The sequence below is a fragment of the Phoenix dactylifera genome, chromosome 2, assembly GCF_009389715.1.
Source record: "Phoenix dactylifera cultivar Barhee BC4 chromosome 2, palm_55x_up_171113_PBpolish2nd_filt_p, whole genome shotgun sequence".
Lineage (NCBI taxonomy): Eukaryota > Viridiplantae > Streptophyta > Magnoliopsida > Arecales > Arecaceae > Phoenix > Phoenix dactylifera.
The window spans coordinates 4,951,064-5,002,476 of NC_052393.1; the positions used below are offsets into that span (position 1 = coordinate 4,951,064).

At 39.1% G+C, this 51,413-nt stretch overlaps 2 protein-coding genes across 3 annotated transcripts; one reads left to right on the forward strand and one right to left on the reverse strand.

Annotated features, from left to right (window-relative positions):
• Positions 1 to 6,305: 6,305 nt before the first annotated feature.
• LOC103706477 (protein TOPLESS-RELATED PROTEIN 2-like) lies at positions 6,306 to 26,789 on the reverse strand. Of its 2 annotated transcripts, none has more exons than XM_008790596.4 (26): positions 26,483 to 26,789; positions 25,797 to 26,269; positions 25,520 to 25,699; positions 25,320 to 25,433; positions 25,075 to 25,233; positions 24,431 to 24,608; positions 24,217 to 24,343; positions 24,012 to 24,121; positions 23,762 to 23,900; positions 23,555 to 23,664; positions 23,348 to 23,417; positions 23,145 to 23,218; positions 22,979 to 23,074; positions 22,797 to 22,892; positions 22,462 to 22,589; positions 15,118 to 15,352; positions 14,856 to 15,023; positions 14,057 to 14,164; positions 13,826 to 13,975; positions 9,891 to 10,001; positions 9,619 to 9,801; positions 9,351 to 9,479; positions 8,471 to 8,566; positions 8,045 to 8,230; positions 7,061 to 7,233; positions 6,306 to 6,761 (listed from the first exon to the last, which is right to left on the reverse strand). In XM_008790596.4, exons 2-26 carry the CDS (start codon positions 25,874 to 25,876, stop codon positions 6,548 to 6,550), a joined length of 3,414 nt encoding a protein of 1,137 aa, XP_008788818.1. In that variant the 5' UTR covers positions 25,877 to 26,269; positions 26,483 to 26,789; the 3' UTR covers positions 6,306 to 6,547. The 2 variants fall into 2 exon arrangements, with proteins under 2 accessions (XP_008788818.1, XP_008788808.1); XM_008790586.4 differs by having other exon boundaries at positions 25,797 to 26,364.
• Positions 26,790 to 47,269: 20,480 nt separating this feature from the next.
• Positions 47,270 to 48,592, forward strand: LOC103706470 (SKP1-like protein 4). The gene is made up of 2 exons (XM_008790574.3): positions 47,270 to 47,357; positions 47,854 to 48,592. The coding sequence occupies exon 2, from the start codon at positions 47,879 to 47,881 to the stop codon at positions 48,377 to 48,379; it is 501 nt and encodes a 166-aa protein (XP_008788796.2). The 5' UTR covers positions 47,270 to 47,357; positions 47,854 to 47,878; the 3' UTR covers positions 48,380 to 48,592.
• The last annotated feature ends 2,821 nt before the right edge of the window (positions 48,593 to 51,413 follow it).

Genomic DNA, 51,413 nt, shown 5'->3' on the forward strand with positions numbered 1-51,413 from the left:
GGCAAAATATTTGGTATGATCTTTATTAGTTTTCGCTAATTTAACTAACACATTTCTTATTTTAGGAGCTTGGTATTTAATTGCTTTGACACTTTCAATATAACTTTTCCAACGTGTCTGTGACAAGGATTTAAGAGTCAATGCAGATACATTATCTTATAAAATTTTTCATCATTTTGTAGAAGAAAAAAACAAGGTATAAATTTATTGCATCACTTCAAAAAAAAGATATAGCCTTAGGACATAAGTTAGCAACATCGCGTAATACTAAATTCAAGTTATAACATCCACATGATGTGTAAAACGTTCTAGAATTTATATCCAATAATCTTCTTTGTACACCTTAATGTTTTTCTTTCATATTAGACTTGTTGTCATACTCTTGTCCTCTCATATCATTAACCTCAAGTTTATGTTTTTCTATTATATTTATAAGTTTACTAAAAAGTCCTTTCCCAGTGGTATCATCTACTTCAAAAAAATTTAAAAAATATTCTTCTATTTTTACTAGACTTGTTGAAGTATTTACAAATCTTAAAACTATGATCATTTATTCTTGATGACTTGCATCAGGAGTGCAATCTAGTATTACAGAAAAGTATTTTACTTCTTTAATCTTTTTAATTATTATAGTTTTAATTTTAGATTCTAACATTTGAATAAATTCATTTTGAATGTTATGACTTAAATAATGATTGTGAATTTCACCATGTTGAATGCAATCATTTTAATAAGACTTAGAAAATTCTCGTTATTGCTTTGATCTTTTCATTTTTTCTCCAAAATGCTAAATAATTTTTTATAAGGTTTTTCACTACATTAATAATTTTTAATAATACTTTTTTCCAAAGAACCTTCTCTTGGTTTATTTGTTCTTGGAGACTTTTGTCAATTGTTTTGTTTTTCAACAATCTCACTTCTAAATCAATCCACTTATTCATGCTAGTAATATGTTCATTAGTTGTTTAATGACTTTTGAGCTTAATACCTAGATTTTTTCAATCCCTAGTTTCTTCATTGACTAAGTGACTCGTACTAGATTTTGAATCAAATAATTTATAATAAAAATAATATACCCTATCCAAATCCTTCGAATATATTAACCATCTTCTATCATATTTTTTACCATTAGGTAACTTACGAATGTAATGTATCATAGAGAAGTGTCTATTGTTTTTATCCCTCAAACAATAAAGATTATAATCTCTATTTTGACCTCTTTCCACTAAGAAATTTTCCAACTTTGTATCAATCTATTTCCATCTATCAGGATCATATATATTTGTAGAAATAGAACTAGTTTCACTAAGCTCTACACTATCCTTGTTTATCCTATCTCCATCTAATTACTCATTGTGTTCTTCACTAAAAATTGTTTTAGTTGATGTTTGAATACTACTATAAATCTGGTTGTCAATCTCATTTTGTTTCGTTCTTTCTATGTCATCTTCTAACTCTATTTTGGGTGTTTGTTCTGTTGCTAATTTTTGAGTTAAACTTGATGTGGTGTTTTATTTATTTGTGACAACAAATCTATCTAGAGCTCATTTTTAAGTTTGAATGAGTTTTTTTATTTTTTTTTTTTAATTTTTTTATTCCCATACATTCATATTTCCTATTAGACATTTGAATCTAAAAATAATATTATCAAACAAAGCAATTAAGACAATCACCACAAACAAACTAAAATATAAAAAGATTGAAAATGATAAAACTTGACCATGTCAAAAGAAACGAACTCAAGTCCCGACAAGCAGTGCCGAACTCGACGACGAGAAGTGGTGCCGGAGATTGATGGGTAGAGTTGGAGAAGAAGCCGAAGTATTGGCCGAAGATGGCGCCAAGCGGCAAAATAGAGTTGGAGAGGACAAAAGCGAGGCGGAACTTGGGGCTGCTCGGGATCTTGGGTGTTGCTTTTCTTTCCTCTTTAATTTTTTTCAGTAACAAAGAGACTCATGAAGCACGTTACAGGCTGATAATTTCCATGTCTATAGTAATATAGAAAAGAAGATGTATAGAAGGCTTGCAGATTTAAGTCCAATTAAGCAAGATTTGAAATTGTTAACACCAAAAAAACAAAAAAGAAAAAGAAAAAGATCATGCTGATAAAAGAGACAGTAACACACCTGATTGAGAAGGCTCGGCTGGAGGTATACTTGAAGCATAGAATAATTTTTTTAATAATAACTACATTGATCTAATAACACATGCTAAAAAGAAAACTATCTAACAATGTTAGATACGCTCTATATAGTCTATACTAACGATGCAGTAAGCACAGGGGAGCTAAACAGAACATAGCGACGGAAATTCTTAGTGTTCAACATTTAATTGACCAATCCTGGAGCAACCCAATAAATTAAACCACCGAAGTTCACATTTTCTTAGTTTGTAGTAACTTGACTAGGACTTGCTAGAAATGAAAGCAGCTGTTTTAGTGCACTCAGCACCCTAAAGGAAAAGCTAGTCTCCATTGAACAAGATTCAGGAAAGTAAGCAAATAATTCAATAGTTGAACTGTAGACTACCTAAGATTTTTTAGGAAAAAAAAAAAGAGAGAGATGCTCTTCCTCTGGCATGCCGTGAACATGCAGGAAAATATTACCCTTTTTTAATATTAACCTAATTTCCCAGGCTCATGGATAAAGAATTCCTCCTATTATCTATAAAACTCATTTCAGTTATGATGAAGTGGAATTATTACTTAAACCGGACTTTTGGAGAAGTTAAACAATATTTCCATGTAAAATAACTCAGCTTTATCTACATGTTAAACAGTTGCACTAAATTAGGAAACCCAACAGCACCTAAATGTGCCTCAAGAAAATTTTGCATGTCATCCATCTACGAACAAGACACCATTTGGAACTATTAAATCACATAGCAGTAATTTTAGAATTGAGTGATTCTCTTCAGGGTTTCGATGATATTCACATTTTGCATAGTATTCTAAGCAACAAAAACTGTGCGTACTCTACTTAACCCAACTGCTGCTAATTTACTATATGTTTAAGCACCTTTACATCATTCTCATTTGATAACCAATTTTTCTTCATCTCAAACCACCACCTTGGCAGGAGATTGGCAATCTCAAAATAGGACATATTCTACTGCAAGAAACACAGATATTTTTTTGTTGCCTCGCCCTTAAACTCGGGAGCACTGTCCTATATACGTCTGGTCAGTTTGATGTGCGAAAGTATAGACTTGTTAAAGCTCAAAACTTGTACGAACAAATCTTTGACATTAATCAGGTGCTTAACATGAAAATTAGAACCCTGATGGAAATCGGAACCTGTATTATTGGTTACACATTATAAGTTTCCATAACGATGTGCAACCTTCCAATATCTTTCCAAAATTATAATGAGTTCGTATGAGAGAGTAGCAATGAGAGGTTTAATCCAGCAAACAGCAATCATCTTACAGGCAAAAACTATTAGGCAACAAGTCAGAATCCAACACAACCTCAATAATCAAAATATGTATTGCTGGTAAAATACAGCCAACTGTCAATCAATGGCTACGTATAATCTTCATCTAGCCGGAAGAAACAGAGATGAACCTATAAATTAGAATTATGAACACAGAGCAGTATAAAAGAAAATAGCTGCATATTGTAATAATTAAGTTAAAATAAAGAAAAACTACTATGATGAGCCTTTTTTAGGCTGGGGTCTTAGACGACCGTCTCAGTCGCTTAAGAGTGTCCTTCATTACCGATGCTTTTAATCGTCCTAATCTATTGAAGCTAATAAAAAGCGTCGGCAAATTTTGATGTGGTAAATAACTTACCAACGTTTATTTCTAACATTGGCAAATAACAGCCGGGATTACCATTTCTTCCTAGTGTAGTTTAAAGTTGAAGGATTGGAATCAGGAAAATAATCAAAATAGAGAAAAGATGGTGGAAAAACAGTAAGGTAGAATGAGACCAAGAGGGGCTAACGTTTACATTTTGGAGAGCTTGGATGGCATCTGCCCCGTCAACATTGGTCATGTTGGCTGGAATCCGGTTCTTCTAGCAGAGCGCCTGCAGATCTCTCCTCGATAGGCTGTGGAAATCCATTTCTTGTATTGGACAGGGGAAGGTTACCTTCAAGGTGATTGAGGGGAATGACGAGGGGGACGGTGGAGGAACGATAGAGGCTGTCTGAGGAGAGGGGGAAGAGAGGCTTAAATAGAGGAGGGGTGATTTAAAAAAAAATGACCGTTGCGAGAGCTTTGCTGAAACTTTGAAAATATGATGCATTGGCGAAGCTTAAGGCGGCCGCGCCGGTGAGCGGATTCGCCCCGTCCACCGGAAACAGTGAAACCCTTCTTTGCGCGTAGGCTCTGTCACTCTGTGCGGCTACAGCTTGTAGGCCATATGGTGTTCGTCTTGCACCTCTCGGCCTGTCCATTTTTTGGTCAGACTAGAATTGGTAATTGTTTTTTTTTGAGAGATGCTAGAATTGGGAAAATGGAAATTGTTTATTTAGGGCATCAGACTGATGCATGGCAGGGAATCCGACGCGGCAAGGAGAGATTTGATTATCTATTTTTGTTAATATTTTTATGTTTGAATTTTTTTTCAAATTTGTCGACTAACGATATGCGCAGTACCGAGCAGTAGTCTTTTAGTTAGAACAAAACTCTGAATACATCATGACCAACTTCGTCGGACAATTCTGAGGTCTAATTACGCCGACAAGTAGAAGCGCACGGTAGAATGGCTTCTTTATTTTATCTAAAAATTAAGAGTGTGATTGCTTTATGAAAAAATGAATAAAAAAAAGAGAGATTCTTCTCATCCTTGTTATCTTGAAGGGTTTTTCTCATTCTTTGAAAGAGCACTGCTGGGATCTGTCATTCGCATGAGAAGTTTTCCTGCTACGTAGTGCGAGGGGAGTAGTGTTGATTGCAGGATTTGGTGCAACACCGAAGGGCTGGGCAAGTTTCAAATTGCCAACTAAGCATTTGGGAGCACTTGGGCAGCATTAATGGAAGCTCCTACCCAAAACCTAAGCAATACCATCAATCGAGGGAAGGTTTTATCATTTATGCCTTGAAAGTGCATGTAATTTTTTATGTTAGCCATGTTGTTCCTCCCATCTTTTAGCAAGTTCTCCCCAAATTTATGCGAACCTTTTGTTTGAAGATTAGGTGGGAAGAATTCTGCCAGAAATTGAGTATGAGGGTAAAACTTCAATCTAGGTCCTTAATACCAATCCTATAAGGCCCTAGCTAACACTGTGATGAAGAAAACTCCCACACTATTTTTTTTTTTCTTTTTTTGGCCTTAGGAAAGTTTACCAAGGGATGCAGCATGAAGACTTTAACTGCAAGTTCTGATGAGATCAAATAATCTGCTGCTGGGATTACGACAACCCCCCTGCCAATTAGTTTCAAGGTTTCACATCAAGCCTATAATATCTTTGGCCAACACTAAATTCATAGAGGGTTGGTGTGTGTTTACGAACTGAAGCTTCACACTCTCCCTTTTGAGCTGGCAGCATTAAGCCTAATAGTTAAATCAAGTAGAAGATTTTATATCAATTGTCTAATTCCTTGCATGATTTTCTTGGACTAAAGAGTCACTCGGAATAAGTATCTGCAGTAATCTCCCAAGATCACATACAGACTAGCAATAGCAGTTGCTCCATGCAGCTCCTGCAGTAGCCACTTAGACGAACCCAGATGACTATGATCTGTACCTTTGCACATTTGCTGATCAATCAACTCCAATGTTGCTCCCAAAAAAGCGAATCAAATCCAAAAACTGCTTGTCGCACCAAGGTCAAATCAAATGTAAACTGCCACAACCTCTTACAGTATCTCCTTCCCCTTTTTTCCCCATTCCAGTTGATGCAAGAAATGCAAGAGAAGTTGAGCATGTGCCAATGCAGCAGGACAACGTGCAACCCTATACGCTTCAAGCTCCTGTCATCACCCGGTGAACTGACACCACAGGAAGCTTTCACCGTTGGCTATTCTATGAATGCACTCCCATGGAGCCGTTATCCATATACAGTCAATTAAATTCGGCTCCAATTTAGGTAACAAACTCAATCAGCATATCCTGTAGAAGCTCTTGCAACTGATTTTGGTACTTGATATATTCTGATGGCAGTGTATATAAATAAATCTTTACAACTTTGAGCTTAGCGTATAGAATAAAACATCCTCAACTGTCCTAGACATGGTATGATGATTATACACAAAATTATCCTATTCCGATTCAACACCTGAGCAGAGATAGAAGCACAACTATAGGCACAATTCAAACATCATCCAAGAATATATATACCACAAAACACAACAAATCAACAGGTCTATGCACTTACTACTCTAAGATCAGAAAGAATTAGATTAGTCGATAACACGCATTCCATATCTTAAATCTTGTGAAGTTGAAAATATTTTTCTTCTTCCAGAGGAAAAAAAAAATCTAGACAGCAAAAATCATAACAAGCTTTACAACTGGAAGACATGGCACTTCCCTAGGCAGCAAGGTGTCAGATAAAAAAAGTTGATCACCTGCACAGCTGAAGAGCTACAGGTTTAGTCACCTTGGAGGGCCTTCTGATACCTGATTACACAGAGCAGGATTGGAAGGGATGGATGGGAGGGTTCCATTGTCCTTGGGGGGCAGCGTTCCCCATTTTGATTCTGTATCTGATGGTTCCACCACATGGACTGCCCCATCACTCATTCCCAATGCTAATTGATTGGGGTCTGATGGATGGGCAGCAATAGCCAAAGGATAGACTGTTCCAGTGCTGCACAGTGATTAGGTCAAAAAGTTCAATATCCACCCCAAATTAGAGAACAAAGCATCTTTGTAGAAAGATAAGCAAAGTATACACTTGTGTTACATAAGAAGCATGCAGATTATCTCAAACTTAATAGTAAAAAAGTTTATGCACATGGACATAATTTGATAATTTTAAGATAGAGTTGAACTTCTGCTTCTATAGTTGGCAAATATCTATAAATAATTTTTCATCCACTGAAGGTGGCTAATTTGCTGTTCGTGCAACAAAGGAGATGCTGCTGATTCATGTTAGCACTGGAATACCTGGGAACTGAAGGGGATATATAGGCAGAAGGTGCAATACGACATCGAAGCCTCAGGCTGTCTGCATCAAAAACTCCAACTGCACCATCACAGAATCCAGCATATACCAACAGACCATCACAGGAGTATATTGCACATGAAATGGGGGCAGGAAGGGCATCTCTAGGAGACCACTGCATTACAGGAGATGAGGTCAGTTGAAAATCAATAGCACCTGAAAATGAGTCAAACCTCCAAGCTGATTTTAAAAGTGCAAATAAAAATGAGGTTAACAAGACTCTGCATCTCAAGGTCAGGCCTATGCCCTTCTTCCACTGATCAAACTACATTATCTCACTACAGAAGATCCAACTTTTACAACAAACCATGATCCATTTCACCATCACAGAAACTCTTCGGTTGCAATTAATGCTATAGAAAATGATACGGAATGGATATACAGCAAAAACTTAATCGAATGCATCATTCAGCATCACGAGTTATGGGACCTGTGAACTAATATCACATACGGTCATTAATCATAGCCTCATACAGTCATAAATCATAGCCAAAATATCCTTCAGGATAACTCCAAGTCACAACTCCCAAAATATTTGCAACTGCAAGCCAAAAAGAAAAAATCCGGTTTACTAAGGACTGAAGCAATCATTGTTTTCCTGCCTAAAACCTTCTTCCTCTCACCTGCTCGGAAGATTTATACTGGAATGCTAGAGTAACAGTCCTATAAACGATAAGTGACACGACCATATTGTACTCAAATAAATCACAAAAATTTCAGGTCTTTTGTTGTTGATATCTACCAAGCTTCCTTGCCACAGGGTACAAACTAGTAACAGACATGATACTTTTAGTCCAAAAAAGCATTTCTGTAAGGATACATCTTGGTGATTAAATTGCCGCAACTGAAGGAGTATGGATCTTTTTTCTTGTTTTCTTTTTCAACACGAAAAACTACAACTATGATAACTAGATGTAAGAACTAACCGAGCGAAGGCATTCAAGTTTGCTGTCATAGACAGAAAGTTGGCTTTCGTGCACAACTAAGAGATGTGCCTGATCATTGTGGAACTGAACCTTGGTTTCCCCAACTAATGGAGCTGCATGACTAGCTGGTGCTTGAATGAATCTTGATTTCTTCTTCTCCCATCCATCAATATTCCATACACAAAGCTGCAATTTAATTTACATCAATGAGTTAAGAGTGAATAGGAAACAGAAAATGCAACAAAAATTACAAGCGGAAATGAAAGAAGGTGCTATGATTTCATATGTTGCAACCTCTCTCTCACTCACAGGTTAGAGCCTTGGAGCAACTGTTTATTCTCTGAGAAGAGCAAATTTACCTTATTTCTAAACTAAAGTTTATCTATGCTTATACACAAAGTGCCATTAGATTAATTATCCATATACCTGTGCATCTGCTCCTGAAGATACGAGAACATTTAATGACTGGGAAAATGCGAGGCCTGTAATTTTTTTCTGGTGACCCTTGAGTTTGGTTTTTACCTGCAAGCATAATGGAAATGAATACTGAAGCGCACAGCCTATAATTTCAGAAAAATGGCAAAATGAAAACTTAACAGTAAATGTTTTTCATTCAAACCAACCCTCAACAACATCTTGTCCCTAGTATGGAATATTCGCACCATGACAAACATATGATCTACTGCTGAAAGTTCTAAGAAATCTAAATATAGGGGATATTAATAGTTAAAAAACTTTTAGCCCATGCAACAAGGAGCAATAAGTTTTTTCTAGGCTTGGAAAGAGTAAAAGTAAAGGAGCGGTTTTTTTACTCTCTTATCTCAGTTGACAAATGATCCATGACCTCGAGGCCAATATCCTTTCAAAGGTCAGTAGTTAGTGCTTATAATGTAACTTGAGGTTTCTCTTTGCATATCTCAACTGGCATGCACATTATAAAGGCAGTTATTCTAAAGATAAGATTGCAACAGCTAAGAGAATTATTAGTAAATGTGACAAGCTTGTAATTCTTCGCTTTTCTACAATGTGAAGACTCAGGTTTAGACTCCACCAAAGCATTCAACGGCACCTTGGTTTCTTCCTCTTCACAGTCACGTGCATAGCATGTGCAAAAATCTAGCATTAAAATTCATAGAGCACTAACAAGACTTCATTTGTAAAAGTAGAGACAGCCGTTCCTGCCACCACGTGCAACATTAACTTTTCAGAGGTTTTGTTGTAGTGTAAGCACCAGAATAATTTCGTATCAGGACACGTTTGCAATTTTCTACCAGAAAGCAAAAAGTCGGAAGAGCTCTGTCATCACCTCATCAATTCTGACATTATATATTTGGATGCTAGAATCTTCCATTCCTATGGCTATAATATTATTATCCTGAGGATGAAATGCCAGAAAAGTGGCTGCAGGAGGAGGTGACATGAAGGTCGTCATAACCTGTGAAACATTTATACAGTATTAACTCCAGATCATTAATAAAACCAGTTAAATGATGCTTTAAGAACATGCCACATAACATGAAGAAATGTCTTCCAGCACATGCACATGGAAGGTGGTCTATTAAGAAGTTTTGTACCTTAAATGTCATCATGTTGAACAAAGAAACCTTTCCACCAGATGCAGACATAACATATGAATCATTCTTTGACAAAGCAATACAAGCAGTTGATTCTTCCGCTGGGTTGCTATCATTTATTTCATTGGTCATAAGAATTCCATTTGCTGGTTGCCACAGCTGAGGTGCAGCAGATGCAGTGGACTGGCAACATAACACAAGGGATTAAATTCAAATGAAGCAAATGTACAAAGAATTGATCCTATCTGGAATATTTATAGCAATATGCGAACCTTGCCACTTGGATTTCTTTCATTACGCTGCCATTTCCAAAGCTTATGAATGGCACTGGAAGCAAGAGCCAACACAGCCATGCCAGAGTTTGTATACAGAAGACGCACAACCTGCAATAAGTGCAACAACTAGAATCCTGAACCAGTGAAAGTAAGCACAATGCCCAATTATGCAGATAGGATTTGAAGGGGCTAACTGTGTTCATAAGGGTTTCAGCTCAAACTAGGTAATAAAACTTGGTATTCCAAAACAGTGTTGACAACAATTAGGTTTCCTTTTGGCAAAAGAATATCAATGGATGGTCTTTTATGATTCAGATGTGCACCACAAGATGGACCAGGGATTCAAGGTGTGAAACAGAAGCTCCGTCTCATTAATATAATTGATTAATGGAATACATTGGCTTGCAAAAAAGGGATTGCTAATATTGAAAAACTGAATGGAATATCAAAGGAGGCGCTGATAATTTAAAGGTGTCATAACAAAAGATGTCATGAAATCTGGGAGAAGAATTGCTACACATACAAGGGAAAAATGGCTTGTGAAATACATATTGCAAAACTAAGAACAAGCTCTGTAGAAAATTAAATAACAAGCAATAATATAATTGAAAAAGAAAAGACAGACACATAGGAACATCCTAAGCAGTCACCACATATATTGCTGGAGTCATCATCATGGTTGCTATTCTAGATATCGAATAACAGGGCAGTCAGTCCCCCAAATTCTTTTACCTCCCTATCCTTCATTACTATTCTTCTCCCTTACCAATCCTCTTTCCTCCTTACTTTGCAATGTTTCGGCAAGTCAAAAAAGAAAATATTTCCCGATAGATATCTAGAAGGATCACTTTGATCTCTCACCTGTAAGGAATTAGGGCCCACAACTTACTAAACAATAAACAAATAGTGGCTACTCAAGCGGGATACTAAATAATGGAAAAATTAAACAAATGGTCTGACCGTTAGTTCTTTCCTAAAAATCTACCCCTGCTACAAAAGTAAATGGTGGGTCCCAGGTTTCAAAAGATGCAAGTGAATCTAAAGTAATAATGAATTCCACTTGAAAAGAATTAGGACATAGAGTTCCTATAACACCTCAAGAAGTCTCATGACAGGAACCACAACATACCTACTCTCCAAAATTAGTTAATAGCAGCAAAAAGAATCTAAAAAATATATCCATCCTAAAATCTTGCATTTTAATCAAACTCCTTTAAAGCTTTCATCCTGTAGTACCCATCTTAAAACTTCAGAGAGGTATGCAAGAAGTCAATCTGAGTTAAAAACTTTCAAGATGTAACATTATGTTGTTGACTTTTTCTGCTTTCATTATTCAGCCATAGATACCAACCTATAACCTCAGCATACTTTCTATCATTCATACATGTCTCTTAAATCTTTTCTTATGACTTGGTAATAAAATTCAGTAAGGGCAGAAGCTCTGACTGTTTGTTGTATCAAGCATCATCATGTTCTTTAAACAAAACAAGCATATGGATACTCGAGTGAAGAAGGATTTCAAATTCTTTGTGACCAATGCTTTTCCAACTCAATGACTATGATTTTCTTCACTACTTCATACAAACATCTATAAGCTGAAAAAGAGCTGAAATGTTTCAAGCATTGACTTTAGTGAATCTACATCATGCCTAGATTTTTTTCTTTCCTTTCTTTTTTCAAGTACTGCAAAATTATATCCTTTTATTTGCTCTCTTAATCAATAAAAACATTCTCTTAGCTCAACTTTCCTAAGTGATAATCTTTCCAGTTTTAAGTAATGGATGTGAAACTTTCATTCTTGAATTACATCATTTTAAGTAAAATCCTTGTACTCACTGACCTGAAGGAGGCTTAGCGACATTTTGCATGATATGACTAAATCAAATAATCTTGTACGGGTGCAACTGTCATGCATATTAAGCTTTAGATCATCAATCATCTCCTACAAAATTATACCAATGTTGAGCAATTAAATAAAAAGCTTATCTCGTGTTTTATTAGAACCATCAAATTTACCAGATTTCAAGGAGCCATGAAAATTCTCCATGTCATCTATTTTTTCATACTCTTGCTCCCTTTTGTTTTTTTTATCATTATGTTCATCAAATGTTTCATTATGTTATGTGCATATTACTCAAGTGTTTGCAATTTCTTTTATCCCTACACTTAGCATTCGACATCTACATTTCTCATTTTTGCAACAAGTTTTGTATTTCAGCCAAAGGTTGCACACAAATTAATTGGCCTCATTACTTAGACATTGGCAACAGCAGTCCTTCTGTCCAACCTTTTTTCCACCATTGTTCAATTGCTAAACACACTATCTCAAGAACCAAAAATTCTATTGATGGTTGCTTCAGTTTGTTTTTCAAACTTTGAGCCATCCCAAAAGGTTTCACTTACTTAACAGAACTTCATAGTGGTGCTCTGTGACCAATTCTCATACTTAGGGCTTGTACAGAAGTATGAAAGCAAGTTTATTGTCTAAATCAATTTGAGAACAGTAACATTATCTTCTTTTCTATGTATTCAACCTTTATTCTACACTGAGTCCTTAAGGACTGATCCAATAGTAATCTTCTTTAAGCATTCCAATGTTCCACACAATGTATCGTAAAATCCATTAGCAAAACATCTCTTGCACCAAATTTTGAACTCTTTCTGGTAAATGGCACTGGCTACCCCACAATTCTAAGATATCAATATACAGAATATCATGCAAGTGTACTTACCCCAATGGTCTTGTCTTGGCAAACAGCACTTGTTAGATTTTTGAGATTGCGAAACAGAACAAGATACATGTGAATCTAAATTAAATGCCACTTATACTCCTACCTGTACCGTTTCTGTGATGCTGCCTAACAAATTCAGTTACTCATTACACCTCCTGCTCATAGATGTGTTTTGATAAAGTGCAAAAGAATTCTTGCAAATTACGGCATGTTTGGGTAATCCAGCACGATTTGAGCTAAATTTCCTATTGGATTCATGGACTGAGAAGCCCATTTGAGCATGGCCCATATCAACCCAACTCCCCTCTAGCCCAAATATAATGGGAAGGAAAAAACACCTCCATGGGTCTTTTTTTCTTCCAGCAGACCAACAGGCCCACAGACTGGGACTTGAGAAGCCTTTACAAGATGCAAGCTGAGGGGCTAACAGACCCAATTCCTGCAAGAATATCCAAACAGGCCCTTAACGGTTCAAAGATATGCTACTTTTCTGTTATTCCTAAATCAATTCCACTCCCAGAAATGAGGAGTTCGCCAAACCAAACAAACAAAAATCTGGACAGTGACTTTGATCCCCATCCCAAAGTAGTTACATGTCCATACAATTAACTCACTTCTGGAGCAACTCTGAACAGGTTGTTCATTCCTTTTGTTCATAAATAACATAAGATAACATGGAAATTAATTCCCCTATTTGCTTGGGGATGGTAAATATACATGACTGACCACCCTAAGCAAAATAAAAATACGTATCTGGTTTTCCAAACTAGCTTCAGATTCCTATACATCAACATTGCACTCCCCTAAATATGCTACTCTTGCTGCCACACCCTTCGAAGCTTCTAAATTGTACTTTACATCATGCAAGTTGTACAACAATAAATAATGGCTAACAAACCATATTCCTACAAATAGAAGAAAGAATTCAGCCTGAATATCTGAAAGAGAATTCAAACATGAAGAAAGAGTAGTCACATGATAATAAAGCTAAAATATTGTCATGCCTAGTCACCATTAACAAATAAACTCAGGGAATCAAGACCAACGGAAATTAGCACCTGTGAAAAACCAAGATGTGGTTTTAAAAAAACAGACCATATATGAAGTAACTAGCAATCATAAATAAATTCTGCTTCCTTTGATATATTGATCAACATGCCAAACCAAATGAAATATTTTTTGTGTATAATTACTATATACCTTGCTTGTCGTTGACATGGTGTCTGGCAACCGCAAAGCTTTGAGCTCAGCAGAATCTACAATGTCAGCCAGTTTCCAGCTCATGATTTTATCAGCATCATCCAAAATCTTTGGTTTAACATCTGCTGTCCTAGTAGCATCCGTAGTCGTCTGCAATTTTGATCAAGATTGTAATATTAGAAATACACATGTGACAGGAATTGCATATCATGGAAGCACATTGTTACTTACCAAGGCACCCATAGACACTGCAGGTGAAATTCTATCCTGCCGCTCAAGGGTAGCAGCTAGAGAACCAGAAGCATTTGAAACAGCACCCATCGCGTTAACAATTTGAGGCTGTACGAGGAAGACATGTCTTCTTATATGCGAACAAGGATCATGCATGAATACTTTTCAAAAATATATTCGATGTTGCATTTGGTTTTATCCATGAGTCAAGTGAAGAACTACTTCCTTATGGTAATTTCATGCACTAATTGTTTCAGATATAATATTAAAATAAAAAATAAGAAACCATTGAGAGCTAACTTCTCAATAAACTGACATCCCAGTTTGCATATATTCAATCTTCTAACTTATTAGCTATTTAAATTTGTTTTTAATTAATCAGAAAATGGATTCAGTCTCCATGTACGGATATCAAAAGGACAACAATTTGAATCTTCTCTCCGCCTAACATGATGATTAAGATCAATCCAATAAGCCATCTTATGTATTCTAGTACTTAATACAAGAACATAATGTTGCTTAAAGGATTCTAATATGAAGAGTCAAAAAAGCCAACTCTTCAGCTATAGATAGGACTCAACCTGGAATTAATTTTCTCCATCAGCATCAATTAAAGATTTTGTATACGCAACCAAAGCAAGCTATACTCTGTGCACGATTTTTTGTACATTACATATCTTGCCACTGATACATGTATTTTGCAGGTTTGAGACAAATGTGGCCAATTAAGATATTGCACATATTAGCATGGCAAGATATTAGTTCTCTATGAAATTTATCAGGATTTGTAAATTTTTACCTTAATGTTAATCTGTTGAGAAGTGATCCGAGAGCCCTCGTATGTCCTGCTCTCTAGCATTCTCAACAAACGCTGTCCTTCACTGTTTGCTAAGATCTTGATCCCATTATCGTTTGTTGTGACTGCAAGCAAAGAACCCTCTCTGTTGAATCTCAATCGAGGACTTGCCTGCAATAAAGGGCCAAGAGAATTTGTTAATATTTACTTATTTGGTAGATATGGAAAAAAAAAGAAGTTTATTAAAGGATATTATTGTACTAACAGGCAATCCACCATCAGCATCTGCAGTCGTTAGGATGTTGGTATTATCCATATCCCAAAACTTAATCATAAATTCATCTCCAGCAGCTAAGAAGCGGTTCCTAGTTGTGTCAAACTGGACAACACCTAATGAGCGTTTCCTAAAGCCAGAGTACGTTCTTTTAATTGCTCCTTCGGTCTCATTCCATTCCACTAAATGGGAATCACCTTCTTTACCAGTTCCACAAGAAAATAGCCTGCAAATTTGGAACAAAAATGTGAATAGTGAAATGATTAGGTCAAACAAAATCATAAAGTGATGATGTAGAATAAATTTCATCAACATCCCGAAAGGTCAACGGAAACAAAAGTCAACTATTAGACATTGTTTGAAACAACCATCATAATAACATTGTAATGGCCTATGAAACATTGTAATCCATAATCCCTACAATAATCTCAGCATAACAAACTCCAAAACAAAGCACGCAACATTAAAAGGTCAGCACTCGTCATTAACTAAAAGAAAATAAAGCCCCCCTCCTCATTCCTATATGTATTTGGGATATCTCAAGCATATCAGGTAAGCATCCCAAATTATTTAGATTTTGAAAAATAAGATTCCTAAAACAAGTATCAGACACATATCCTTGAAGTATCCAACAAGCATGCATGTCAGCTACAGCATACATTTTGAAATATTTATGCTTCCTAGGCAATCGTGCGTGCACGCAACACAACACACACATACATGTATACAAACAAACAAACATACATACATACATATATAAGAAGCCTAGGAAGTAGAAGAGTTGGCCTTGGATTATTTGAGATTGATTGAAACCAAGGTTTCCCGTCTCGGTACCGAACCCTGTACTGATGCCGCACTAGCACAGTGTCATTACGAAATTTTTTGACATACTGAGTGTCGGTACACCACCCGTGCCGGATACCAATACGGTACATCCCGTACCAGGTACCAATACGGTACATCCCATACCGTCTGGTCCGGGCTGGTACGGCATACCATAATCGAAACACATATAAGTAGATTTAGCAAAAAAGATAAAGAAATAGAATTGGACTGCTATTTTGATGTACATACGTCTAATACCTGTACATATTATAAATTGATCTATATCTATATAAAACCACATCTGTATACAACTTTATCTGAAAAAATTTATATGATCATATTATATATAAGATAATAAATTTATATGATAAAAATATAGTATACAATACTATCTAGTGTGGTAGAGAGAACTATATCACATATATGTATATGTGTGTGTGTTATGATTGCCAATAAGCATTGGATTTTGGCCAATACTCATAATCATCATTCTTCAACAGAAACCATGCACAGAATTTACTACTGTACTAACATCTTGGGTATGTTTTTTATAGTTAAAAAGAAAAGGATATTACTTAATTTAAAAAATCATATAGCACCAGATGTCATATGCTGTTACAACATCTACCAAAGCCATAATAACCCTGCTTGTGTTGAAAATTTTAGGCCAAAAGAAAACTTTCAGGGTAACAGTGCCTGCACTGGTTTCAGCAGGACAACCATACCATGGTTGAAACCAAGGTCTGCCGTACCGATACCGGTAGGCATACTAGTCGCCTACCGGACCAGTACGGTTCGGTTCATACCGGAACCGGTCCAGTACGAACCGCTAAGCCTGTTTTTTTTTTCTGGTTTTCATGTCGCGCGCGGACGCGCGGGATAAATGCCACTCTGTGGCATTAATGAGCCCGCGTGGGCGCGCGGGCAGCGCGGGCATGTTGCCCCACGCGAGCTGGGGAACCGAGCAGGCGGGGGAATCGCCTGCGCGGCGTTTCGCAGCGCGGGGAACCACGCTCGTGCGCGGATCTGCGTGGGGCGGGATGTTGAGGAACCCCGCAAACCGAGCAATGACCAAGCGCCCACCGAGGGCCAAGGTGGCCAATTGATGTGTCTTGTGGTCGGCCAAGGGCTTGTGGCCGACCGACCCTTGGCCGACCACGAGGTTCATCCACGACTTCGGCACCGCGTGGGATCAGCCCACGCGCCAGATCTCGCCCCATCAACCCAACGGGCAGTCTCCACTTACGCTACAATCTGACCTCGGGCCTGCCGAAAGCCGAGCCGACCTCAGGCCAAGCCGAAGATCGAGCCGACCTCGGCCAGAGGCCAGGCCAACCTCGGACCCTGCCGAAGGCCGAGCCGACCTCGACCAGACTAGGACTCCCGGGCCGCGCAACCCAGTCAACCGGGACGTAGCTCGTGCATCCGGGACGCGCATCCTAGCCAGCCATGCATCCCAGCCGTCCATCAGCTGCATCCAACGGAGGAAGACCAAGTCAACCATCCGGATTGCGGGATCCATGCAAATCCGGAAGATATAGATTGGAGATCTTCTAGGATCTCTGCAAACCATTGATCACATGCCAATCAATGGTGGAGAAGCCTTGGATCCGTGGGAAGATTGTTTACCATGTTTATCTTAGGGAGAGTTACTTAATTTTGTCTAGGGTCTTGAGTCTATAAAAGAGGCCATTGTGAGGCATCCCAAAGTAATTCAAGAATAATCCAGAATTGAGTTTTAATCTTGTTCTCTTGTGAGAGAGTCGGCCATAAGGCTTGGGTGGCATTGTGCCGATTGCGGTCTAGGGTTAGGCCTTAGACTTGGGCTATTGAGGGGTTAGGCCTTCAATGGATTTCGGTCCTTAGATCTTGTGTTCTAGGACTTAGGCTAGTAGTAGATACATCAATCTCCACTAGATTGGGCTAGAAAGGGATCCTTTCGATCCTTTGCTAGATTTGGGCTAGTAAAGATTCTTGATTGCTTTACTAGATTGTTTTGCATTTTATTGTTCTTGTTTGTTCTTCAATTTGGAGTGAAATAAAATTCTGTTTGCTTTCATTGTTGAACTTTGCATTGATTTATTCCACCGATGTTACCTACAATCGGTCCATCATCAACGATTTTTGAAGGGCGTACGCAAGGAGCGCAAGGCAAAGGGGCATGGTGAGGGGCTTTGGACCGTGAGCCCCCATCAATTGGTGCTTTCGTTGAGAGAATCCCTCAAGGAGATAACATTAGAATTTCAATCTTTCGAATCTGAATTTTCCTTACATATTCTTATTAGATCTGAAGTTTCAAATCAGATCTGAATTTTTCTTGTATTTATTGGTGAGACCTGATTATATTGAGGATTATTGAACTTTGGATGTATTGTGAGAGCCTTTTATTGTAAGGAAAAAGAGTTCTCTTGATTTCTATTTTGTTCAATATAGGGATGCACAACGAGGAGGCTACTAGTACCCATTATTATTTGACCCAACTATTCGCTATAGGATATATTAGGGGCCCAATAAAGGGAGGCTACTGGTAGTACCTTGTGCACCTTCTCTAGCTATAGTGTTTTAGAGAACAAATTGATCATCAAGACCTCTTGGGCTGAGATTATTTATTGTGTATTCTTTTCTACCCATACGAGGGATATTGGAGGCTGATTGAGTGCTGTACAAATCAGGTGGGTTGGTTCATCCTTTGGGTGACAACCGCAGGAGGTTTGAGGGGCTGTTGTCTCAGGATTTTAGAGTCCTATAACAGAAGGTTAAAAGAAGATGGAGTCCCTCCGAAACAACAACCAGGATAGGAGGTTAGAGGCCCTTGAAGTTAGTTCCGCCAACCTTAACCGGGCATTAGAAACCTTATCAAATACGTTGGCCGCAAATATAGCTGAAATAACGAGGAAGAACAATGCCACCATTGAGAAGTTGGAAAGGATAATACTAGAAGGGGAACATAAGAGGGTTCCAGAAGAAGTGCCTAGGTCGCATGCTGCACAGCAGGGCCGGGCAAGGTATGAGAGTGATGCCATTAGCATTCAGAGTACACATCATATAGATCATGGCGTTAGGCACCATTCACGAAGGGGAGGAAGAGTTGAAGCCGAGGGTTTAGTGTTTGAGAGGTGGCTTGATAATGAGCGGATTAGTAATGGCCATAAAAGTCATGATGAGGCTGATAGTGAACCCGAAGAAAGATCCTTTCATGCTCAAAGGCCTCATGGCCGGAGAGAACCCATGGCAAGGAGAGGAAGAAACATGCGAGATGATGACTTTGGAGATGTTGACTATAGAGGTCCACGGCCTAGAGAAGAAGGGCTTAGGAAATCCAAAATTAACTTCCCAAAGTTTGGAGGAGACCCATATGAGTGGCTTGACAAGGCGGATCAATACTTTGATGTTTATAATATTCCACGGGCTGATCGAGTGATCCTAGAAAGTTTCCACTTAGAGGATAGGGCTAGCCGATGGTGGAGGTGGATCCAGGCCTTGTATGAAAGAGGAAAGAAGATTGGGTTGGACTACCTTTGTTGATGAATTCATGAAGCAATGGGGACCTTCCCCCCTTGTCAATCACCATGGCCAACTTGCAAAACTCAAGCAGGAGGGAAAAGTCCAGACCTACCTCGACGAGTTCCGGCAATTGCAAACTATAGTCAGCAGATGGTCCAACGAAGCCTTACTTGGTACCTTCATCGATGGCCTCAAACCGTGGTTTGCCAAAGAGATCAAACTCAAACAACCAACGCGGCTACAAGAGGTGATGCGCATGGCGAAAATCCTAAACCAAAGCTACAATACGGAGCAACAGATGTCCAAGGATGGTACAAGCAGCAAGCACACCGAATCCCCACCATCCAAGGCGACGAATGAAGGCAAAGAAGAGTCCGGAACCAACAACAAACACCGGCCAAAAGAGGTAAAAAAACAGACTCATGATGAGCTGAAGGATCACATTAAAAAGGACTATTTCAAGTGCGGTGAAAAGTGGAGCCGAAAGCATCGTTGCAAAACCGGCCAAGTCTACGTCCTTGATGCAAGCAGCGAGGAAGAGGACGAGGTGTCTGAATTTTCTAATGAAGATGGTGAAAAATTTGATCAAAAGAAAGCCGAGCATTATGAAGTGATCAAAGAAGCGGAACTTTCATTACATCCCATGTCGGGTGTTCAAAAACCTTCCACTATGCGGCTTACGGCATGGATCGATACGCATAAAGTCTCTTCATTCATTGATTCGGACTCTTCACATAATTTTATTAATGCAGAAACACTTCAAAAGGTGGGCTTGAAAGGTGTATCGGTGGAGCCCTTTGAGGTAAAAATTGCGAGTGGAGAGAGGATGAAGTATGAGGAGATTGTCAGAGATGTAAAAATGAAGGTCCAAGGGGTTCAAATTAGTGTTGATTTACATATACTACAGTTGGTAGGACTAGATGTGGTACTTAGGATATCATGGCTTCGGAGATTGGGCAAGATAGAGACAGACTACGAGTCGATGACCATGAAGTTCAGACTTGGCGGACGAATGAGGAAGTGGACCCGCTTGGGGCAGCAACGACATGAGGCCTTGTGCGGCCAATATGTTGGAACTGTACGGCCGAAAGCCTAAAGAAGAAGCTACATAGGAGGCCAATGGAGGAGTTTAACGACACTCGAAGCATATCCTTGGGGGCAAGGACATTTTTCAAGGAAGGAGGAATCTTGAGGACCCTCGCAAACCGCACCGCAAACCGAGCAACGACCAAGCACCAACCGAGGGCCAAGGTGGCCAATTGATATGTTTTGTGGTCGACCGATCCTTGGCCGACCACGAGGTTCATCCACGACTTCGGCACCGAGTGGGATCAGCCCGCGCGCCAGACCTCGCCCCATCAACCCAACGGGCAATCTCCACTTACACAACAATCCGACCTCAGGCCTGCCGAAGACCGAGCCGACCTCGGGTCTGCCGAACGCTGAGCCGAACTCAGGCCAAGCCGACCTCAGGCCAGGCCGACCTCGGACCCTGCCGAAGGCCAAGTCAACCTCGGGCTAGGCCAACCTCGGGCTCTACCAAAGGTCGAGCCGACCTTGGCCAGAGGCCAAGCCGACCTCAGACCCCGCCGAAGGCCGAGCCGACCTCGGCCAAACTGAGACTCCCGAACCGCGCGACCCAGCCAACCGGGACACACGTCTCGTGCATCCGGGACGCGTCCCAGCCAGCCATGCATCCCAGCCATCCATCAGCTGCATCCAACGGAGGAAGACCAAGTCAACCATCCAGGACGCGGGATCCATGCAAATCCGAGAGATAAAGATTGGAGATCTTCTAGGACCTCTCCAAACCATTGCTCACATGCCAATCAATGGTGGAGAAGCCTTGGATCCGTGGGAAGATCGTTTACCATGTTTATCTTAGGAAAAGTTACTTAATTTTGTCTAGGATCTTGAGTTTATAAAAGGGGCTACTGTAAAGCATCCCAGAGTAATTCGAGAATAATCCAAAGTTGAGTTTTAGTCTTGTTCTCTTGTGAGAGAGTCGGTCGTAAGGCTTGGGTGGCATTCTGCCGATTTCGATCTAGGGGTTAGGCCTTAGACTTAGGCTATTGAGAGGTTAGGCCTTCAATAGATTTCGGTCCTTAGATCTTGTGTTCTAGAACTTGGGCTAGTGGTAGATACATCAATCTCCACTAGATTGGGCTAGGAAGGAATCATTTCGATCCTTTGCTAGATTTGAGCTAGTAGAGATCCTTGATTGCTCTACTAGATTGTTTTACATTTTATTGTCCTTGTTCTTCAATTTGGAGTGGAATAAAATTCAATTTGCTTTCATTGTTGAACTTTGCATTGATTTATTCCACCAACGTTACCACAATCGGTCCATCATCAACGATTTCTGAAGGGCGTACGTAAGGAGCGCAAGGCAAAGAGGCATGGTGAGGGGCTTTGGACCGTGAGCCCCTATTACGGGGAATCGCGCGCCCACGCACGGGCCCGCGGCATAAATGCCACTCTGTGGCATTAATGAGCCCGTGCGGACGGAGGAATCGCCCATGCGGTGTTTCACAGCGCGGGGAACCGCGCGCAGGCACGGTTCCCCAGTGCGCGGAACCGCGCAGGGCGGGGAATCGTGGGCCCACAGGCGGCTCCGCGCGCGGGGCGCTTTGCCTGAGGAGCGCTTTCCCACCGCAAAGAAAAAAAACGTACCAGTGTGAATCGGCCGTCAAAGAAAAAAAAACATACCGATGCAAACCGGCGGTACACGACCGGTACGCATACGTACGGGTCGAGATCAGTCCGAAAACAGCTGAAACCAGTTTTCACGCTATTCGGGTATCGGTTCCAAACCGGACTGGTCCGTACCGGGCCGAACCGGCCGGTACGATCCGGTTCGGCAAACCATGGTTAAAACTATGCTATTAGATGAATACTTGTATGCATGGGTTATGGTCACCATGCACTAACAAACATAATAATGAAACTAGAAGTACTAGCGGATTGTCAAATCTTAAACTTTTACACAATTTTGAGACGTCTCACCTTGATCCATCTGCACTATATGCCATTGTGGTACACCAGTGTCCGGGAGCATCATAATCAACTCTAGATCCCAAACAATCATATAACCATGCTTTGATTTTTCCATCAATCGCAGTGGAGAATATAAACTGCAAGCATTACCAAGTAAGAGCGAACACAAATATGGTGTTAAATGGATAAAAGACGACTCTCCTATAAATTTCAGATATAATGTGGATTGAAGTTATCAACACCATCGGAGATAATGTGGATAAGCAAATGAACATGAGCTCACTTGCTCAACAAGTAAACCAAAATGAGGGCCAACCAGAAGAAGTCAACTTCATGAGCACTACCTGGATAGACTCTTTATAGTGAGGGCAGACAGAATACACAGGAGCTTCATGACCTTCGAATGCGAATTGCCTTTGTCCTGTTGTAGCGTCCCACACCTGTCAGTCATGCAATGAACATTGTGAACATCACTATGTCCTCTTCATTATCTTTTGAAAAACCAGAATAGTCTTCATTGATTAACCTTAATTGTCTTGTCATCGCCACATGTGATTATTGACAAATTTTTATTGGGATGAGAAAAGGCAATATCATTGACACCACCCATATGAGCGTCAATCTGTGCACCCAGAAAAAGGTCACAGGTTAGAAGCAAATATACAACTGCTAGGACAATATTGCTAGCTGACCTCCAATTGCTGTCGCAACTCTCCATTGGGATTAAAAGCATAGGTCTGCACAAGATGCTTTGAAAATGCAACTCCTACAAGAAATCACATAGCGGTGCTCACATGACTTGTCAAGTTGAAAAGAATCCCTATTCTATGACAGAAAGGCATCCATATCGAAATGGAAATAGAATTAGCAGAGAATAATTTGCATTTAGCCATACCAAGAATAAATCCATCAGGACTCCATAAGCATCGATTCACAGAAATAGCTGCATCTTTCACCAATGCTGCCTGAATACAAGATTATTCTATTAGAAAGGGATATCTAAGTAATAGCATAATTTACCCAAAAGAACCTACTCAGCAAATAGAACATTACGAGTCTAACAAAGGCAACAGCAAACAATGCTCAGTCAAAGAACCAATACCTGTAAGGCCATTGAACAAGATTGTACATCCCAAACCTTGAACGTCTTATGTGCTATCTTTTCTCGAGATCCAACTTCCCATATTGCAATATCACCAACATTTGTTCCAACTGCAAATGATAATGCAGCAACATATTGGTAAACAGTATAATTCAAAAACAAATGATTGCTAACATGACAATGTAGTTATTGCATCAAAGCAACTACCAAGAAGAATTATTTGTTGTTGTGGATGGAAGTCCAAGCTCATGACACTGGAACCCTGATTGAGGGCCCGTACCACAATTTTGGGAAGATCATCTGGAGTATAAAAGTTGGGAGGATGGCTTGCACCAGAGAATGGCACCTAAAAAAATCATTCCAATTATGTTTTCACAGACAAATGAAAGCATAATATTTAGAGAACCAAATTAAATCCTGGAGTATGTTTGTGGATTTTGATATTGCTATGCTCAACCTCATCGCATTGGCCAGTACGCATTTTCTTCATCAAGCTTTCAGAGTCAGCAGTTTGATAATCCATACCAGGCGCACTTGTGGGAATCCTTGGGTGCTTCAAAAATGCCGCTGCAACACATATCGCCACATTTTTAGATAACTCAAATGCTAAATATGAAACTGTCTCTGCTTGGCAATAATTCTACAGAGGTAAAAAGAATCACCTGTAGATGGAGGTTGCACAAGACCCGGGGCTCCTTGAGCCACAGCAGTATGTGGCATCGATGGGTTAGCACTCGACATCCATCCTGCAATGGCACTTGCAGATGGAGATACAACTGGTTGGAATGGCTGCATAATAAGCAGGTCTGCCATTAGTTAGTGGCCTGGAATTTGTGGAACCAATTTACCAGATAAGAGATAAAATAATTTGCTTACATTATGAGCACCAATAGGAGGAAATGCCCCTGGTTTTGGAATAGGTCCTACAAGGGGGCTGTTGGTGGGTGGAGGAGCACGCGCTCCGTTAGTAGGAGCACATGAGTGATCAGTAAAAAGTGTTTTGATATCTGGATTGGGTCGTGGGTTCTTGCAAAGTTGATGCTGCCAGTTCAAACTACAAGCAAAAGCATAGATAAGTAGAATATCAACTGAAACATAAGGTCAAGCAATGACTTAATGAAATGCAAAAGGAAAACCTACTTACACTATCATCTAGTATGGCTACAATACTGTAAATTTAGAGAGAAGTGTGGGATGTGACTTCATCATTGTCTATGCATTTACAGAGATCATGATCTGTCACTACTCAAATCAAAGTCCTTCCACAATGAAATCAAATTTGTGAAGGAAACTTAAAGCACATAAACTGTCTCACTCATATGTCATGTACTATAAAACCTGAAGAATTGAACACAATCATTATGAGCACAAGAAAGGGTCTCTCAAGCTGAGAAAGGAACATATATCGATTTGGAATTAGATCTTTAGATACAGTAGGGCTCGAGATCTTAAAATTTATCACATTCCTTTTCACCAAAAATTGATTTCTTTGAAAGAGTAACATGAAAGAGAGGAGATACCTCTGGTTGATCAATGTCCGTAGTCTGGAAGCCTTAAAAGGTGGAAATGTGAGCTTGTCACGGAACAATGGATTAGCTTCAATAAGCTTCTTAAGCTCCATAAGCATAATATTGCGAGCAGACTTTGTGTCGCCATACTTGGAAAGCTGCTCATTCTGCCTGCACGAGCACAATTTAAACTGTAATATCGGTGCCAAGAAATGCAAGTCATGTCGGAAAACAAGACAAAACCCAACAACAATTACCTGAAATTCTCCAGGGTAAGCAATTGAGTAATCTCCTTGAATAATTCTTCATTGAAAGATGAAAAGACTTTGAGATCCTTCACAAGTATTTCAACAGCCTTTGCTCTGTCATGCCTAAAATTAACACAATGACCAATTTAAAATAGTACAGATTTTACCAAGAATTCAGATGATAAAGTACAAAAAAACATTGGTCACACCTGTCAAGAGCCTCAAGATATTTCTGCTTCCTTATCTCAAAAAAGATTTTCATGGAATACCGGTTGTCATCAACCTTTGTGAACCCAGACAGATACCGTTCAACTTCATCCCACTCCCCTGCAAGAACTTGGTCCTCAAAGTGTTTCATATTAAAGAAAAAGCCAGATTCTTGTTCCAACCTAAAATTCCAAGAAAACGTGTGACGTCAGTATCCAGAGCCGATATAAAATTTATTCTCTTTTTCCTGAAATAGCTTAAGAAAATAAGGCAACTTACTTATGAACCGTCTCCCTGAACTTCTCCTCATCCAAGAACTGCAGTATAAGGAAAACCAGTTCCCTACTCAAGGAAGACATATTTCCGGGAATCCCTAAACGCTCCAGTGCAAAGATTTGATTTTTAAACAGGAAAACGTCAACAGGACAAGCAAAAGCCAAACTTTCCTATATATACCAAAAAAAGACTTTCCTTTATCACCTCCAAAATGACTGTTCCCTTCCTCACAAAACCCTTCAGACCAGCGACAAGGGAACCTTGTCCTCCCACTTCTCCCCACCTCCGCCTTCAAGATCTAGCCTGAGAGCTCAATTCCGGGTTCTCGGAGAATAATTTAGACCTCAGCCTTCCAAACTCTTAAACAAACAGCGGGAATAGAAAAGCAAAGCCTCCAAGATATATAAAAAACACAACTTTTCCCTCTTAATGCCCCCACTCAGCCCACAGAAACTCACAAGTTTCAAAGATCTGACCTGCAAACAAGAAAAACTCGAACTCAGCAAACAAACGACAACCACCGGCTCCGCTTCCGTCCTCCCCTCATGAAAATTTCATCTTCCGCCCATCCCTGACAAGCAAACCCACCGCATCAAAAACCCCAGAAAAAGCCCTTCTTGCCACCCACCAAACCCAGACGCACCAAACATCCACCCAAGAAACTGCAAGAAAATATCAAGAAAACCTACCAGCCAGCTTCAAATCCAGAGAAAGTCCTCGTTTCTTCGTCCACGCCAGATCTACAGCGAGAAGAAGATCCTTTTCGTGGAACTCGAGAGGAGACCTCGATCTGGGCCACGCCTGCCCAAGAAACGATGAGAAAGTAGGGAGATCTTGCGGAGAAACTGGATTCGAAGCTGAGAGAAGAAGACCCTTCTCGCGATTTCTAGGGTTTCGAAAAGCCCTCCGCCCCTCTCTCTCTCTCTTTCTCTCTCTCCACCTTTTCCCTCTTCTGGCGCCGCGTTCGGTTCTCGGAGCTCTCCTCTCTCTCTCTCTTTCTTGGTGCCTTTTATAGCCCCATGCACCGATCCCCTCTCTCTCTATCTCTTTCTCTCTCCTCATCGCTTTTATAGCAAGAGAAGAACCTGGCTATTAGTTCGCGTCCAACTTTGGCCCTATTCTTAACTTGCCCCTCGAGTTAGTTTCACCTCGGTGTATCCAACTGTCCTCTGACCTCTCACTTTTACGATTTTATCCCTATTCTTTCCAAAGCTGTTAATAACTCAATTTATAGTGGTGCCATCTAAACTTTACCAAAAACAAATTACATCTTTGACAAACTACTTTTATAATAAAATAAAAATATTTAAATATAACTAAAATACTATAATTATTACAAATATATATTATTACAATAAAATAACTTATAATTCATAATATATATGTTTTTATTAAATAAAAATATTTTAACAAATACAGAGATTCAAACTCTACATGTATATAATTAATTTGAAATCAAATCTTGATAAAAATGTAATATTTTACATCATACTTTTGATATCACAGACTACACCCTTATTTTTATATTATTTTTATATAATAATTTTTATTTTATCTAATTTGAGGATATGACACAGACGTCAGCTCTAAAAATTGTATAGGGAAATAAATAGTTTAAATTAAAAGTATTAACTGTTGTAAGTGCACGGGCTAAGATAGGGGTATTTCAGGAAACCGGGAAACCGGGTAGAGAGCCAGTCACGTCACAGCATTTAGAAAGCAAAGTGGGTGTCAGTTTCGAGGGAGAAAACGGTCATTTTACAAACAGAAGGGTATTTCAGACATTAAGCCGAGTCTAGACTCTAGGCGCCACGTCATCCTTCCTCGTAGCTATTTCCTGCCCTCGCCTTCCAAATTTTTTCCCTTATTTTTTTAAGTTTATTAAATATTCCAAATATCTTAATTTCCGTAAAAAAATAATATAATAAAATCCTTTTTAACTGCGTATCTTATCTTATCGACGAATCAACACGTCACTATCTCGTGCAGGGATCAAGAACTGTCCCGACGCAGAGAGATGATAAGGCGGTGTGCTTATCACGCCTCGATAAGCGCGCGGAGGGGCGGGGCCGATGGCCCGGTTTAATGCTTCGAATTGGAGTGGAATAAAAGCGTACGGGGTTTATCACTTCTTGGCAGGCCAGCCTGGAACTGGCACCGTGTTATGGTGGCCACTGGATTGATGACACGTGTTTCAGAAGGTACTGTGGTCACGTGGAGTAGGATACTTTTTGTCTGACGTCCGCCGTGTCCTTTTTCAGGTGGCCTCTCAGTTGTGGGCTTCCGTTTTGCGTGGGCAACGGGCGTGTCTTTCCTTTATTGAGGCTAAAAGCCGTCACGGTCGGGCAATGCGCAAAGGAAGCTTGGGCAGATGTGAACCCCATTGTTCTTTTCTTTCTTTAACATAAAAAAAAAAAGTTTCTGCTCCCCAGAAAGAAGAAAAAGAGAGAGGAAAAAAAAAGAAGGGTCATCTTCTGGCAAAGTGAACATCCCTGGAGTCTACTGTATCTCTCGTGCCTCTGCTGCATCTTTAGCACCAAAGATGATTCATCTCTTTTTGCAATGCCATCGGTGAATCACGTTACAACCATTTTAAGATTTAAGCAGATAGATAGAGAAAAAAATAATAATATTTTGAGAGTTGTGCAAAATATGATCAGATAGTTGATGCCGTGGAAAATGATCAGTCATTTTTTTGCGCCAAAGATACAACCTGATCCGTCGGTCCAATGGAGAGGAGAGGTGACGTTGCAGTGCAAAGCTAATCTAGAAAGTAAAAAAATATATTATAATACAAATTTCTCATAAATATCTACACAATGATATCGTGTCCTTCATATCGTATTAAGAAAAGATTACAATCATGTTGCACTCGTTTCCTCTTCTAAATTTCTTCCAATTGAATGAAGACATAAGTATGCTTATCGAATCTTGTAGTATGTGGAAACTTTTGTTGATGCTCTTTGGTGAATTAATTACATGCAACAAGGTTGCAGAGACATAGTGGAGTGCCATGAATATGTGTTGACTATTAATTGGTGCACTAAATACATCTAGTTATAATTAATTGAAGATTTTATGTAGTTGCATTTTTTTTTCTGAGAAAATGTTGCGGGCTCCAACCAATTCCTACGTAGTTGATGATGTTTGGTTGCACCGTATTTAATTCATTTAATCCTTCGGATACGTGGAATCGTCTCATAAAATTTATAGTGCAACTCAAATGTCAGTGTAGCAGTCCTCGTATACTAACTCTTTCAATGTGCATGGAGTTATAGCAATTGATAAGGAAAGTAGTACTTACTGAAAGTTGCAAGCAGTTATAACAAGTACCATGAAAGACAAAGGCATGATGATGAATTAAGATCGATTTCGGTGGGCCTTCGAGTATAAGATGGTAAGTTTCAAGTTGGTTTTATACGGTTAGAGTTGAAGGAGAAACTCGTATTAGATTAACTAATGTTTTTTATACGTGGTGCATGCAAAAAGAGACCAGAAGAGAAATCAAAGACGCGAGTTAAGTAAATTCGTTTTCCTTGTAGCATATAGTCTTATCCTAGCAATGGGACTTCAGAAGCCAAAATCAAGATGAAGTATTCCTATAATCCATCCTATATATCCCTCAAACTCTCAAGTGCGTTTCACGATATCATCTGTCTTCACACTATTTTACTGTTAACTGCTCTAGATCTATGGTTTCACAGCAAAATCATTTCTTGCAACCGGTCACACCCTCCCATCAAATGGACCATTATGTTATATTCTCTCGTCCTGTGAACTGTTGATGGGGCACGTCAACAGTATCCCTGTCATATTTCCGTGCAAATAATTTAGCACCATATCACTTTGTGCTCAGATGATAGAACATTGAGTACTCGTTTGGTTCGCAGGAAAAAAAAAGAGAAATATTTTATATTTAGTTGGAGTTTTTAAAGAAAAAAGATGAAAAAAATAATGAGACGCACTAAAAAAAATTATTTTTTCCGGCACTTTTTAAAGCCTATACCGACGTTTATAAGCATCGGTATTTTTTTCGACGGCGCTTTCTAAAGCGTCACAAAAGCGTCGGCTCGGTGAGGGTGGAAAAAAATCTACTGATGCTTTTAGCTAGAGGCCCAACCTTTTAGCGACGTTTTTTAGCGTTGCTAAAATCTGACACTTATAAGCATCTGAAAGTTAACGACGCTTAATGATGCTTAAAAGCATCGGCTTTCAACCACTTATATTTTTTATAACAATGCTTTAAAGTGTCATAATATTTTTAAAAAAAAATTATTAAAAAGATTTTTCTTTTTTAGCAAGCTTTAAAGGTCATCCTTCCAGCGCGTGGCGCCTTTCTTTTTAGCAAGCTCAGAACAACGTTACGTTTCTGGCTTCAAATTTATTGAAAGCTCTGCATAAAAATTAAGAGAAAATATAAGAAAATAAACGAAATGGAAGGGATTTAAATTAGTAAAAGCCAAAGATTTATGAGAGGAGAAATTAGTAAATTAGCTCCACCTCGATTAACAACATATTCCTAAGGCTTTCATAAACTCTATTCCAGAATCATAACAAAAAATTTCCAAAGAACTCAATACAAGGAGGGCTGAAGTTTCAAAGAAAAAAAGAAACGAAGACACGCAAACACAGGGAGGAAAGGGTGAGGGAGTACATGTCGAGCTCCTTGAGGTTGTACGTGGCGCAGACGAGGCGGGCGGTGGAGGCGTCGTCCATCTTCCACCCAGAGAAGCTCAGTTGCTCTTTGCTAGCTAGCCAGCGACTGCTCCACCCCTCGCTGCCATTTTTGGCACACCCTGCTTGCCCTAAGTGCTCACTGTGCGAGGTCCCGGAAGGAGGAGACGAGGGAGAAAAGAAAAAAAGAGAAAAAAAAGAGACAGAGAGAGAAGAGATTAAACCTGAAGGCAATAGCAATTGCGATATCGTTCCCAAATCCATGATCTTGAGAGGAGAAGCATTCTCGAGCTCTCTCGCCAGCTGATCGTAATCCACCTTCTCTTCCTCCTCCCTTCCCTTCCCCCTTCTCCCTCCACCGTTCTTGCTTCTTGGCGCAACTCCCCCGAAGAGTCGTTCCTCCTGGCGAGCTCCACCGCATGGAGCGGCTTCATGGCCTATTGCCTCTATAAAGGACAGTTGAGCGTCGACGACACAATCAACACCTCCAGATGCCTCACGAATCTAATTAAGGATTTGTAAGGAAGGGGGTTAGGAATTTTGTTCGTTCGGAAGGGGAGGGGGGTTAGGGATTTTGTTTATTCGGAAGGGGAAGGGGGGTTTATGTGGGAGAGTGGGGTGGTATCCGACGACGCTTTTAAGCGTCATCTGACCTAAGTGAGATGGCTTGGTCTCCGACGACACTTTTAAGCGTTGTCTGGCCTAAGTGGTGTCCGACGATGCCTAAAAGCATCGTCTTCAGTTAGTGTTTACACTGTTTAAAAGAAAAGTTGGTGTTAAGTAAAGGTTTAGTAAATAGGATTCCGACGACACTTTTAAGCATCGTCTGCTCTATTTTTTTTTGGCCTCCGATGACGCTTAGAAGCGTCATCTTATAAATTTGCTTTTTTTGATGCTAACTAGTATCGCCTTAGTTTCGTCTCCACCGATACTACTAAAAAGCATCGGCAAATTTTAGTGCACTCACCAAATTGTCGACGCTTATTTCTTGCGTTGGCACAAAAGAGTCGGAATATCCTATTTTTGTTGTAGTGATAAGACTCTCTTGTTTCACGGAAAAGAAAAAACTATGTGAGACGTTAAAAAAATCTAATACCGGCCGATTGGAAATTAAGATAATTTTTTTTCCAAAATATTCTTAAACCTTTAGATAAAATATGATAAAAAAATTTTATTATAGGCATAATAAGTATTTTATATAACTTTTCTAGAAAACTAGATGCTTTTCTAGATGCTCAACTAAACGTAAGTCATTCTGAAATATGACATTTTTTTATAATCAACCAAATATAAAAAACAACCTTCTCATGTACCATATATACAAATATCAGTTTTTGAATAAAGATATTTCAGTAAAAAAAAAAATTCTGCGAACCAAATGAGTTTTAAGTGAAACTATTTGCTATCTAGCTTCAACCGATGTTTGTTGTCTGCTTTTTTTTTTTTTTTTTATGCTGAAAAAAAAGGGTAGGGGGGAGGAGGGGACAAGCCCACCCCCGCGTAGCAGCCCCACTGGGCCCCCGCCCCGCCAGGAGAATGTTCGATGCGGGCAGAAATGGCCGTGTGTTGGGCACCCCGACCGGTTTTACTCATACCCTCCCCACCCATAGGCCCGGCTCAGCTACTCCTCTGAGCTCTGGCTCGAGTTCCACGTGTGAGTACGTCACACCCGGCACCACCCCGGCTACTAGCAGTTCAAGAGCGATCCTACACCACAAGTCCAAGCAGTGGCCAAAGTAGTGAGCTCCGGTCCATAATTTAATCGTCGCCGCAGCGATTCGAACTTGGGACTTTGTGGTTAGAATTGCTGCCCAGTACCACTAGGCTACCACCTTGGTGGCTTTGTTGTCTGCTCTTGGTCCATGACTTTTTGACGTAGATAAAGCTCGAAGGATTTGTTGCCTGAATCGTGACTTAGTGATCGGATAAAGAAGGAACACGTCGTGCGCTTAATCACTGGTTCCTTGTGGTCCACTTTAATCACCAGTTTCTTGTTGTCCACTTAAGTCACTAGATACGGCTCGTCCATATATCATGGTCCACATCGACACGTCAACATCCATCTCTGTGCGTGGTCCTCCTTGTTGACCATGGAGGGTCACGGTTACGTTCATAACTGAGCCCACCACGTGGCGTACTGATCTTCTTACTGGCCAACGTAGACAGCGAGCGACGGGAGGCGACAAAAAAAAAAATCTAGCAAAGGCGTTAGCACGTACATGAAAAAGGAGACTCGCTGGTAATTTCACTATAGAAATTTTTACTGTCTTAAAGTTGGATCGTACAATTAAGCTACCAAAATGAGCAGCAGACCGAGATGTAAACAGAAGTTATTTAGCATGTGTGTATATATATATATATATAATAGGTACAAATATATTTAAAAAAAATTAAAAAATAATAAGTTTTGGAGGGCTCTGAATAATCCCCCCTCTCCTAGATCAACTTTTTTTTTTTTCTCAAAAATAATGTAACTTATAGTTTTTCTTTCTACTTTTTAAGGATCGGTTTGTTGTTTAACTAGCATGCATGATGTACACGTTATCTCCTCCATTACCAGTATTGCAGCGTTTAATCAAATGTGAATCATGGGTACGTCATTCTTGTGACTGATCGCCACCTCCTGGTACATTGATAGGCGGAGTCAAGCAATGGTTGGACCAATTGATCTGGTGGATTTGGGACCACCTCCTATGGTAGGGTTTTAATGCACTCAATCAAGTATTCTATAATGCATCGAAGCTAGCACCTCCCCGAGTAACAATTGTGTCATCTATGTTCAAGATCAGCTGAGAGCCGCTGGGTAGGAGAAATTATACCATACATCATGTGCATGACATGGTTGTGCACCATAGCAATCATCTAGTATCTTTCCTATGGATCTTATTCATTGTATGCTTGTTTCGGTAATTAATTCACGAGAAGAAGATGCATTGATTAGCACAGTGCACAAACACATCGGTGCATGCAGTGTAGGGTATAATTTGGCTTTTTTCTGAACTAGGATGCAATTTATGAGACGATGAGTTAGACTTCCATTCAGCTGCATCCTATGTACAGGTGGTGCTGCAAAAAGTAGGGCACTGTATATATGTACTCTGAAGAGCGACAAAGCGATATCTAACATCATATTTTTTTGTTTCAATTTGGGAATAAAACGTTGCACTTCCAAGAGCTTGATGATCAGGCATGCACGTTGTTTCTTTTCAAAACGAGCGCATGATATCTACTTCACCTTCACACAGTACACACAACGCACGCTTACGCGCAACACAGAGAGAGGGAGGGAGGGAAAGAGGGAGAGGTGGGGAGGGGGCCGCTCTAATTAAATTTACTCGCAAGATATATTAGTCATTCATATGTAAAATATATGCATTAGTCTAGCGCTAAAGTCTTAGGTGGTTGGCTGCCAAGTCTAGAGTAATTGTGTTATAACGTTGTAACATCTATTATATAGACTGAAAGGCCTCTCCTTGTTTCATAGAGTTTTAATATTTGAATGTCCCGTACGTACGATTTTTTTTTTTTCAATTTGATTCGAGGCATGATATTGAGAGAGGCTTAATTTACATTTTGAGCTAGGAGCTCGCGATACATGCATGATTATACTTTAACCCTATCTTAGATATAAATATTAAAATGCATTCACGCGTATATAAATAACTTTTTAGTAATAACTATTTATTATTATTAAATTGTTTTCTATTCTAATAGTTATTGCATTTATATATACTTATATAAAGGTAGCTAGATAATTTAAATTTTTTAAATAAATTTCACCGTCTCATAGACATATCGGTGTGCAAGACTTCTTAGCAAAGACAAAAATTGCAATTGATATTCCTTTGATATGCACGGATGTGGGATGGCCATTCTTCACCTCTCTTCCCATCTCTTTTCTTGCCTAATATTTTCATTATATCAATCACTACCATCCATGCCTTCTCTCATGTGCATTGCATTGTCAAACATGTTTGTACCGTCAAACATAAACACGCACCTTTACACAATTATATATGTATATATACACAAGCATGCAAGCATTTAAATACATGCATATGAAAAATTTTAAATCTATCTACTAGTTCAATAGTTATTTTTATTAAATAATATAACAAACTCAATCATTAAATCATTATTTTTATTCTACAATCATTTTCATGTAATGTAGGAAGAAATGGTAATCAATATTTAATAGCTAGCCATTATTTCTATCATAGACGAAGATAATGATTGATTATTTCTAAAGAGCTTATGGCGTCAATAATGTCCATACTTTGCCTAAAACCTTAGGCCGTATGTTGTCAGAATATAGCATACTTTTTATTGAAAAAAAATGTAATAATGAGATAGTTTATGTAGTTCTTTGAAATTACACCACATCGATCATGCTAAACAAGATGTTTCAAAGGAAGGCAATGAACCTAGAGTCGAAATCTTTGGGCCTTTAAAGACCCCCCACATAAGTAAAAAATTCACTGAAACATGGAGAAGCTCCATTGGACGGGCATGGTCGTCATTCTCAAGCAAAACAAAAGAAAGAAAGTGGGAAAGCAGGAGGTTGGGAGAGAACCGCATCAGTGGTATGATTTTTGACCCTCCGACCAGTCTGCCTAACTTGGATTGCTATTGCTATTAAATATAAGTTTTAAAACGCCAGGAAAGAGATCACATGAGATTCGAGGAAAGTGGACATTCAGAAAAGGAACCATTTTGGTCGCCATATATAATATATAACAAATGATGGGATGAAATCGTGCACTAGAATTCTAGCACTGACTATTAATCACAAACAAACACACACACACACATTTGCACTAGTTCCTTCTCAAATTGGCCTTACTAATCTTAATTTTTAGATTTTGAATCTTTTATAACTGCATTCTCCAAATTTAGGAGACGATTGTGGTTGCAATATATTGTAATCTAAACCAGTTCTCGAAGTGATGAGTCCTCCCAAAAAAATTCACATATATATATATATATATATATATATATATATATATATATATATATATATATATATATATATATATGTACAGTTACTCGACATTATAGTTTGAAATTAATACCTTCGACGGACCCAAAACATGTCAAATACCACACTTGCCAATAGATTCTGTACGTCGGAGCAAAACGAAGAAGTCCAACGAGATGAGCTGACAAAGCAGCCAAAACCATCCAATGGGTTTCGGAATCGGAGCCCTGATCTAGGAGACTAGGACCAGTCTTCTTGCTTATCTACTTTGATTGCTATCTGAAGGCAGACTTAAATTGCTTTCCTTTTGGACTAATTGAAGAAAAGCAATCGAAGTGAAGACCAATGAGACCAAAAGGCTTTTTACAAAGAAGCCTTGACCGTAGGCGAGCGAGAAAAGGAGATTAAAAAAAAGAGGACAAGAGGTTAATTTGATGAAATGTCTGATAAAACTAGCGAACTAGATACTACATAAACGAGATTATCATAAAGGATAGATGGCTGCTGTGTCTCTGGCGGATTTTGTTTGGGCCAGAGACCTACAGGTTCCTTTTAATTGCCTCCGTTTGAAATTTCTGGTCCCCATTGACAAGCACAACTGCCAAGGAATTGTCTGTTGCCTTCTGATGAAGTTAGTCCAACTTTGGTCTCCTCTATCTAGTTTGTTGTAGGGTTCAAACCATGTGTTTGATTAAACTTTTGGAGAACTATAAGTCCAAACTTAATTCTTTGTAAACATAGTTTTTCAACAAATTATGTTAGCCCAATTCTTTGACATTCTTGCTCGATCACTGCTAGAAAAAAGAAAAAGAAAAGGAAACCATTGGAAGAGTCCAACAACGTACGCCAAGTAAAAAGCTAAACATTAATGCAAATTATCAAATTGGAGTAGCAGCTTAGTCTATACATTTTAAATAAACAAGCAGATCATCAAACAGCTAGCAGCTGGAGCATCTGATGAAGAGAGAACAACAGATCATGACTCATAGCATGCATGCACAAAAGGACTAACTTAGTGCTTTTACTTTCTTCTTTTCTATGTTCCGGGTGGTGCTCTCTACCTCCCTTTTCCTTAAAAAAAAAAGAGAGAACTTTCTTAGTACAGGGTTTTGCATGTAGACATATAATTCAAAAATGAAAGAGAGTGAGAGTTAGTTTTCTTCTCCATCCTTTATTTTTTTCACATTAAGCTAATAAAATAAGATACAATAGCAAGAGAAAAAAAAATCCATGATATTACCAAAACTTTAATAGTGTGACGAAAATGACCTTCCGGTCCCATGGCCTGTGCCTTAAATTGATGGCGACGTCTTCCAAACCTGCAAAAAAAAAAACCGGCTTCTCCTTGTCTATGACCTGTTCATACCCAGCAGAGGGGCTTTTCTGTCCATAAAATAATAACAATAAAAAAGGAATACTAGTGAACAGAGAAAAGTCTCGGTCAAACCGTCAGTTAGGCGTTATAAAAAAAAAAAAAAAGGAAAAAAGCCGTTTGGTTTTTAGCAACCGATATATCGCGATACGAATCTATGAAAGCGAAAAATAACGAGATAGAGAAGAAAAGAAAAGCCGCGGTCGGAAGTGAGTGAAAGCGAGGGATAGAGCTAGCTTTCTTTTTTTCCTTTTTTTTTTTTTTCTTCTCGCATTAGAACAGGCACATCATACCACACGAGTATGGATACACGTAATAAAATCTGAAAATAAAACATCACAAAATGCTCTATACAATTCTTCCTCTCGGATCCATAGAGTACCATCCGAATGGCTCGCCACATAAGCAGATACTTAATCTGCGGCTCCATTGGCCTCTATGAATATGTTGGATTTAGAAAATCTTCCTATTTCTTTCCATCACTAATATATCTTGAATCAAAAAGTAATTTTCCCTTTCTACTTTGGCCTTCTTATCCAATCTATCACAGCCGCTTGTTTTCTTTCTTTTGTGTAGCCTTCTTGCTAGTGAGATGATAGGCTGTACTCATATGAGAGCCGTGAAGAAGATATAAAAAATAATAATAATTAAAAAAAGCGAGGGATGGAGTGAGACGCACGCCAAGTCGCTGTCATCGGGCGGTTTCTATCGCGATCTTATCGTGTCGGCATTTTTTCTAGAATCTCCTGGAATAAGCCAACGTCGGCAATGTCACTGCCATGCTTTTGGTGTTCAAAAATAGGAAAATAATACATCATATATCGCGATATATAGAAGGCTGTTCTCAGCTTGTGACGAGCATGAGAAGAAGCAAATGAGATGGATGGTACTCGCATCAAAAAGCTAATAAAAGTAAGCTGGATTAAGGCACGTGCGGAGAAATTTTATTATGGGCATTCCAAAGATATCATTCCTGCATGCTTTAAGATTGATTGCAACAGTACAACAGTTTGGGATGGATGCAGGTAATCCATAATTAGCTGGCCTGCAGCAGACCATGAAAGGTAAGAGGGGAAAATTTAATAGCAATCATGACTGTCATGGCCTAAAAAAAAAGTTGCACACGAGTGTGCTGGCTGGTCAGTGTTTGATGTTGCATGGAGTTGTGATATTCTTGAATCCTAATTTTGTGAAAGATCAAGAATAAAAGGAAGGATGTAGTCATGGGTGGCGATTGTATCGCCATTGGATTATAGGTCGAGTCAAAAATTTATTGGTTGAAACTAGATATATTTATTAAATAGATTAAAATTTAAATCTAAATCTAACTTATTTATTAAATATATAATTGATTCTGATTCGCATAACTCGTTTACTAAATAGATCGAAATAAGTTAAATAGAATAAATAGGTTAAGTAGATTTTTAATGAATTAAATAGATTAAGCAAATCCGTCTTAAAAAGATAAAAATGAGTTACGTAACTTTTAAATTAGTTAAATAAGATTTAAAAGAATTAAATAGGTCAAATTAGGATCAGATCAAATTATTAAACAGGTCAAAATAGATTAAATAAGTCAAAGATTTAAACCTCACATATTTAATAAACGGGTGTAGGCAAGTTGATCTATTTTGGATCTAAATCCAAATCTGCTTAAAGTGGGTTAGGTTGATCGGACGTATCATGAGTTGCTGTTCCTAGACGTAGCTTGTTGAAATGTGCAGGGAGTAGATTATATAAGCTTAAGATAACACGTGAAGTAACATATATCTCAAACATTTTCTCGTGAGTTAATCTAATCGTGCAGCCATATGCCCTCTAGTCTCATCTCTACAATAATTTATATTTTCTCTTAATCAATCATGCAATGTGTGCTGATTGGTTATTAAATGGCATAGGTCATATCCTAATGATAGATAAAATGCTATGACTTTGCTCACTCGCCATGCTTGCAATTGATAAAATTATATAGACAAGGCTAAGTATTTGTAGTTTTATATGCGCCATGATTGCCCTCATTAATCTTGATCTCATGCATTGCATCATTGACCATTATCTAAAAAAATTATTTTCTAAAGAGAGCTATCCTTCTCCTCACAATGGAAACATAATTTTCAAGGAGCATGCTCCTGAGCCATCTTTAAGAATTGTTTAAGAGCCAAAGAAAGAGAAGATTTATTGTATTGTTCTTTCTTAAGGTTTTTCGTAATATATTCTTTTTAGTGCAATATATTTTCTTTCTGGAGTGGAAATGGATATTTAAGGTTGGCAGCTCAACAAGAATTTTTGATTACAAAAGGATCATTGAATGATGCTTGCCACTTTTCTACGTCTCATTCCTCCACAAAAATTTTCTTGGCTTTTCTCTTATTCCTTTCTTTATTTTTTTGGACTCAGTCAAAAGAAGCAAAGCATCAAAAAGCCGCTGTCAAACTAAACAAGCGATGCAGACATGGCTGGTTCCAAAAGTTTGATTGATCTTGACATCTTGAGATTGCACGACCAAAGAAGTAGTTTCCTTTACCAGCCGTAGTAGAAGGTAATGGTAGAAAGACCCGTTGGGGGAAAATAAATCGGGCCGCTGCACGTAAGCACATTGCCAACATATGATTGGAGGCATCCGATCGACCTAGAGCCGCCCGACCTGAAGGCGCCCGACCTGAAGGCACCCGACTTCAGGGCTTCCGACATCAGAGCTCCCGACTTGGCGCCCGACGAGCCGCCCGACCTGAAGGCGCCCGACTTCAGGGCTCCCGACATCAAAGCTCCCGACCAGGCGCCCGACTTCAAGACGTCCGACCCGGGCACCCGACCTTAGCATTCCTGACCTCGGAATCCCGGCCTCACCATTCACCTGTTGCGGTCACATTCTTCTGCAGCTCGACCGGGGACCATGCCCTGTTACCGCTGTCAGCAATTAATGCGCATGGCCTCTGCTGATCTCCGGCTCACTCACAATTAATGCGCATGGCCTCTGCTGATCTCCGGCTTACTCAACAATTAAAGCTATCTACGGACTTCAAGCCCTCTACGGCAGATAACTGAGCTACTCAGCCACGTCCAATCAACCACGACGACTCTCTGGCTCCGGCCTGATCTCCCACGGCAATGCATCGATTCATACGATCGCACATTAATTCATATGATCATGCTCAATTACAACGGTAACCCGTTCGCCCCATCACATCATAGGTACACATGTACTCTTCTATAAAAGGAAAACCCCTCACCCTTAGAGGGGGCTGGACTCTAAAACTCTGGGATATATTCTCTCTCCCTCCACATACTTGCCCCCTCGGACTTAAGCATCGGAGGGCCGGCGCCGAAAATTCCGGCTACCGGCTTTTTTGCAGGTCTCCCGGAGGACACCACTCGCCGACGGATCACCGCCCGCCATCTCACGTCGGAGCTTCTCCTTCTCAGCCACTGGTCGCCCCCGGGTCCAATTTCCAGCAACAAGACCCATATAGCAGTCAAATAACAAATCACAATTCTAACTTACTAGTTCATCTTATACACAAAAAAGAGAAGAATCTATACATTACAATTTACAAGTAGGGTCTTCGATCTCTTTGGTTTATCAAAAAATTTGATCAGGTGAAATTGAAGTTAATAGAAATGCATGTTAAAGCAAAATTTGATAAGCAAGTAGAATACTTAGTGTCTATAAGATAAATATTTCAGCCAAGTTTCTTTGGATTAAAACAAATATTGAAAATAATATGGAAGATGGTTGTTTCATCTTGATTTCATTGGATTGGTCGATTTATTCATCTCAATTTTCACATAGTAGTCAGTAACTCAGACGATCTTGATACTCTCCAAAATTTCCTCATCTTTTGTCTCAATTAAGATAAGTAATGATATTTTGGCATTTGAAGACACTGCAAAGGACACAATATTAACTTTATTTGGGCTTTAATCTTGGAGATTAATGTCGAGCATCTTATCAAATTAGGTTGCAGGCCTTTGTATCTGGCCTTTAAAGTTCAATTATTAATAAAAAGAAAGGAAAACATAATATAGAAATATCTCCTTATTTATCCTCGTATAAGTGAGCTTGAAATAATATAAAAATGACTAAGCCTATAAAAGTGTGCCTATAAAAACTGATTACGCACAATTTATTAGACCATTTCCAATCTAATAAGCTAAACTCTTGTGGATTAGTTGCTGGGCTGATTTTTAGAGGGCGGAATTTGTTGCTCATGATATAAATAGGTGAGCTTAATTTGTGCTGGTGTAGATCTAGCATGTCTCAAACTATTTTTTTTAAAAGAAAAATTATAGATAAAATCTTATTCTATTTTTGGCATTGTTGTCAGCATGTTATTGGCCATCAAGAAAACATCTACACTAGATACTTATATCCTAGACACCAAAAGAGAGACAAATTTCGCACCCGGCTTGCATTTGCATGCATATATATACTCTTTGCTTTCTCCTAGAATATAGCATATGTGGTGTACATGTCCTCTTATTTTCTTTTAAGATGCAACATCTATATATACTAAAATATAGCATATGAGGTGTACATGATCTTTTTATTTTCTTTTAGAAAAAAAATCTATCTATATAATCAATAAATGATAAAAAAGAATTTGAGCTTTTGACTTTGTGGTCAACGACCACATACTAACTAATTTTGCCATATTTGGTGGGCAAAAGCACAATACTTTACCCTGTGGTCTAGATATAGAGATGTAGAGGCAAAAAAAAAAGCCGCGACAAAATGCAGGATTGAAAAATACGGATACTCATACATGCTTCACACATAAATACATTAAGTTTTTTAAAAAACTTCTACTTATAATAAACAACAAATCAAACATATTGATATTATATAGTACAATAAATATATTTGAGAATAATTGATATTTTCTTTTAAACTGTACCGATGGAAGTGTTCTTTTTTTCTTTGATAGAAACGCTTGCAGGCAATAAGCTACATATGGGAGAGTTTCTATGCTGCGTATCATTCGAAAGAGTTTCTACGAGAGAGTCTCGAGGCCATTTCTCTTCCTCTTTGTCGACTGTTTTTTTTTTTTTGGATTTTTCTGAGTGCACTCTTGCTTGTTGAATATGAGGCGCTATTATGTCCAAAAAAAAAAAAAAAAAAACTACATAGAAAACAGAGATAGCTCTTCAACAATCTCTAAACCCGTCCCAGTTTTGCTAAAGGCGGAAATAATCTTACAACACTTGATAAGGAGTGATAATTCTCATTTACCATTATCTCTGTACAAGATATCTTTGTTGCCAAACCACCCTAATGCCGTAACGGTTCGCATCAGGAATAATGGAGTACAAACTTGCATGGTGGACCCTCCTATGGGCAAAATTGGAGATTAGTGAAAGTGATGGAGACTTTTGAAAGCTATCCTGAGTTATCATAATAACTATTTATCTTTTAGAATATTAACTATTGTACTTACCCAATTTTAAGATGGTGGATTGAGGTCCTTTTTGTTTTATTTTTCCATCCCTCTCTTTTGGCCAAATAACTTCGACATATTGCTTCCCATCTCATGCATGCCATTACCATCCTTTTCTAATATCATCACGGTTCTTAATCAATCACCCTCCCATTGAATGTGCCAGTATCTGTCAGATCCTTCAATCAATAAGAAGCAACAAAGTGGGTGGACAGATAGATTTTTCCATCATTTGGTAGTCTTAGATAAGACTATAATACAATAATATTCATCAATCACTTCCACTAAAGATATCTAAGTATCATTAAAGAAAGCCTCTCTTGTTATGGCAGGAAAACCTCTATCATTAATGAAAAATAAATCTGATGCCAATCACAATCACAGACAAGTAGGCCATTAGACAAGTGAGCAGTGGACCACTGCCACCCATCCAGTGGCAGATAGGTGGGTTCTTTCAGTGAGGATAAATTTCTAGGTACAAAGTGATGCTCCAGAGGTCCAACAGCATCCAAGACCATAAGCTTTTTAAGTGGTTAAAGGGTCGCATGCCTCCAAGGCCAATCAAATTATGGTACTTTAGTGCTATTAAAAATAGATGTGGAGCTTTTTGTCCTTTCTATTTCATTAGCCTTCGGTGCTACAGCAAGGTAGGTCTTGGATTTTGCTGACATTCACGCGCTTCCTGAATGGATTCAATAGAAGACAGGTGCCCGTCGCCAACTTTTCAATCAATTCTTCTAAAATATTTCTCTTTTCTTATTTGACTTATTCTTTGACATGCATCTCTGAAAAGGACCCCAGGACCCCTTTCTGATCTCTTGTCTCAAATTAATGCATCATATTAACGTCTTAAATGTAAGTTTGTTGTCTTAATGATTATTGTAGTGGATATCTATTAAGGAACTAGTTGAGAATGGATAAATTACAAATTATTAGAAATTTTTCTTAGTTTAAAAAAGCATAATTACAACTTGTGCAGCAGATGTGGGGAAAAATATATTGTGGAAATGGAGGATGCGAAGTAATACATAAAATTAGGCCCGTTGAAATATGTTGGAGACGCAAGAAACTAAATTAGAGGATATTTTATTTAATTTTTCGATGCAATTCTCTAAATGAAAATTAAAAAAAGAGAAAATTCTGACAAGTTTATCAAATTTTATGCTGGCTTTTCCGTCCACATTCCTCCTCCTCTGTAAGAAAATTGTTTAAGAGTTTATTTGACTATTTAAGCATGACTCTATATTAACCAAACTCTATCCAACTTAAATTCTATAGAAAAAAAATTTATGATTTTTTTTTCTGCAACCCAAAGATTAGAATATGAGCTGGATTTAGACAAGCTGTTAGAAAATACAATGTACATAGACCAACAAGTCCAATTCTTACAGGCCACTCCTATAGAAATATCCAAATAGGCCCTAAGTTGAAAGAAGAATGCAAATTCAGAGAATTATATCGAGAAGTAGGGAACAAGTAAAAGGGCAATTTTTTAAACATGATTGATCATTTTGGAAATTGTTCAAGCTGAAAAATAGGCATTATATTCTTTAACACTTCAGGAGTTTATTGCACTGCTTTTTTGAAGTCATCTAGTTTCCTCACTGCCGTGCTTGGATTAGGATGTTTTTTTTATTAGCTGCAATAGCTTAGTATTAATGTTGTCAACCATTTTTTTAGCAGGACTGTTACAAGAGCCAAATACTATTTTCAAAAGGTTAATTGGGTTCCCACCAACTCACTTACAGACAACCAAACATGCCCCCGGTCAAGACAAATATTTTTTGCCACGAGACCTTATGGCATGTCGAGTCTTACTTTCCGAACGAGCTAAAATTCGATTAGCAAGAGCGATACTTTGTCATCCAAAGGAAATAAAAATTAAAAAAGGGAAGTGTAACAAGGATCATTCTTACTGACTAGATTTTATTCTATTTTAGGGTATCTCATATGTGAAATGAGGGACATGTAAACCATGTATACCTCACAGATCGGATGGCTAAGGTCGGATTGGTGCTCTTGATCACATTTATCAAGTCTTCAGATCTCTCCCCCACAATAAGTTGGAAAGGTTAGAATGTAACATGCCACCAAGGTGGTAGCGCGTTGGCTTCCACCGGAGTGGCCTAGGTTTGAAACGCGTGGATGCTACCGGTGGGAGCATTACTGGCTCGTTGGTCTTGAGGTGGCGCTGGGTGACATACTCACATATGGATAATGAGCCTAGTGGAGGAAGCCCATGGGTTGGAAAGGGTATGCGGAAATTTGGGGCCTACATCGAACATTCTTTGGTAAAAGGGGGCCCAGTGGAGGCTGCTACGTGGATGAAGTTCGCCTGTCCCCCCTCCTAATTTTTACCAAAAAAAAGAAAAAAAAAGAATGTAACATCAACTATCATCTCTTTCCAAAATGATGGTGGCTGTACCACAAATAGCAGACGCCACTATCATAGAAAACACCCTTTAGATCAGGATGTTTAAAAGAAGTGAAAACCGCGTACATCCATGCTTCAACTTACTCATCATTAGAGCACTAAAACTAGTTTAGGCTACTTTCCTTTTCCATGGCAATCTGACCATTCACAGGGTTGTTTTAATTAGTTGCTATGTTTTATTTAGTCCCTACTGTATCTTGTTTTAATTACCTTCCCCAGGAGCTTGTTGCATGATTTTTACCTTGGTCAAGTCTCCCTCCCTTTCAAGAATCTTAACTAGTATCTATGAATCTATGTTCACCGAAAAAAGAAAATCTACAAACCTATCATTAATTTTCAAGTCGAGCTTGAGCCAGGCTTAAGTGATATTGTTTAGGCTCTGCTTCAGAAAGGTCTGAAATGCTTAAGCTTCAGTTCAATAAGGTCTCTGAATTTTATTGAGCTTCTCCTCATGTCTATTTAAAAATTTTGTTATTTAGGTTTACATTTATATGTTGCTTTTATGGTATAGCTAGTATTATACAGACAACGTACATCTAACTACACCGACGATATTACTATATCGAGCACAACACAGATACCATACTCTACTCTATCTACCCTAGCTATTATGTACATGTTGCAATGAATTGCCATGATGTAAAGATAATAGGAATTTACTTGAAGCAGAGGGATCTTCACATATTTATTCTATGCCTCCTATTGTGCACAAATGAAAATTTTTCTTCAAGCTCCTAGTTTAAGTTCATCTTTTATCAAAGATCTTGATATTAGGCAAGCATGAATAAGCTACGTGGAGCTGCAAGTTTACCAAGCTAGTGAATCTAGGGGGTTGTGCAAATGGGCCATCCCTTGGGCTAACTTTTATGTTGTTCAGCCCAGTATTTTTACGAACCGGCACCATAGACCGGCCCATTTGCATCCCCAGTTTATCAAGGTTTCTCGAGAGTTAGGGATATACAAAGCCCAAATAGATACATACATGCACGCATGCATGCATGCATGCCCTTTGCTCAATTCTAAGGGATCTCAGGACTCACTAATTCACCAATTTGAACAAGCCTAACAAACAACCTGTCTTCTAACATCTATAGAAAATTACACCTACCTGATGGCCATTGATCCACTGCTCACAAGCCTTAGTTCATGTGTGGTTTGTGAAGATTGAGAAGGATGTTGGTAATATGGTATTTGAGGAAAGAACAACAAACACCATGAAGCTAGTCGGCAACATGTTTTCCGACATTCTCATTGTTGCGGACTATGTGAACTCCGATGTACTCACCAACTTTTTGTGTCCTGGAACTGAGAACAGTTTTTCCGACATATCTAATCATCATGGAGAAGCCAAATTTTATTTATTGAATGCACTTCCAAACCTCACTAAACTGAAATCAATGGAACAGTTTTTAAATGCTTCACTAATCAGAAGTAAATATGTTAAACTTCAAAAGAACTCTTGTAATGTCGAGTCAATAGTTGGATTAATTTACAATTCAATTTGAGTCAATGTCAGTTATTTAAATGGAGTTAAAAACCCTATGTGTGAAGGATCTTTCTTCTCTTTTTTTTTTCTTGAGCCTTCTTACTTTATACATGCAGCTGTTTCTCTTCTAGGATTTTGTGTTCTCATGAAATGAACTCATGTAAATTTGCAAGTATCTGACCAATTGGGCTTAAGGTCTGAAGCTTGAGCGGCAGTGCCCTTTTTGAGCTTTTTCGGCCCACTCATTCCGGCCTGGCCCAAGTTACTACAGTAGAATGGTCAGTTGATCACTATAAAAAACATAAGACAAGTGGAAGACAGATACAAGAGAGCTTTAACAATTTTTAATGAAATAAAAAAAAGGAGTATGTGGAAAAATCGAAGATCGATAAGACCCACAGCATTTCTCTTTCAATGGATTATACTACATTATACGGCATAATATCCGTCAACTTCATTGCAGGTGGATAAATATAATAAAATCCAGATCTATGGGCGATCTTTGTTCTTTGCTATCCAACAGCATTGGCCATTCCGCTGGGCATTGCTTGATGGGTTAGTCTACCCTTGCTCCTACTCTCATGGCCTCCTCATTTATTTTCTTCTAATACAGGGTTGAAAAGATGCAAAAAATGACCACCTCATGGTCGATACTTCAATTCGGTGAATCGGATAGGAGCAGTGCTAAACCGTTTAATCTATTTAACTAGATTCATTTTTTTTAGGCTAGATTAAGTTAATTTTTTAATTAAATGGTCAGGTTCCTATCTAAATTTTAGATTAATTTAATAAAAAAAAGTAAGTTTGGGTTGCCAGATTTTTGATTCATCGTATATTACCACCAAACGAGAATAAATAGAGAATGAGAATATTCATATCCTTTTTGGGACGGATTGAAGGGGACCGAACTACAACCCGACCCGCTGACACAATTCCTTACGGATTAAGGAACCACACCATATCCTCCCAATTTAAGGATTAGGGAACTGGATTTCATTAGGAGTCCAAATTTTTAAACGGACACGGATTTGGGTTTGGGGCGGACTGAACCGGATCGAGCTGCAAACCCGACCCGCCGACCCAATTCCTTCTCCTCTAAGGATCAACCACGGCGCCCCCTCCGTTTTAAACACTCCTTCGTTTCCTCACTTGTCTCTCGTCCTTCTTCCTCTCCGTTTCATCAGAGTAGGAACTCGGTCTCCATTTTTTTTTCTTCTTTTCCTGCCATTTCTTTTCTCTTTTTTCCTTGAAATTTTAAAAAAATGATTGGATTCTATCAATCGTAAACTCTTGGAGTTTTTTTTTTTTTTTGATGACGTTGATCTCCGTTTCTTTGATGCGTTCCATCTACTCTTCGATTACGATTTTTTTCATCGTTTGGAAACGCTGGAATCGCTTTGGAGTTCTTGGATTCGAATCAAGTTTTTTTTTTCCTTTCTCGGGCTTTAAACCCTGAGAAGATTGTCTTGATGGGAATCCTCTTCCCCTGTTCCTTTTCCAAAACCCTAAGCTTCCCAAAACAATTAGTGTTTTTTCTGATTTCAGATCCAATTTGACTGCTCGTGAGCCTAATGTGGCTTAGAATCTCATAAATGATTGGAATTCATCAAATTTTATTCGACATAATTGCGAGAATGATACTATCAAGATCGATCTTTTATCCCATCCTTCCTGATTTCAGGTTTGAGTTGCATAACCCATCGATCATGGCTGCTGAAGCGAGCGCCAGCGCGGCGGTGGAGGCCCCAAAGACGGTCGTGCTCAAGAGTTCCGACGGCGAGGAATTCGAGGTGGAGTCGGTCGTGGCGATCCAGTCGGAGATGATCAAGAACATGATCGAGGACGGGTGCGCGGAGAGCAGCGTGCCGCTCCCCAACGTCGTCGGCTCGGTGCTCGCGAAGGTGGTGGAGTACTGGAATCGGCACGGCAGCCGAAAGGCTGATGGGGCGGCGGAGGGAGAGGCGAAGGAGCTGACGGAGTGGGAGAAGGAGTTCGTGAAGGTGGAGAAGGAGGAGCTGTTCGAGCTGATCAATGCGGCCAACTTCCTCAGCACCAAGCCGCTGCTCGACCTCTGCTGCCAGGCCGTGGCCGACACCATCAAAGACATGGCCGTCGAGGACGTCCGGGACTACTTCGGCATCGAGAGTGACTTCACTCCCGAAGAGGAGGCCAAGATAAGGCACGACATCAGTTGGGCCTTTGAGTGATTCCTTCTACCTTCTTTAGACCGCCTCGATCTGCTCGCAACTGCGCGAGCTTTCTGGAGCCAAGCAAGTGCAGACACATACCGTCTATTTCTCGGTGTCTGCTCCTCTTTTAAAGCAAACAGGTAACATGCTATAATCTAGAATCATCATAACATTAATTCAAGTTTGAAAAATATATGTGTGGATGGTATATTCAATACGATTCTTTAATCAGCTGGATTTTTTTTTTTGTTTTTTACAAAAGATAGACGTAAATGGGCAACATAAGAAAGCCTTTCCATTAAGGGCTCCAAATCCTAATTGAATTTTTTGGCCTACATACCAAAATTACTACGATAGATAGGACTTAATCCTATACATCCAAGATGCACCAAAGTTCATAAAACAAAAGGATTACACATCATATTGGGCTTAACCATGGTACCATTATGGGCTATATGTCTAATTCGTTTTATAAAACAAAAGTACGCAATCAGTGGGAGCTTATATTTTGAAAATATTCTAACAATGGATTGTTCCTAAGGCATAATAAGCTTGTTATTGGTTGAATTTGGGATGCTGGAGGTGGAAATCTGGTTTCCAGTTTGAAGAAGCAGGTTGATGGGATGAGTTCATGAGGATTGTGCTTCTAAAATTCTTACAGTAGAATGTGTTGTTGCTGTTTTACTGCTGCTGGCTAGCTAGCAAGTAGCTTTCGTTTTGCATTGCGGTGGGTCCTGGGGACATCCCTCCGCAGTGTGCAGGAGAGGTAACAGTGTTTGTGAGAAGGTAGGATGGTGTTTTCATATGTAGCTGTGATATACTTGATTTGAGAGCAGTTTGAGATGTACGGGCAGGCCCGTAATCTATTCGACACAGAGACTAAATGGCTCTTTGTTATATTGCCTAGCCATTTAAATCGGTATTTTCGATGGTGTGGCCCTCGAAATTGTATGCACACATACGCCACATTAATTGGTTTTACGTTCCCGACAATTTGAATTCACTGGGAGGGGTGAACCGGGATAGACCCAACTTTTAGGGTATGTTTGGAGATTCTGAAAGGATTAAGCTGAAAATTCTATAGAAATCAAACTTGGTGGCCCATCCAACTTAATGCTTCTAAGGCCAGCCCAAACCCAACCACAATCCACCCTCTAGGTATGCTGGGCTGCAGAAAGGAAAAAAACATTCATAAAGATTTTTTTTTTCCCATAGAATTTGGATTGAGAGTTGATGTGGTTGATAGAGCCATGCTAAAATTAGTGGCCCAATTCAAGAATGTAGCAAGAATTTCATCCCAACCCTGCTGGATTATCCAAAAAAGCTCTTAGTAATCTTTTTTCTTACACAATAGCTACCTTATGACTTGAACCGCGCTCTTGTACTTGTCAGTCTAAACCTTTGGTGTTATACCAAGCAATGACTCAGTGAAAAATATGTAAAACTACACTATATTACCCAGTTATGCTCTTGATAATTTGGGATTCTATGAAGGATAAAATAGAGAAAGGCTTAGCCTTAGATTTTGAACCTATGTTATTGTACTTGTTAGTTCCAGTCTTTACCATTGTACCAAGCAATGACCCATTCTTTAAAAAAACTGAGGTCTATGCATAATGCTCCACTCCATTGCAGATTTTGGGAAGGATCATATGTATATGGATGGTTCTATCGCCAGGTGGCCTCATGCGTCATAATGAAATCATCAAATCTTATATATCCATTTAGCTTGTTATTCCATAGTGCTTGTGGTTATGCACCAAAATTTTTCAAATGGTGAGTTGGCTTTGCCGTTTAAAATTTAGTGAGAATATTTATAGGGCTCATTTGGTTCGCGGAAAAAGAAAGGGAAAAAGTGTGGTCAAAAGAGATGAGAAAGTTGTATTTCCATGGGAATATGATTCCCACATTTCATGAGAAAGTCTTTTCCATGAGAAATATGAAAAAATTACTTTCTCATGAGGCGGGAATCATTTTATTTTTATTTTTTTTCAAAAAAGCCATTCAGCATTAAAGAAGCATTAAAGAGGCATTAAATACTTAATTTTTATTAAGGGCATAATAGAAATTATACATAACTTTCCCAGGAAAGTAGATGGCCAACCAAACATAAGCACTTTGGAAATTTGTCACTTTTCCATGATCAACCAAACATGCCAAAAGTACTTTTTTAGGCATCCTCTTTCTAGGAATTTGTTTTCCATGAATCATATTCCTAGAAGGAAAAATGCTTCCCGCGAACCAAACGAGCCCATAGTGGATTTCACTTTGTTCTTTTAGGATTTTTTTTTTTTCCATTTCAAAAGAATTAAGGACCAATCCATCTATATAATAAACTAATCTTTATTTTGGTTAAATTGAACATTTATTTTTTTCTAAAACGAAAGCTTTAAAATTCGTATTATTAAGTCCTATGCCAAGACAAGTGCATATACATATATAATTTAATTTTTAGCCCTTATCTTCTTTCAATTGAACCATGTCATTACATTAACTCAGATTAGTTTCAGTGGTGGCCCACGTCCCTAATTGATAAAAAGCAGGTTGACATCTTTCAACCCAAGACAGCCAAATTAGGTCAGGCTAGGTTTGAATAAACCTAGCTCAAGTTTGCAGCCCTAAGTTAATGAGAGTGGGTTTGCAGCCCTAATATATAAATAAAATACAAATAGACCTGCTGGTCGACGTGGCAGTCCTAGGGGGGTAGGCGACAGCGGCCAGTCTTCCACGTCGACGCCCAGCTCCTTGGACACCCCGCGCTCCGCCTGCACGTTGTACACCTCCTCCGGTAGCCGCGCCGCTCGATCCGCCAATGGATTCCCCCCCACCCCCCACCGCTCGACGGAGGGCGCAGGGAGATGGCGAAGCTGATCACGGCCGCGGCCGCCATGCAGTATCCCCCTCCGTCAACCTCGTCAGATTTCTTTCTGACAGCTCACCCCCTTCCGCTCGCTTCGGTTTTTTTTTTTTGATCGTGAGATGGCTCAAAATGAGCACCTGAAAAAATCTCTCTCTTACAAATATTTATTTATTTCTATCTTTATTTTAATAT

Excerpts from the sequence above, each read along its gene's own strand:
- LOC103706477 (XM_008790596.4), bottom strand. The coding sequence starts at position 25,876 with ATGTCTTCCTTGAGTAGGGAACTGGTTTTCCTTATACTGCAGTTCTTG. Across the intron at positions 25,434-25,519 it reads TATCTTGAGGCTCTTGACAG|GCATGACAGAGCAAAGGCTG; the intron begins GTGTGACCAATG and ends TGTTAATTTTAG. Across the intron at positions 8,231-8,470 it reads CTTCAGGAGCAGATGCACAG|CTTTGTGTATGGAATATTGA; the intron begins GTATATGGATAA and ends ATTAAATTGCAG.
- LOC103706470 (XM_008790574.3), top strand. The coding sequence starts at position 47,879 with ATGGCTGCTGAAGCGAGCGCCAGCGCGGCGGTGGAGGCCCCAAAGACG.